General features: G+C 39.0%; 3 protein-coding genes across 6 annotated transcripts in view; 1 reads left to right on the top strand and 2 right to left on the bottom strand.

The window, feature by feature from the left end:
* The window catches only part of LOC122828214 (chemokine-like protein TAFA-2), a 95,995-nt gene extending 77,910 nt beyond the window's left edge, over positions 1 to 18,085 (bottom strand). The window contains exon 1 of the mRNA XM_044111571.1: positions 17,503 to 18,085. The gene's annotated coding sequence lies outside the window, so the exon portion shown is untranslated. The remainder of the gene's footprint in view (positions 1 to 17,502) is intronic.
* An 11,896-nt stretch (positions 18,086 to 29,981) lies between these two features.
* LOC122828136 (rho-related GTP-binding protein RhoA-D) lies at positions 29,982 to 46,761 on the top strand. 4 transcript variants are annotated; one of them, XM_044111433.1, is made up of 6 exons: positions 29,982 to 30,086; positions 31,411 to 31,484; positions 42,471 to 42,626; positions 44,542 to 44,662; positions 45,047 to 45,177; positions 45,274 to 46,761. In XM_044111433.1, the coding sequence occupies exons 2-6, from the start codon at positions 31,434 to 31,436 to the stop codon at positions 45,445 to 45,447; spliced, it is 633 nt and encodes a 210-aa protein (XP_043967368.1). In that variant the 5' UTR covers positions 29,982 to 30,086; positions 31,411 to 31,433; the 3' UTR covers positions 45,448 to 46,761. The 4 variants fall into 4 exon arrangements, with proteins under 4 accessions (XP_043967368.1, XP_043967376.1, XP_043967385.1 ...); XM_044111441.1 differs by having other exon boundaries at positions 29,990 to 30,086; positions 31,407 to 31,484; XM_044111450.1 differs by lacking the exons at positions 29,982 to 30,086; positions 31,411 to 31,484 and adding an exon at positions 33,588 to 33,940.
* LOC122827964 (putative helicase mov-10-B.1) lies at positions 46,476 to 59,226 on the bottom strand. The gene is made up of 23 exons (XM_044111118.1): positions 58,953 to 59,226; positions 58,750 to 58,852; positions 57,629 to 57,810; positions 57,237 to 57,339; positions 56,985 to 57,126; positions 56,623 to 56,875; positions 55,971 to 56,084; positions 55,701 to 55,878; positions 53,457 to 53,599; positions 53,178 to 53,372; positions 52,626 to 52,738; positions 51,966 to 52,162; positions 51,672 to 51,769; positions 51,437 to 51,534; positions 51,236 to 51,334; positions 50,359 to 50,461; positions 50,159 to 50,276; positions 48,640 to 48,831; positions 48,434 to 48,505; positions 48,013 to 48,138; positions 47,841 to 47,929; positions 47,612 to 47,727; positions 46,476 to 47,510 (listed from the first exon to the last, which is right to left on the bottom strand). Exons 1-23 carry the CDS (start codon positions 59,084 to 59,086, stop codon positions 47,449 to 47,451), a joined length of 3,030 nt encoding a protein of 1,009 aa, XP_043967053.1. The 5' UTR covers positions 59,087 to 59,226; the 3' UTR covers positions 46,476 to 47,448.
* Positions 59,227 to 59,433: the final 207 nt, after the last annotated feature.

Raw genomic sequence — 59,433 nt, 5'->3', positions numbered from 1 at the left:
TTTGGCAACAAAAAAGAAAAAAATCACATCTACCCGTTGTCGGTCTGTCTTGAACGGATTTTAAATTTTGAAGACATGTTTTACTGAGTTAATAAAGGATTCAAAAATATAAATATATTAAAACGCCACAATATTTGTCATTCAGGTGACAGCTATGTTACAAGTAGCAGCCAGATGCAGTCATAAAGGCTTTGAATAGAAAATGTCGCAACTATTCTTAAATCATTTGTTTGCCAGCATTTGGGCTTCAACTAGAACAAATAAGTTCTAGTCTGTCAACAAATTGACAGACAAGATACTAACAACGTGTTAGTGAAAGTTGTTCAGATGCTCAAGGAGCCAGTAAGCTTTGCTAAAATGCCTGATGGCTGCATTCCTCAGTGCCATTGTCCCCGGTTCGAGAAAAAAACCATTTTGTTTGTCCTGTAGAGTTTGGTTTGCTACATGTAAATCTTGAAAGAGGGAAAGAAATTAAGAGACAACTTTTTCATCAGTTTATGCAAAGTCTTTTTCACTGTGTTTAAAAATGTACACAATACAAAAATAACCATCTCCCACAACTTTGACCCAACTCTGAAAACCCTACAGCTAGTGCTGATGCAGAAAGTCTTATGGCTTCCACTTGTTGCTATGTGAGTATAAAAGTAACACAATCTGTGTCGGTTCATTTCTCCACCATCTCCTTTATTGGCATTATTATGTCTGCACAAAACCACCCACCAAACTGCAATAATTACCGCTGCATGTTTGAGCTCCAATATACCCGACTACAGTATATATAACACTTTATATTGGTTTCATAATTGCATAATTAGATATAATTGCAGGCACTGTGGGCTTGCCTGACAACCTAATGAGGCAGCTGTAAAATAGCTGGTGGTTCCACTTGTAAGAAAATAATCAAAGACTACAAGATAAAAGAGCATACACAGATAAACACAGCCAACCAGTAGAACAGGCCCTGGGCTACAACCAAGCACAAAAAAGGGAAAATAATAAAGAAAGATAGGACAGAGAGGGTGAGTGAGAGACTTTACAACAATCTTTGTACTCAATGTTGTCTTGAGTTCATTGGTAACTAGAAATGAGCTGGAAAACTGGCTGGTGACCGGAATTATTTTCAACTTGATTGGACCTGGACAGTAAGTGGTTGTTTGGAACGTGAACAATCAGTTCTTTATCATTAAAAATAACATTTTTTATTATTATTATTATTATTATTAGTAGTAGTAGTAGTAGTAGTAGTAGTAGTAGTAGTAGTAGTAGTAGTAGTAGTAGTAGTATTCATTAACACAAAAAGCATTTCAGGTAATTATCGTGTAACCATTTTCCAATGGCTTCTTCCATCAGAACCATTCACCAACCTACTAAATTCAGGTTATCTCAAACTGGTTTATTAAACATTTCAATTAGTTAAATGTTCTTCAAAAGTCACCATATCTAACTCCAACAGAGCAGAACCTTAGATCTCCTTCAACAATGCACAGCTGAAAGATATAAAGTAGCAGCCTGATGCTATTATGTCAACATGGACCAACTTCACTGATGAATATTTTGATCTCTTATTGAATTCCTGCCATTGAGAATTAAAACACTTATGCAGTCAAAAAGGAGGACCAACTTGATATTAGCAAGGGGCACCTTAAATGGTCTATAAGAAAATAGTAAGTCTACATGCTTTAGCAATGTACCTCTCTTTTGTTTTAATAAAATAGTCTCTCCCTGTCTGTCTTATCTCATTCTGATATTATAGACTGAACACAGGTCAAAACTTCCCCGATCAGCCACATAAGTTCTGATCAATGTATTTTTAATGGTGAACATACAGTTATGCCCAAGATTATTCATAGCCCTGGCAGATTTAGGTTAAGAGTTATCTTTTAGCATTATTAGCATGTTTCTTCTGATTGGAAGAATATTAACATTTCAGAGCAGCCCACATTTTCCTAACATGCATCTGATAGAATATCTGTGAAAGGAGCTAAACATTTGGATTATGGGAAAGAAGGTCTTCCAATAGGGCTGTCACGATAGAAAATTTTGCTGAGCGATTAATTGTCTCAAAAACTATTGTGATAGACGATAATATTGTTTGAAGACCTTTGTACACTGATTTAATGGAAATTACATAATAATACATGCGATTTCCTGCCAAAAATAGATACACTTTATTTTCAAAAGAACACTTAACACTGGAACTGATAAAATAAACAAAGCAACCAAAAACAAAAATAAAATTGATTCTCAGTCTCCATTAACAAAAATGTACTTGAATAAAAACACCAAAGTGGAAATAAATACTGGATTCAACCAAAAGAGTGCAGATTATAAAGTCTGTATACTATGTTGCCCTTCAGTAATCATTAGATTTAAATAGAGAAGATGGGCACATCGGCTACCTGATGCAATAGTTCACACTATCAATCAATCAATCAAATTTTATTTGTATAGCACATTTCAGCAGCAAGGCATTTCAAAATGCTTTACATATTGTTTTCGATGTCCAATGAAAAAAACTTGATCAATTTATTAACAAAATGACATAAAAACCCAATGAATTAGTTTTTACACTTCATAGAATCTCTAGAATAAGAATAAACAAACAATTATCCATTATTTATTAATCATTACAGAATATGTGACTTACACTGTAGTAGTATAGTAAACAACAACCCTTCAGCTAATATTTCCATCTCCAATCAGTGACCTTTGTAACAGAAAATCAAAATATATAAAGTCAACGGAAGTGACGTAAAAGTCGACTCTGGAACGGCGCTAGCATCATAAGTAGCAAGTTTAGTTTTTTATCAGTTAGTTTTAACACCGTAAAACGGTTTAACGGTTTGCTACTTATGTAACGAACCGTTAAGCCGTTTTAGAAAGCCTTTTATTGTCTCACTCCAGTTTTCTATGATTTATATTCAAAACGGTTTAAAATGAGTCATTTTGTTAACAGTAAATTGGCGCTTCAGTGGAAGGAACATTAACGAGTTAAACTTTTCAGATCATGTATTAACGCTGATGTTCCTGAAATATATATTTCAAAGTAGGTTTTTCTTTATCAGGTTATCATTTAATAAAATAAATGATTATGCACCTTTTCGCTGCTTGAAGACAAACCGCATATATCATTTCATTTCTTTTTTTTCATTTTGGGAAATCATTGTTAATCTCATCTGATTTATCCCCTTAAATCAGAGAGATCAAAGTGTTGGATAATAGTAGAATAGATTTAATTAAACCAATCTTTCTCAAACTGAGATCCCCGGACCATAGTTTGGTACAGCTAGCTTACCAAAGGATTGTGTCAAAAAATAGTAATGGATAATTGGGTGAAGACAATTTATACCACAGCAGATACAGAAAACTACAAATGAAACAATTCAATCATATAAAAATCTATTGTCAATCTCTTTATGTTAAATAAATTTTAAAAAATATGACATGATTTAAATATTTAGTCATTATTTCAACTGTAGTTTGAGTCATGCAGAACTGTGATCGTTTCCATAGCAACGATCAGAAGCAAGACCTTGCACCAGAGCTCCAGTGAGGTCATTCATGACATCACAGACCTTCTATGATGACATCATAGAAGGTCTATGAGACTTTAAATGCGTGTAACTCAGTTCATCGTCAGTCAGGATCTAAACAGTGCAGTGAAACGAAGCTTTGTGTCAGACAAAGATTTTTAGTATTACAGCGATGCCTTACCCCTTAATTTTTCCTGTTGGTTGGGGACTTGGTTACCTCGTTACAACAGGTATGAAGAAATTATTTGACCATTACCTCCCAGGAAAGGACGTGGACCAGAGTGTCTCTCAGGATGAGAGCACTTCCTTTGGAAACGAACCTACAACGGTTCCCAATGAGCAAACTGACCCGGCTGGGAAAGTTTGCCTGGAAGAGGAGCCAGTTTTCTTTGAAGACACCAACATTAATTTAACGGAGATTTCAGAATGCAGTACTGAGGACAAGAGCACTTCCTTTTGGAATGAACTTTCAGCGGTTCCCCAAAAGCAAACTGACCCGGCTGGGTCAGTTTGCTCTGTCAACCAGAAAGTTGACTATGAAGCCTCTGCATTGGATTTGACTAAGACATCGTCTCTCGTCGCAACTCAGGATGTGAATTCAGTCTCTGGGAACAATTTGCCTATTGTTCCCAAAGAAAAAACTGACCCGGCTGGGAAAATTTTTTCTGGGACTGAATTCACTGAGAAACCTTTGATTTCCAGCACATTATCCAGCACCTCTGACTTTACAAGTTCCTCGGACGAGGAATTTGTTTCAGAGGGACGTAGCGTTTACAATGAAAACAGAGTCCTAGATCTATCTATGAACTCATCGTTAAAGCGTAGGGTTTTTGTTGAACCTGAATTAAACTACCCCCCGGACGGGGAAGCTAGTTTCACTGACAGGAACAGCAATGAAACCCCAGCAAATGATGGTTCTTTAACGTTTCCCAAAGACAAAACTACCCCGGACGGGGTAGTTGTCTCTCCGGTTGAGAGAAAAGTCTTGGGAAACCATTTCTGCACTGGTCCTCAGCAACAAACTGACCCGGATGCGAAAGTTGTAGATGAGGATCAAAGCAGAATGAGACAGACAGAGAGCGACATCTGTACATTTGCAAACCACTTCAACATCAGCTGGATGAGTGCCGGTTTTCAAAGTGTCCTCAACCTGAGCGTCACCAGACGGTGTCTGGCTCGGAGACACTTGTTCAAAGAGGCTTCGTCTATCCCGAACTGTGCCAGTCTGATCTACACTGCCGTCCACCAACCTGGATATTACTTTTCCCCAGAAGAAATCTCCCCAGTTTTAAGGGAACTGAGGGAGAGACAACCATCACCAGAGTTGGGAAAACAGTTTGAAATCTCTTGTTTACTGGAGTCGGTTCTAGTCTGGCTCGACTCGTACGGTGGCAGCACAGATTGCGAAATGTACAGTGAAAACACTTGTAACGGATGTGGAAAATCATTCTTACAACTCCTGAATAACAGCCCCATTGTTGTGCTTCCGACCTCGACTTCACTAAACAACACCGCTTCACTGTTTAATAATTGGATAAATTTGTGGGGCCAGCCTTATTGCTCAAGCTGCAGGTCAGGTTTAAATCGAAAAAACATCCTGAGCAACAATAATGTGATTGTTCTGTTTTTGCCGCGGTGGGTTGAAAGAAGATTTCCAGTGGTTCCCAATCCAGTCCTGGAGGTACCAGGAGAAAGTGGAACTGAGTTGTACAGTCTGTCGTCTGTCATTTGTGGAGATGTTGAGTCAGAACATTTCTACACCTATTTGATTCGGGGACGACAGACTGTACAGGTGGTGGATGAACATGTCCTCACTGCTGGTCAACCCTGCAGAGAGGATATGTATCAAAACGGATTCATTTATGTTTACGAGAAGCTTAGCGAAAGGCGCTGAAGAACATAAATGACCACCTAAACACAACTAGTGTGACGGTTTCTCCTGGGCCTCCTCTCCAGAATGATGAAGAAAGTTCTGGAGAGGAGCCAGAACCTCCAAATTTGGAAGAACAGAAGAGCGCAGAAGATGAAACAAGTGGCCATTTTGAGGAAGCAGAAATGGAAGTGAGTCAGACAGAAAATTGGGGTCCTGAAATATACGGCAGAATAGAAGAAGAAACTTTCTGGGGGGAATTTATGCCAATATTTTTGTTTTTGTTTAGTTTGTTGTGCTGGGTGTTTTTTCCTTGTCTTGTTTTTTACTGGGCGAGTAATTCCTTACTTTTCTCTCTTGGCATTGGTTTGTTCTGTTTTCGTTTTTCTATATTGGGATTTTAAATAGAAGAATTGGAAACTTTTGTACCCCTAGTGAATGGATTTTGCCAGTTTTTTGTCTGAAGTTTCTCTCCAGGCGCTCTGACTTCCTCACACTGTCTAAAATCACGTCTGTCTAATTGGTCTCTCTAAATTCTCTTTAGGTGCAGATAAAAAATAAATTTTGTAATTAAACTTTATAAATAGTTTGCAGGTTTCTCTCCGGGTGCTCCGGCTTCCTCTAAAAAGATTTAGTGAGTGCAAACTGACACTTTTATAATATCAATACTATATACCTATATATAGATATAGATCTATATCTATATATAGATGGATATAGCTATATATCTGTATCCATCTATATATATAGATATAGATATATCTATATATCTAGATAGATATAGATCTCTATCTATCTATATATATATATATACATATATATATATATACATATATATATATGGATATCAGGACCCCAATCTATATCTATATCCGTCTATAGACGGATATAGATATAGATTGGGGTCCTGTCCTATAGATATATATCCTATAGATATATATCTTTGTCTATCTATATATATATAGATAGACAAAGATATATATCTATATCTCATATCTATAGATAGATATTTATATATCTATCTATATATAGATAGATATACAGACCTATATCTATCTATCTATATATATATATTTATATATATATATATATATAGGCCTGTCACGATAGCAAATTTTGCTGAACGATTAATTGTCTAAAAAAACTATTGCGATATAGACGATAGTATTGTTTGAAAACCTTTTTACACTGATTCAATGGAAATGACGTAATAATGCATGCGATTTCCTGCCAAAGATAGATGCACTTTATTTTAAAAAGAACACCCAACACTGGAACTGATAAACAAAATAAACAAAACAACCAAAAATAAAAATAAAATTGATTCTCAGTCTCCATTAACAAAAATGTACTTGAATAAAAACGAAATAACATAAAGCCAAAGTGTAAATAAATACTGCATTCAACCAAAAGAGTGCAGATTATGAAGTCTGTTTACCATATTGCCCTTCAGTAATCATTAGATTTAAATAGAGAAGATGGGCACATCGACTACCTGATGCAATAGTTCACACTACACGTTAGTTCACACCTACATTTTCCCCTTATGACAATCTTAGAACTTTTATCGTTCTAAGATTGTCTCTTGTTATCATCCTGTAGTGTGTGGTGTGTTACGTGTGTGGCCCCTCCGATCTAAATCAGGGGTTTTCCCCACTGGGATAGTTAACGCAGCCTGTTGAATGTGACAGGTAGCCAATCAGAAAGCCGGATTCTGCTCCGCGCTTTCTGAGGGGAAATTACAGAGGGGAATCCCAAACAGCTGAAACGGCGCAACCCGAAGTCCAGCGGACATTGGAGATAATATGTGGAAACAACATTAATGTTTATAAAACATTTCGTACAAAGAATATAGAAATGACGAGGGGAGGAGTTGGAGCGAAATCGCTACGTTGATGAACCCGGTAACTTTTCAGCTGTTCTTCGTTAACGTGACATAAATCGGTTCTAATGATTTTCATTCAGTCAGGACGTTACGCTGACACTAGAGCCACATGCACTGCAGGTAGATTGTAGTAAAGCATTGATTAATGCCTGGTTTTAAAATTAGTTAGCTGGACTTGTAGCCATTATGTTGTGCCCACTGTTGGACATCACACGGCTCGATCGAACCCAATGGAACCGTTATACCTAGGATTTCTTTCGGTTAATGTGTGAGCTCAGATTTTGAAAATGGGCCGACAATCGACTGACAGCACTAAGATGGTGTAGTGTGCGCTGGGCATTACACTAAGGAAATGAGGAAGGGAGGGTCAGTGGAGAGCACCGGAGTTGAGCCTTTTTTCATTTAGCGTCATCAACAGAAAGAGAAAAAGGCTGGAAGAGACGATAATTAAATTACGGCGATAATTAAAATGACGTAGATAGTTTTAATTTATTTACGATTAATCGATTTCTCGTTTATCGCGACAGGCCTATCTTCCAACCTGAAATATTTCAAGCTCACCTAAAACAAATAATGAAAATGTCATTAGAAACACACAAAATGCTGGTTAAAAATTAAAAGGCTTTGTCCACTGATTACTGAGAAGGCCATAAATAAAAACAGAAATTATTATTAATTAAAATAAAAATTTTAAATATTTTCACATTATCTATTGAGAGACTTTTCCTATGAAAAACAAACTTTTTGGTTGAATGAAAATTAAATTAAATCTGAATCTGAAACATGTATGAATAATTTTGGGCTCAGGTGTAACTTCCTCTACTTCTTAAGATGACCCCAGAGAGTTCCCTTCACTCTTAATGTAGACAGGATACACACAGAGACATAAAAACAAAAAACAGTGAGCCCCTAAATTGCTGGCCTAACGGCCACAGTGATTGATACCTGGTTAATGATGAAGAAAGCAGTGCAATTGATTTATGTGTGACATAGCTCTGACTCCTGGTTAACAGCACTTCCTTGCCATTAGCCATAATGAGTCAGAACTGACACTGCCAAAGATACAGTGCCTGCATTGCTTTGTTTATAACGACTGCTGAAAGCAGGACTACCTCTTAGCTGACAAACTGGCAGAGAGTCCTGTCACTGCAGAGTCATTAGCAAAACCTATGGCCACGCCAAAATCTACAAATCGAATTGCTTTCCTAATAAGCCACAATATGTCACTGCAAGTGGGCTGCTATAACAGCAATGATAGCTCACCTGAACATCGTGAATTTACTTACCATGGAACAGCTGCATTCACTGCCTTTTCTGGAATGTGGCCAGTAATCTGTCACTGAGCCCTGGCATTAAAGCAAACGCATCCTTGCGAAGACAAATACCACTAAAATCATTACAGAAAGGGAAAAAGAAAAACATACACACACACACAGACAAAGCAAAATGAATAATTCTTAAATATCTTCAGCTGCTTTCTTTAAAGATTTAACATGTTTTTGTGTACCTGCATCAACAGTCCGACTGTGCCACGCAGATCACTTGCAAATCTCTTCAGATTTATTTTCTTGAAAAATAGACAGTTGCTATAATGTGGGTAGGATGGTCTCATTTGAGCTTAATCTTTGCAGTTTATTTTCAGACAGACAGATTACCATCACAATTAACAATGCAAAATGTGGCCTGGTCAAGTATATGGACATATTGTTTACAAATGACAAAATCTGAAGATTTGAGCAGTAGAGCTCCCCTAACTGGCCATTCCAAGTGTTAGTCAAAGTCTGTTTCTTTCCAGTTGAAAGCTTATTGACATCCTCCGAAAACCACACATTCGTCACACGGTAACTTGATCATAAATAAGTAAGTGCTGTGCTATTAACCTTCCAAACAAAGCTTACAAATGCCTTGGTTTTGCACCAAACCAAATGTAACAGGTGGAATAAGTAACAGAATGTAATGCTGATTAATTCTTGAATTTTTCACCAATGGACTCAGTGATGCATTCGCTTGGATGAAGAAAAGTGAAATTTTTGGGAGAGAGAGTAGGAGATTGGAGGAGGGTTTGAGAGTGAGACAGACAGTGCAGAGTTTGGCCAGGAGAGATGGCTATTAGCAGTGTAAATGAAGGGAAACATGTAATGACAGGACCCCTGAGTTACTAACAAGGGTGTATAAAAGGCTCTGACATTTCTGTATTTTATTTTGTAATATTGGTTTAGTTTACTCTAGGAAGTGACGTAAGCCTCAATTTAGTGCTGCGCCACCGCTCAGGAGAGCAGTTTTATATACTTCCGGTTCAGTTTGCTGCATTCTCGACATGTGAGACCGCATTCTCGGTGTAGTTCTGATAAGTGATGCTCCGAGTGTTAAGTTGATGACAAAACGTAAGTTATCGCACCTAGCGTGCTGTTTGTTTACTCTAGATTCAGTCATTATATGTGTAAGCTACGAGAGGACGGGTATGTGATGTTGCGGGGGCTCTGAGCGCTGGGAACTAAGTTGAGCCTGCTTAATATTCATAGGTCTACCTTAAATACCATTTAACTGCATTTCGGTTGTATCTGTTGTTGTTTTCCGTTGAGTTATTGCGGCATTATTAAGAGCATGCGCTGCCAGCCGCCGCCATTGTGCAGGGATTTTATCCAGCCACATGATGGCGCCAAAGTACATTTTATGTTCAGCTGAGCCGAAGGGCTGTCTGTGTTCGTGTTTATCATAGAGGCTGCGCCTAATAATGTAACCTTTATGTGAATTGAGTTACTTATATGTCGTGGTTTTACATGCAAAGTGGAAAGTTAAGTTTATTCCTTATTGGATATTTATTTCAGTGTATTAGTTGAACCTCTGGTCCTGTAATATGTTAGCCTAATGGCAATTTATTTGTTATTACAGACTGCTGGCAACACTGAGCATCACGACAATAAACCAGCTCACATCCAAAGTGAAGTTTGATCTCGTGTCCTCTTTCCTGTATCCTGACCGATACACCATCCTGTTGGCTACAAATACCTGAGAACCTATCCTAATTAACACTGGTCCTTCGAGCCGGAGAGAAGCTATCAGGATGGAGCCAGACAGAGCGACATTCCCTGATGTGAGACCTAAACGGCAGTCACGCCGACCAAGCCGATTTGATGACTTTGAAGTTGAGTACACACATCATTCCATTAGGGAAACGCCACATTGGGAAATCCCCCCGCCTATCCCAAGACATGTGGAACACCAACCTGAGTATAGCAATGCACCACCTTTCTACGGTGATAGTGATGTAACCTGCCCTCCTACTTCTCCTCGGCTGGAGAGAAGTGAACAAGGGAGGAACTATGGGAATCTCACACCTGAACTTTCCCCCTAGAACCTGCGGGAGTTCCCCATCCAACCCCCTCACACAAGATTTAGAGCTTTGCAGGTGGAAAGAGAGAAGCTACTTCAATCACAGGAAGTTCTACAGGAGGGCCTGAGAGAACTTAATGAAGCGAGGAGTGACATCAAAGCACTGATTGAAGCTGCCCACTCACTGAGAAATGACATGGCTCAGCTGACTGCTTCAAAATATACCATGTATCAGCTCCCTATGAATAGCTCAGAAAGGGTGTACACCACCACCACAAACACAGGGCCAATTAAAGATGAAGATGAGGAGGAGTGGCCTGATCCACCTCCGTGGCCTGAACCTGGAGAGGAGCTGCCTACAGGATTTTCCAAACTAAAGGTTGAAGAACAGTATTCAGATCATGGATTACAGTACTACCCTCCGCCTAATACAGCATCTTCGCCTCGTAAATCCTTTCTGCAGACATGGATGCCTCAGGTTCAGAAGCATAGAGGAAACGAGTTCTACGCTCCTCCACAACATCCTGAGCCATCCTCAAAGCGGACATCAAGAAATGCAGGTCTGCTGCAACCAAACCCTGTTCAGGTTAAACCCCCTACTTCAGTCACAGGGGCAGCGTGTGAGATGTCGAACTGGCATGATTCAGCCCCACCTCTTTCATCTGAGATGGTATATAGGGGGCCCAAACCCACAATCCCCAAGTTCATCCATTCAGATCCTACTGAGTTTGCCAGGCTCCGAATGGCCCTGGAGAACCTACTCCCTCCTAACGCAACCGAACTCTTTAAGTATCAAATACTTGTGGATCATCTTAAGTTTGATGAAGCTCGACTAATAGCTGACGCTTACCTGAATTCACCAAAGCCTTATACTGATACCATGGCTGCCCTCCATGATAAATTTGGACAACCTCATCAGCTTGCTTTAAGAAAAATTGCAAGTGTCCTAGATGGCCCAGAAATAAGGAGAGGTGATATAGTAGCTTTCCAAAGGTTCTCTCTCACCGGTTGAAATTCAACCATAGAAACTGAGCTCTGGTTGTCCCAGACAGAGCTCTGAAAGGAGATGAGAATAGAGTGGAATTGCATAGGAAAGCAATCGCCAGGCTACAGTTATCTACTTCTGTTTGGTCTTTTTCACGCTGTCTTCTCTTTTAATATATTCCCCTCTTTTTGTTGTCTTTCTTTGCAGTGAAGCCTTGACATTACTCTTAGGGCCCAAAAGGCTTACTGGAAGAAAAAATGGATAAAGGAAAGAGTGAGGGAAATGCTGCAAAGGGAGTTGTATGTGTGTATGCGTGTGTGCGGGTAGGTGTGTGTGCGTGTGTGTGTGTGTGTGAGAGAGAGAGAGAGAGCGTTAAAGGTACATAGAAAGATATAAAGCAGTGAAATACATATATCAATATCTTTCAAAAGATTAAATGCCACATCATTTAGTTAATATATTTCTTAAAGCTTTATGCAGAATGCACAAGCAGTGTGTAAACAACTTATTTTCAAATGTCCATTCAAACAGGAGATTTTGAACCAAAGGAGAGGAATGATAATGATATATCCAATTCAAAAAGTAAGATATTTCGCAATGTTGAGTTTACAAGAAATTTTTTTTAAAAAGAAAGAAAACATGTAGCATTTTTTTGTTTGTTTGTTTGTTTTGACAAAGAAAAAAGCATATAAATAACTAAATCCAGGTTTGACAAAGCCATGCTTTTTAGTTTCTATGCTCTTCTGATTCTAAGGTGGTCCTGACACTAACTTATTACTCATAATAAATTACTAATTATTATTTGAAATACTCTGTTTTGTGGTTTTAAAACAGAATTAAGGTTACAAAAATCTTAAAACAGACTTTTTAAAACCTCTGTTCGGTTTGGATTAATCCATCAAAGATTTTATCAATCCCAGTATTAAGGACGCGATGAATAAATGATGTCCAGACTCATTAAAAACTGTGGAGCAGCTTTTAGTGTTTATCAGTGTTAAGAAGCTCGCAAGCAGATGCTAACTCATTAGTAGTTATTATCATTATCATCACTAGCAGTCATTGTGATTGTACAGTACTTAAAAAAACATTTATGTCTTGTCTGTCACTCTGTCAGTGTTTCTCTTTTTTCCCAGTACTTAAAGTCCTACCGAAAAAACAGGTTACCAGTAGTGAAGGATTCTTCAGTGCTTTTTGTATTTTCCCAACCAGCACTTGCAGACTCTTGTGACACAGTACATCAAAATCTCAAAAATACAGAGTATAAATTTATCTTCATATCCAGAGCCCACAGTGGATAACACTCTTTTTGTTAAGTGCAGCCGATAAAGTAACTTTGTGAGACAAACTATGCTTTCTCAACAAATTTCCAATTGAATGGCTAAAAAATGAAAACAACCAGAATTTTTGCAGACTCTTGTGACACAGTACATCAAAATCTCAAAAATACAGAGTATAAATTTATCTTCATATCCAGAGCCCACAGTGGAGGGGCTCTGGATAATATGTGTAATATGTCATGCAGTTTTTCTCTTCTGAAGTGGTATTTACTGCATGTACATAAAGCGGTATTATTAGAGTGGTATTACTGTTGCCTTTTAACAGGAAAGTCCTGTGGTCTTTCTGAGTTTTCCTGTTCTCTCCATGCATGTCTGAGTTCTCCTCAGGTACTCTGGCTTCCCACCACAGTTTAAAAACATAACTGTTGGGTCAATTGGTCTCTGTATATTGTCTTTAGGTATGAGTCTGTCTGTGTGTGTAGTTGTTTGTCTTTTACGTCTTTGTGTTGTCGTGTGATGAACCGGTGACATGTCCAGGGTTTACCTCTCGCCCAATGGCAGCTAGAGATAGACACCAGCACCCCCCAATGACCCAGCAAGGAAGAAGTGGATATAGAAAATGTACCAGAAGTACTAGAAGCAGTTTTGTACCTTTACAAAAACGTAAGATTTGAAAGAGGTTGTTTTTAGCAATGTTGCAGGTCTTGTTCAAATCTAGTTTTATATTTGTCTCTGATGGTCATAAGTGGACAGATCTGAGTGGATCACTTTACACCTGGCACTGAAATGCATCTCCACGTGCTTCTCCGGTGACCACATGAGATCGGAGCTCTCTCTCTTCCCCACTCTCTATGCAAATAAACAGATATGCTAGTGTAAGTCACCCACTTCCAGTCCAATCCCACATGGCATTCAGTGATGTCTTCTATTTTACTCTTAAGTTAGAGGTGAAAAGTATGTCAGATTTGTCTAAGTAAACAAAGAATTTTAATAAACACTTTTGTGAGTTCAAGGTAAATATGCTCCAAGGCTGGCAAGTAAATAACACACAATCCAGAACATAATCTGTCTGTGAAATAAGATAGCTAACAACAAGGATATACAATAATAATCATATTTGTACCAATCTTTCACACATGGACATTACTCACAAATGCATCCTGACTAAGAACAGTTACAGGCAAATGCCAGTTTTACCCAGAGGAGAGCACTCATATGTGCTTAAAATGTGTTTGGTAAGTACCAAAACTGATTGGTATTTACCAAGAATACCTGATAAAATCTGAAAGTAGTTGGATTTTCTGATGAAAGAGCAACAGCAAATCAGTGTTAGGCAAGCCTAACGGCAATAAAAGCTTGGCTAAGGCAAGTCATTTGTATATTTAATGTAATTTCTTAAACTCTGGCCTCATCAAGTTTGCAACTTGTCATACTTTGTCAATACCTGATAAGAGTTCCCCATAAGCTAAATGAACACAAGTGAACTTTTCTGTCACTATTAGCTGATGACATTCATGTCATTAATATTTATTGTAAACCATTTATTCAATGGGACTCAGTGTCTAGTGTTCTTCCCAAATATGTCCTTAATAACAACACAATTCCAAACCTTTGCAGCTAAATTAAATTAAAAATAATCCACAAATATTACTTGAAGAAATAAAATTAGCTTTCCCCCCCTACAATCTTGTTTTTAATCTTGTTTCCCAATACATTTGCTGCCTTTCGAACCTCTACCTTTTCTCATTGCAGCATTTGCCTGCCTGTGATTAATAATGAGAGCACAAAATCAGAAACTGTTTATTGAATAAGCTTGTGACACTAACAGTGTATTGTGATTTATTTTGTTCTGTGGTTGCATTAAAAATACATTTGAGCCTGTGGAGGTTCCTCCATCTTTTTCCCAGTGTTAGCATTTATTTAAATGTTTTCACACAATGTATTAATAATTTCACTCTTTTTGCGGTGTTTATTGCATTAGGTTGTTTACTATTATGGGTGCACACATTTAGTAAACACCTTTAGTTTATTTGAGTCATTAACTACTTTGTTTTGCTGAGTTTGAAGGACTGGCCGGGGAGCGGACTGGTTGAAAGGCAAACCAGGAAGTGGAACAAACCATCAGGCTGCTGGAAGCAGGGGATTTGATGTTAAAGAATCTGCCTCTTTCTCTACTGATAGCATAACTGTTAAAACTTTTTTGTGTTGGTTTGTTTTGTTTTGATAGTTGTGTTGTAGTCAAAATGTTTTGGTTTGAATTAGCTATTTATGCTTATGCATTGTTTGTCTTTGTCTTCTCCCCCATCCCTCCTCGTTTGTGTAGGCTAGCCTTTGTGTATAAATTCCACTGTGTGTTCACAGTTTTTGGTTTGTTATCCTGAGTTAGGTATGTCTTAGTTGATTTATTTTGGGCCTACTTTGCTAGATTTGATGTTGCAAGTCTTTTGTGAAGAATAAATAGAAAATATTTTTTTTATATATGCCTTTGTCTTTGTGCCTTACTGCTCGGAGCGTAACAGAGCCATTTCTGAAAGCTACCCGTGAGTGGCCACATATTTCTTTCCGATAATGCGTTTGAGTATCTCTCCATAAACACCCAGAAATCCAGTCCAATCTCTGCGGCTGCTCCGCTTGCCACCTCCCTACTGCTTTTCCTTCCTGTCAGTCAAGTCTGGAGCATGTCCAAAGATTATATACAGTTTTGTTCAAATAGCGGCTTCAAAGCACAGATGCACTGGCTTTTGTGGCCTGAGCTGAAAATAACAAGAAGGATGTTACACAGTGTAAATTCTCGTATTCTGTGCCTTACAAAGGCATTCTTGCCACTTGAATTTTTCTGCAGCTTAACACATTGCAACCACAAAGTTGTTTTTTTTTTAAACAAATACACAAAAATTTGCATAATCATGAAATGGCACATCAAAATCTAATGTCTATCATGTATTTGTAATTAGCCCCATTTAATCTGATATCCCTAAATCAATTCAATTGCCTTCAGAACTAACCTAAGTTCTAAACAGATTTCAGATGTGTCATTTAGTTTCACAGTAAAGTTATTCTGTGAAGATTTGACATGTTTGTCAGAGAACCTTAGTGAACAAGCAGCCTCATAAAGACCAAGCTACATACCAGAGAGCTCAGAGATACAATTGTGGAAATTGTAAAGCTAAATTATATTGTAAAACTCTATCCTAAGCATCAAACAGTCTCACAAACTGATGTTCAATCCATAACTGAAAAAAAGTGGCACACCTGCAAACTTACCAAAAAAATGATTGCACATCTACTCTTACTGGGTGAGCAAGGTTAGCAGCCTAGTGGCACATACACAGTCTGCAAAAAATATTTCTTCTCTTTACCAAGGCTGCAAGAGCAAAAATGACATCATTCTTTTCTGGCAGCTATGGTTTAATAGTTGTGGCAGCTTCTCCTTGACATCCCAACAGAGCTTTTTCCTAGTGTGATGCCCAACAGGTACATATCATGTAAGAATATCTGTTTCAGTCATGCACTTCACAACCCTGTACTTTACGGAGAAGTGGCAGAAAAAAGTAATTCGAGACGTAAAGGAACCATTTGCAGTTTGCCTGGAGGTTTGCAGGGTGCACTATCAAACATGTGGAAGAAGATAGTCTAATCAGATGAGACCAAAATTGAACTTAGGCTCTAGGCAGAATTCTATGTATTGAAAGAAAAACTAGCACTGCACAACATCGCCACCCAGAATGATGGGGGTGGCATCATCATGCTGTGGGGGAAAGCTGGTCATGGTAAAAAGAAAAAAGTTAAGAGGCAGAAAAAGAATAATGAATAATTTGGATCAGTGTTAAATGAAAATGGCCCAGTCAAAGCTAAGGTTGTTACATCAATTCTGAATAAAGTTACTGATGTTTAGCTATACTGTGACAAAACGTGAGAATGATCAAGAGTAGAGATCCTTAAATACATTGAATGGTAACTCAATATCTATAAGTCAAAGTGTTTCAAGAAATTCAGATTCAGGTTTGGATATAGGAGTGTGTCGAAGGAAGACAGTGGAAATAAATGCATGATTACCCAGTCCCATCTTTTCATACAGCTCATATCTACAGAACAAATCAGCTAAAGTGATAAAGAACCGACACAGGCCGTCTAAGCCAATAAATACATAACACGTGCCCGCAGACGCCATACAGCTACCTCACCTGCGTGGCAATTAGAGTGAGTGCGCGTGCACTCACTTGTGTGCGCGCGTGCGTCTGAGTGGGAAAGAAAGAGCTAGGGGAGTCTTCCGATAGGCGCAACACCTGAAGCAACCGCAATCATTTGTCTTCTCTGTAAAATCACCACCGTCTAAATGAAGCTGATTCCAGGGCTTCCTTTTTTTCCCCCAACTCTTCCATAAAATCCTCTTCGTTTACATTCCCCTAACACGGCCAGAATAAGATGCAATCCGTTCCATTGGTAGACTTAATAGACTTAAGCTGAAAAGCTGTAATGCAGTTTGTATTCATGCAGAGCAGATGTGCGGCGTTCATGACTTTTATCACGCTCACTTTCCAGGCTGTAAATAAAAAGCGCATAAAATACATTCCTTTCCCTCCCTCGGTGAAGTGTGGAGGTTACCCAGAAATCCATACCTGTTGGTGCGGTGTGGTCCTGTTCTGTTAACCCAGCAGGTGAACCTCTTTCCTCATAGCCACTCCACTATCCGAGACGGAGGAGATTCTCGCATGCCCTCTGCGCTTACACCGTGAAGCGGCTCCTTTCTGGCACAGAGCAGGAAAGTTACACCATACCATCCACGCGTCGGAATATGCGGAGATAAGGTGAAAAGACAGGAAGCTCTGACCCTCCTGTCTTGATACCAAGCCTGCTGCCCTCTGCGACCGATCCGCTGCTGAAAGAAGGATCCCTGAAAGTTCCGTTTCTCCTCTCCTCTTTTACACAAGAAAGTTCCCTAAGCCATGTTAATATGATTGAAACGCCCTAACTGGGCTTTTATTTGGCGTGGGGAATCTTCTTTTTATTCCTCGAGAAGAAAGTGAGGAGACCGCAGCCGATGGCGGGACAGAGGTGAGATTGTGTCGGGGCGTCACGCAGACTGCTGATGCGCTCCTGTTTGTCCTGCCTGGAAGATGTGGAGCGTTTGCTGTAAGCTGTGATAGTGGTGCACCGCCCCCTAGCGGACTGATGTCGAAACATGTGTCCACAGAAGCAAGGCGTATGCAGCAAGCCCTAAACGATACTGTACACTAATGTGACTAGAGCCAGATGGGCTGCGCAAGGACGTGTGGGATACATGATATTATTCATCATCTGTCAGTGTACCCTGGTAGTCAGACCGAAAGAGGCATGGGCTAATGTCGAAACACAATACAAACATACACACACATACACTCACGCAAACTAAATTAGGTGCATCAGGAATGCCCAGAGGAGTTTGGATGCTGGATACAGGAGGGGTTCTTGCAAGAATCACGCCCTGGGCAAGAACCTCCTTTTGCTACCCAACACACATCAGCACACGCCCACTCCCTAACAACTCAATAAAGAGCCTTCTTACTATGTAAATTTTCAGATATGTCTTAAAGACAAATGCAAAAACCAATTCTCATAAATTCTAAATTTGTTTTTTATTGTTTGTATAGATAAAATAAAAAAAAGTTTTATCTTTTTAGCCGCAATGACACACATTGCTTTTGCTTTCATGCGACCATACAATAGTTTTTTGATGAAAGTTCTAACTTTAAGAGGTAAACGTCTGTTGCTAAGAAAACACGTTTTTCAAGTAGAGAATTAAGATTTTATCATTTCAATATAGTTTCAATTTACAATCCTGTCTTCCAACAATAATTAAATAGGTAATACGTATGAGTGAATACTTCTAAAAAATAGCCCCTAGCTAAATATAGCTCAAATTTGACACAGAATAATTGGTTTCTAATGTTATACTAAACAAGTTCAATGTCCTATGTTAAAATTGGTATTTTCCTACAGTGCTTAGATGATGTCCATGACAGTTTAATAAAAGTATCTGGTTAATTTTACAAATATCCTGATAGGTTACAAGAATTATATATAAGATTAATTTGGGGCTCATTTCTTTTGCCATGTGGCACCCCTGGATGCGCTGTCCTGGACAGATAGCCTTGTTTCCCACATCAAAAAACTGCCACTGGTTGGACTGAAGGAAAACCCTAAAGTCTGTGACCTATTAAGATGTATCTGTGATCTGTGTGAGTGAATCCCTGTCAGCTGTGAGAATCTGATCTCAGCCTTACCAACCAACAGGAGCAGAGTGACAGATTGGCACCATGCAAACAGAAGTGCCTCCTTGTTTTCATGTGTGTGTGCGCGTGTGTGCTTGTGTTTTCCACTGGCTGAAATGACCCTAGCTGCCCAAAGAAGTTTACTCACAACAAATGACTTTCTCCAGACTCTGGCCACTGCAGTTCATTTGAAGAAGCAAAGCCGTGACTGCCTGTGTTCAACAGGAGAAACGGACAGACAGGAGTCGACATGAAGTCATACCACAGGGAGACTCCTGTTTGTAAAGCACAGCACAAAGCACAGCTGAAGTTCCATATGTGTTTGAGATGTAATCGAGCTGATGATGTATGGTTGCCGACACATGTGACAGGACAATTGATCCGAAGACAGGGCTGTGATTATGCACATGTGGTCATGCATCATTTCACCCAGTGAGCTAATCTGTTACTCTGACCAAGAGTGTATATCTATGATCTCACATCTCCTTGTTGCCCTATTTCTCGAACTTTCAACACCCTCCTCAATGCTCTCTCTTTTCTTTTCTTGTTTTTTAGCTCTTTTTGCCTTTTGATGATCTTCTCGCTGTGCTTCTTGGTTCTTCTTTTTCTCGCCGAAGTAACACTGTTGTATCTTGGATAACCTGAATAACCCAACCAGGGGATTATTCTACTGTTCTGCTCCCTGGCAGCACAGTTAAACGTCAGCATGTGGACTGGGAGATAACAAACAAGCGACTCACATGCATGCAACATCCCAGAGCTGCTTGGAAGCCCTCAAAAATCATCCTAATTCACTTGGGATTGGTGGCATTTACCCACATGCAACCTTTCCCTCACATGTACTCACACACTCAAAGATGTACACCACAGTTGACGGCCTCCCAGTGACTCAAAAAGGGATTTAAACGTGTGCCAATCGGAGACCTCTGTGCATTTCTGTTACAGAATAGATAGTCAATTCTCTCAGAAAGAAGCTTTGCTGATCACATGACAGCCTTGGAGCAACATGCTGTGTGCGCGCACGGAGTGACACATGCCAGCACTCACACACACACATGCACGCAGCCATGTGAACATTATAATAGAGAAGCTCAGAATAGTCCAATCAAATTCATTTGTCATACATTTCCTTCAGTCAGCTGACTAAGTCAGCTGAAATGGAGACAAATGCTGCAGGACCAGGAGATAATCCGCAGAGACATGCGGATTTTACCACACGGCGCTGTGCTAATACTCATAATCATCAGAGCAATTAATTATAATAGACTGTGCATTGTTTGGCAGCTGTCAAAACCTCAGAGGGAGAAGTTGTTGTTTTTTTTTAAAAATAACATTTTAGATAATGAAAGACTGATTTTCTATTTTCTGTTCATGTCCGAAAGAAAAAATTGCTCAATGCCCACCAGTTTTTTCATAGTTGCCACAGAGCTGCTTGGTTTAAGGCTTTGCTATTTTTGTGAACAATCACAAAAACAGCAAAGTTTTGCTGTCTTTGTATTTTTTCTCAGTAGAACTCTAAAAAAAAAAGTACAAAGTCACCACTCTTTTTCCCTATGAGTCTTCGCTCCATTGACTTGTTCTGTATGGGAATTAAAATCATGACCATTACTCTAAATTAGGTAAATTGATAGCTATGTAAAAACATAATGACAATATTTTTAAAGCTATGATTGCTAAAAGAAAAACACTTTTGTTAGAAAACATTAATGAAATAAGAGTCAGAGGTTTTTTTATATTTTTTCTTTTGCCTTTTATTGTTGCTTAGTTGACTTAGTTAACACAATCAGGAAGAAAAAGTATTTTATTTTCCTTTTTTAATATTTTTCAGATCAAGATTGTTTGGCATGTTATTCAGCTGATATATCTTATACAATTCTGGCCTAATTATTCTGAATATGCATGTACATATCACAAATGGCAAAAAAAAAAAAAAAAAAAAAGTAATTTCATTCTGCTATTGTTCTGAAATACAATGACAATTTAGGAAAAAATAGGAAAATTTCTTAAACAGCCCACTAACTGGACATTTTACTAAAGGTGTCCATGTAACTCCAAGTTATATGGTAACTTAACAATAAGCTGACATGTCCATATACAGAGAGATATGTTGTCTCTAGGATTGCAAAAGCTCCAACATTAGTATGTGAAAGACTGCAACTGGAAGCTATTTCTGTCACTGTTATTGTTACTGGCTGACTTATTTATTTTCTAAGCAGTTTTTCTATCTGGCCTCCATCTCTCTTTGCAGCAATGCCTGTTGCCTTTCTCAATGTTATTCTCCTTTGCAGTTACAGTTCCTTGCAAAAGTATTTAACTTTCTCACAGTACACTCATTACAGCCTCAAACTTTAATGCATTTAATCAGGAGTTATGTAAAAAAAAATGTATATATAGGATAGATGACTTTAAAAGGTTTTTGCAGATAAAATCTATTGATTTTTCACTATTTAGTAGTGCAATTTGTTGTCTTCCAAAACCAAAAACTACAAGTGTGTTCAATGTATTTTCTACAGGAGATCAAAGAAGAATGTGCAAAAAAACATCAACAAAAAACTCAGGGCTCAAATTCTGCAACATTATATGATTATCACAAGAAATAGCAGTAGATACTTTTATCATAGATCACATAATTTGAGTTTGGTGTAAAGTCAGAGCTGCCCTCAGCAGAAAACACTTTATTTCAGATAGCAGCAGGGGGGGCCAAGCTTAACTCTTTCTCTCCCCCTGCTCTGCTTGACTCTTTTCACTCAAAGATGTAAAATGTTCAAACGAAGTAATTCCTTCAAAGATATGATGAGCATGAAAGGCCACTCTCCGCCCTCATTCTTAATTGATGGTCTTGCATCGCAGCATGAAAGCTGCTAAGTCTTGCTCGAGACCCTCATTAGCAATAACGGCTCTACAGTTAGCTCCATTAAAATTACTTTACAATTTTCAGACACACCTTTCACTCATCCGCTTTCAGCATCATTCGTTCACGTTTTACATGTCATCTGCAGAGTGGAGTCCTTTCATAAAACAATCCTCTCTCTCTCTTTTTTCTTTTGTTCTTTTCAAATGTTATCTGACAACTGTGGGAAAGCTTGATCATCTTCATCTCTCCTCTTCACCTGTCTTTTTTCAGAAAGCATCACGCCACACCTCCTACCTTCCTGTGACTGTTCAAACCTCAGCTATCAGTGCCTTTCTCCAGGGGAAGCCAGTCCACGGTAGCTTGTGGCCTGCAGGCAATTGTTAAGCCTTCGTCTCCAGAGCCATCTGACACCTTGATTGACAAGATGAAAGAGACGTGATGGCAGCACCTGGCGATCGTCCAGGAGGACCTCTGCAATGATGCTGGAGAAAAGGACACCTGTGATGCTCTGCTTGCAGCTTTCAAACAACAGCTGCATTTTCCTGTTGTCACGTCTGCCTCTTTCACAAGTTTATGTCTACCATCTCACGGAGCTTTTTGCAGAAAACAGCTGCCGAGATCCAAATTTTTAAGATTGCTAATATGGTGTGCGGTGGAAAAAAAACTATTACCAAGCACTGTTCAGGTAAAATCACTCAATCAGGTTTATTTATGAATTGTGCACAACTCAGAGAGCTCGTAGGACAGTCAATAATGAAGCAGGTCTGGATGAAATGCTCTGCCAGGCAAAGACAACACATGAGTTTTATACCAACGATAAAGGCTCCAAAAATAAGGGATGAGACAGTCTAGTTCTGTTGCAGCTCTGGAAAACCATTTCCAACTACTTAACCCAAATAGGTTTATTCTGGTGGGACTATACAGGAATTTTGAATAAACATATAGCAATACAACTAGTGGCCTCAGTGTAACTTTCCACTTCAGGTGCTGCATCCACTGCCCTCTGATTTTTAAAACACTTTCCACATTTGTACGGAAATGTTTGTTTGAGTATATGATTTACAAAATACTCAGGTTCCTCAGATGAACCCTGTAGAAACCAGTGGCTGGACAATTACTTTGCAAGTCATACGGAAGTTCTAAGTTCCTATCTCTTGCCAAATTCTAAGTTATTGTACCAAACATGTAACCTGACTGCAAAATACCACTTTTCCAAAAATTATTTGCGCAGCTTCATTGACGTACCTGTTAGGAAGAACAAGCAGAACGTGGAAGTGAACTTCAAAACATTTGTCAAATCTGCTCTGCTGTTGATTTCCACACTAAATATCATTACAGCACAAAAACATAGCTAGATTTTTGTCCTTCTGCTGTTCCCATGCCTGAAGTTTGCAGCAGAGGGGATGGCTTTTTTCAGATGAAAGAACTCTGGAAGCTTCCAATTTATTTTGAATGATTCTATCTTCCCAGGCTCGTCTGAACAAGCTGGGGACTGTTTTGTTTTATATCTTTCTGCTTAATCAAAACTGTTACAAAAAAAAACAAAAAACACTTTTCTTCATTAACTCTGTAAAGGTTTATAACAAGTCCAAAATTTTCAGCAATTTTCAAGTGAACAAAATAGTGAGTGAAAAAAGAAAAGAAAAACAGGAGAGATGTTACATTGTTCAAAGCAACTGCACATGATTTTCACACCAGAAATCAAAAAATGCCAGACTTGTTAATTTAATTTTGAGCTCTCTGAATCATTCAGAATACTGATCAGTGTATCAGTTTATACCACCTCAAGGCCTCTGTTTTTGTCTAAAAACAGAGTTTTTAGACAAGTTTAATTAATTAAGTTTAATTAATTTAAAATTAATTAAACTTAATTTTAAATTAAGTTTAAAATTAAGTTTAATTTTAAACTTAATTTTAAATTAAGTTTAAAATTACATTTTTCTATATTGATTTTGATAGATTTTATTGCCGCTGTCATTTCCTCACATTGTCTTATTTCTGTTTGTATCCCAAAATGTATTAACGAAGCCGTAGCGCAGAGTGGCAGCAATTAATGTGTTTCCTCCTGCTGAGGTGAAAGGTAAAGGTACTTCCTGTACAAGTTCCTGCTAATATAGACCTCACTTTAACAGACGTGCTCTGGATCTGAGAGGAGAAAATAAAAAGAGGTTAAGAGCACTCAGTGGTACTTCTTCTGTTCTTAAAATGGCACTTCATTCTCTTCAGCAGAAGAGTAGGGACACCTTTTCAGGAACAGATTGTCCTCTTCAGAAATACACCAACACTGGGCACGGCGGTGGTGCAGCCGGGGAGGAGCATGCAATCCATGTACGGAGGCCTCAGTCCTCAACATGGCCGTCACGGGTTTGTAGCTTGTCATAAACTATGCAGCGGACACAGCAAATATCCTCTAAAACTACATGTTGCATTGTTTTGTACAGTAAAAATGACACATGGGTACCATTTTATTTACACTTTAGAATTGCACACCAATTTGTTTCAACACATATTGCTGAGCAGATGAAACAAAGGAGTAGTCGCTTGCTGAAGTTGCGAGACATAACTGAAATTATCTATAAATATCTTTGGTAAAAAAAACTGGTAATCCTCTAAAATCGAGACTATTTTAGATTCTGGTATAAATTAACTACAAAGACAATAATAAAGAAAACACATTTTGTCAAATGAGCTGCTTTTGGAAGAAGAAGAAGAAGAAGAAGATGACACCTCATGGTGATGATATCAACGAGGAGAAGAGTCAGTTATCCCGCAGGTGGAGAAAGATACGCAAGCCAGCTGGACAGCTCTCACTGTGCAACTTGAGAGGGTGCGAAAGGACTTGTTCCCGAAGCTTTTTTAAATATTCAGTGGTGAAAGCACCCAAACCAAAAAGGTATTTTAAGCAACATCCAATATTTATTTTGTAGATGTTCAAACTCAAACGCAAGCATCTTCGTCTATTTTTCTTTGGCTCGTTTTCTATCGTATCTTGTCCACTCACCACCACTAATACGAACAGCAGGACAACAAGCTGAGATACATGCCTTGTAATGCACCAGCCGCTTCAAATCCAAAAGTCTTTTAGGAAAAATAAAACACACACACACAAATCCTGGATTACTTTGTTCCACACTGCCTGTTTTGGGATAGAAATATGTCGGACTTCTTCTGTAAATCTTTTTTAATCCTCTCTCATTCTCTGTTTTTTTTCCCTTTCTCTCTCTCTCTTTTCTTCTCTAAATCTCATAAACAGCTTTAGTTCTTATCGGGATGGGATCAGATAGAGGGAAAAAAATGGTGGAGGAAAAAAGTTTTCCACAGATGCGTTTGTCAAGTTTATGCTGAACTTACGTAGAGAAAGGCGAGCACTAGGAACATTGGGAAGTATTATCAATGCCCTATGAATCTATGGATCAATATATAGGGTGACCAAACGTCCGTATTTCACGTCCTGTCCCGGGCGTCCGGGTTTTTTTTTAGAAAGTGAGGAAATGTCCTGTTTTTTTAAATTACCTTCATTGGACCATTAAATTTACGGGCACTAGGGCACTGCGCACGGCGCTGCGTGTGACGTAATCCCTGAGCCGCGTCAGTGCGGGCAGCCCTGTTCTTAATCAGAAGATAGATAGCGTGGCTGTCAGTATGCCAACATGCTACAACGATATCCCCCCTGTCCCGCTCCAAGGTGTCCTGGTTTTCCCAAATGAAAATATGGTCACCCTATCAATATACATAAACTAGATTACACAAACACAAGCAAAGATCCACGCCTTTAGCATACTGAAGCCGCACAGTTACGTTTCTGACTCGCATGGAATGCAATATAACTTACTCTATTTCTTAAACAGAATTGTGTTGGGCATGCTGTGGTGGCGTAGGGGATAGTGCACCCCACGTTTGGAAGCCCTAAGTCCTCAACGTGGCTGTCGCAGGTTTGATTCCCGGACCCGTTGACATTTACTGCATGTCTTCCCCCTTTCCTGTCAGCCTACTTTCAAATAAGGGACACTAGAGCCCACAGAAGACCCCCTGGAGGGGAGAGAAAAAAAAACAGAATTCTGTCCTTTTTTGCTGTTTTTTTTTTAAAGTTTTTCAAACAAAGTTATTCAAGTTATATTGTCTTCTAACTACGATTCATCCCAGCCAAGCAATGCTGTGTGTGTCTATAGAGACATCACTGTGGAAAAAACAGTCACTGAAACTGCTTCAGCGCACTGCTTGAAGACACTACACTGCATTCATTCATCTGTCCTCCTCACCCTCCCAGTATCACACCCTCCCACCTGTTTCCCGACCGCCTCACTTACTCCCCCCCTCCTCCCTCATGACAACACACCCTAGTGATTAATGGCAAACCTGCACTGACCACTGGCCACACGTTTGGGAGCATTTTAAATGAGCAGCAGCAAGGGGGAATTTCCACAGATTTTTTTTTCTTCTCCTTTCCCCACAGTCTCTTTTTCTCAACCGACTTAAGCTTACTGAGGAAAAATACACCAGAGGGAACCAAGATAAAAGACACTTTAGAGACAAGAGAAACAGGAAGCCCACATTCTCTGCTACTAATAGCAGAGTTTTGAAGAAAAATAAGCTTCATACGTGAGTAGGAGGTGGAAGATGAGGTCGATGGTTATAAATGTCATATTGTGGAGGAATGTGATTCTTTCTACTGAAAAGTGCCCTAGTTTTTTTTTCTTTTAAATCCCCAAACTTCCTGTGTTCTGAAAGAAGGCATGTAAAAAATGGAGTATATTCAATCTAGTCACGTTCAAAGTATTATCTTATGTAAAACATTTCCCCATGAAGGCTTATACCATGAAAAATAAACACACATTCACATGGGTAGATCTCAATCTGTGGCATGTGAAGGCCCTCTAGTGGTCTAGCAGGTCCTAACTTCTATTTTCAGATATTGCAGTGAAGGGCTTTCCAAAGTTTTCAGCTTCTGACCCCGAAAATGAAAAACCGAACCCAACTCTTGGTTGAGCATACAAGGGTTTTAAATGCTGCAGCTCATCAAACAAATTTTATAACAGTGCAGAGTAAGCCAGTAAGAACAAAAGAACAAAAAGGCAGTTTCCAAATGGTGATTTCATTTATCAAGGCAGGGGGAGTGCTATTCAAACCAGTCACTGTGAAAAAGTAATTACTCCCTGAACTAATAGGTGCTTGTGCAGCGAAAACAACCGCCGTCATGTGTGTTACTGGCAATATTTTTTACATATTGTTGTGAAGAAATTTTGGTTCACTTTTCTCTGCAGACTTTCTTTTTAATTTAGTCACATCAGAGGGTTTTAAACCATGAATGGCTTGTTTATGGTTATAGAACAGCATCCCAAGTGTTTTTAACTACTTTGGCATATATATATATATATATATATATATATATATATATATATATATATATATATATATAGAGAGAGAGAGAGAGAGAGAGAGAGAGCCAATTCACTAAACTAGACTCGAGGAACTTAGCAAAAAATATTTCAATTAAATCAGATATACATTCTAATTGATCCTCGTTTGTAAACAGTAATGCAAGCTTAGTTAGTTATTCAAATTAGTTTAAAAAGGCTTCTGAATCCAGCAGATCGCATTAAGTAATTGACTTGCAGCATTCCAAACACCTGGGCGAGCATGTATCAGCAGTAAAACGACTGCATTGTGTCATCTTCTTTATAGCAATCCCTCATACTGATAATTCATGTTGCAATAGTGGAAAGAAAAAAAAAAAAACATTTAACAGTAAGAAACCACCAGAAAAACCTGTCAGTGCGAGCGGCCGTCTGCCACGACTAACTGGTGGTTTGAGAAGACTAAGCAGATGAACAAGAAGAAACAGGTGAACTGTAGAGTTACTGTCTAGCTCATAAAAGTAAAAAGTTAATATCAAAAGAGGGAGAATGATAAGTTGACGGCAGTCTACAGGAGGATATGAGAGCTTAGCCAGTCTGTTAAAGGAGAGTTTTTCCTTTTCCACTATGCTCGGTATAAGGGATTGTTGTTGAGTAAACGACACAAACCAAGCCGTTGTCTACTTTCGCTACACGCTCTCAACACGCTTGGTAAGGATGAGTTTTTATCTGCTTAGATAAAAACTTTTTAAACCACTGTAATTTGAATAATTTCCTGAGCTTAATATATTGTTTTCTATAGAACCTTACTATTCTTTTCATGTGGGTGTTAATTGTAGTGTTCATGTAACACCACTAAGTGTCAGCCTTTCCACACAGTTCAGCTTTAATGAAAGGGTGAGCTGAGGACATCAAGTAAAGCAGCTCCTGAGTAAACTTCCTGTGGGACATGAAGAGTGACTCACTGGTCCACAAAAGCCTGGAGCCTGTTTCCTTGTTCTCTGTGTTTACTGATCCATATAAGGGGACAGTGGAATGAGATCATAAATGCCAACTTTAGTTTCCACAAAGATTTTATTGATATTTTCATTTGTCCTGAGGGAGAAAGCAGAGCTTAGCCCACAGAATTACAACAAAATGAGCCTTAAGAATCAAAACGTTCAGTCATTGTGCAGTTTCTGATACAGAAAGTCCTTGTGCTTCATTGGTTCATTATTCTTTCAATTAAGTCTTTACTTTAGGAATAAATTACCACAATAAGGTACGAGGGCAGTATTTCTTAACAGATATCAATACAACAAGAATCAGATATTTACATCAGAATTTGCTGGGAATTTCAGTGCTTTTGCAGATGATGTTCAATCATTTTCCACAAATCCTGATTAATCTCATCAGTTTATTTGAGTAGAGGCATGCCCTAATGACATTTATAAAGGGCTGGATCACTTTTTATTATCTGCTATTAAAATGAGAAAAGACAAGAATTCAAATATTTTAACCACAAGACACTGTGGTCAAAAGACTCTGACTGGCATTACTGAGCCTCCAGAAACAATGTAAAAAGAAATTGTTACATATATGGTCTGGCATAAATCTAATTAGGAAATGTCCTTTAAATTTCACATTAAAATAGCTTTCTAGGACATCCTTCTTTCACCTTGTGACAGAAAATGTGGCACAGAAAAACTAGTCTATGCATTTGTTAATTCAAGGCTGGTACAGTACAATTCTTCATCAGAAAATCTCCCCGAACATTTGCTTTCCAGTCCACAGTGAGACTGTTGTTCAAATGGAGGATTAGTGGTTTAATCTCTGGCTCAGGCATGTCTCACCAACATTTTCACTTTGAAAATGTATCTCTCAAATGTGTTTTTCTATTGCATTGTCAAGAATTTAATTCTTTGTGCCTGTATTCATGAAATGACTCCAGTACCCATGAGCTTTTTCTCAAAATATATATTTGTTTATTGATGCCTCACATACAACTACTAACCATATGGTTAGATCATCATCCAGATGAAAGTCCCACTGACAACAGCGTTCTGTTTACTGATGGATTTAATCAAATTTTTTATTTAAAATATCAAATAATTAATGTTACCATACCTTCAAGAAAGATTCTCAGAGTTTTTGGAAGAGAAAAAGGCTGACAATAGGCATATGGTTATTCATTCTTTGATTAAGGTCAAACCAAACCAGTGCTTGTGGTTGAAAAGTCCAATCTTAGAGTCATCAAAGAGCATTGTTGCAGTTAAAATCTAAATAGAGTTCAGCAAACTCTACAAATTTAGACTTGTGATAGTGAGACATAAAATGGTTTTCCAGGTATGCCCCTCTAACAGCTGATTGGTATGTCGATAGTATCTCATGGTTGTTATGGAAACCTCTTTTCTAATAGCAACAATAGGATATTTTGATTTCCTCCCTTTCCATATTTCCTTTTGGGTGGGGTCCTTGTCCAAACTAGTCAGTTGGTCAAAATATTAGGCCTCTATGACATGTCATATGTACCTTCAAAAAGTAAAGCTATAACTGTAAAGGCCAACTGAGTAAAAGTACCTTTGTTTATTATAAACTGTTGAGGTTATGTGCTTTTATTTTGGTAACTTCCTTGTAAGTGTAGCTATGGTGACAGAATGCAGTTCTACATGAAAAGGTTAACCACAATACACAGAAAAGGATAGCAATACAGTACAAAGAATAAAAGGCAGCTCAATTTTAGTTTCAGTCGACAAGAAAAAAAGGTTAGTAACCAAGACTGAAGTATGTTTGAGTAACCTGAAATGTTTATGGAAAAATGTGTGGTTGGTTGTATTAATGAAATGGAATATAGCAATATGAATTGGCATGCAAAACAACAGAAGGTGAAAACTATTGTAATTATTATTTGTTCTTATCTAACTCAATTGGTTGATGATACTGATATCTTTAGTAAGTCAATCACTTAACCATCAGTTCTAAAGTTCTCAATATTGACTGGATCCTACAATAATAATGAAAACATTTGCTACATTTATTTTAAGATTGTCAGAGTCAGTGACGTGCGGTGAGGTTCATAGCTGGTGAGGCACTGACGTCATCAGAATCAGATTTGCAAATAGATGCATAGATTGACAGCAGTTTACAGGTTATGTTTCACTTCTGCATCCTTACACATACAAACTGTAGCTCACAAAACACACATTTCCTTAAAAAACAAAACAAAATAAATGTTATTACTGTCTTACATGGATGATCCATGTCGAAAGTCGGGATAAGTGAGAGGAAAAAAATCACTATCTCTATTATAATCTATCGCTGCACTTGACTTGCTTCCCGAATCGTTTAGCCTAGCTCGCTGTCACTTACTCGGCAGTTGAGGAGTGAACAAGACGAACGTCTGGGATCTTGAGCGCCCCCTGCCATGAGGCAAGAGAACTGCCTGCCTCACCTCGAACCTGTTCTCTGCCGTTTATAATCGCTCATTACACGAAACACGATACACAAACACAGTTGGTGACAAAAAGCACTGTACATTATATACATAAGCTAAATTATTGGAAATAAGTTCACATATTAAATTTGTATAAACCATTTTATTGACGCCGTACAGCAACATGCTCTCTCCGCTTAGCAGCCAGCGCAGAGCCAGGGGTTGCGCAATCCAAGGTGAGGCAGAGCTCGCTGCTGCCTCACCGGCATCGCTTCCAAGCATTTGAATGGGAAAATAAGAAAATTCAGCGATTTTGAACAAATAAAAATCGAAATTGGTGAAGCTACATGAAAAATAAATATTTTTTAGTACAAACCACCGGATGAATAAAACAATTTATATTACTTTATGATTATATATTTTCTTTCTTTCCATGATGGCTGGTGAGGCACTGCCTCACCTGCCTCCCCTGACCGCACGTCACTGGTCAGAGTACCGTCAACTGTGGCACATGTTATTTTGTTAGAGGGGCAGAAAAATCAACTTCTTTGAACTTCAGATCATGCTATAATGTTATTTTTCATCAAAAACATGCATGGAGTGTTGATTTTAATTTGTCACGCATGTCTGAGAAATCCTTTGCTATCTTGAGGCAGCCATCTTAAAGGACGAAGCTATAATGATTCGGCTGTGTGGAAGAAGAGAAGAACGACGAAAGTCCCAGGAAATAGTAAGTGATTTTCTTTAATGCCATCAAACCTGTAAGGAAAGTCCAGTCAGACACAAGGGTTGAAACAAGTGGAAGAGGTAGGTGACCCTTAGACACAAAGCTAACTAGCAAATGACCAGTGACGTGCGGTGAGGTTCATAGCTGGTGAGGCACTGACGTCATCAGAATCAGATTTGCAAATAGATGCATAGATTGACAGCAGTTTACAGGTTATGTTTCACTTCTGCATCCTTACACATACAAACTGTAGCTCACAAAACACACATATTATCTCCTGCTTCGATTGAAAGTCCACTTGAGAAAACTTTTTTAGTGTTGTAGTCATCCATGTCGAAAGTCGGGATAAGCGAGAGGAAAAAAATCACTATCTCTATTATAATCTATCGCTGCACTTGACTTGCTTCCCGAATCGTTTAGCCTAGCTCGCTGTCACTTACTCGGCAGTTGAGGAGTGAACAAGACTGGGATCTTGAGCGCCCCCTGCCATGAGGCAAGAGAACTGCCTGCCTCACCTCGAACCTGTTCTCTGCCGTTTATAATCGCTCATTACACGAAACACGTTACACAAACACAGTTGGTGACAAAAAGCACTGTACATTATATACATAAGCTAAATTATTGGAAATAAGTTCACATATTAAATTTGTTTAAACCATTTTATTGACGCCGTACAGCAACATGCTCTCTCCGCTTAGCAGCCAGCGCAGAGCCAGGGGTTGCGCAATCCAAGGTGAGGCAGAGCTCGCTGCTGCCTCACCGGCATCGCTTCCAAGCATTTGAATGGGAAAATAAGAAAATTCAGCGATTTTGAACAAATAAAAATCAAAATTGGTGAAGCAACATGAAAAATAAATATTTTTTAGTACAAACCACCGGATGAATATAACAATTTAAATTACTTTATGATTATATATTTTATTTCTTTCCATGATGGCTGGTGAGGCACTGCCTCACCTGCCTCCCCTGACCGCACGTCACTGCAAATGACAAAGATACAACGGGGAATAAAGCACACAGGTGAGGTTAAATACGAGGGAACACGAGACCGCTGGAACCAATAAAAGGGGAAACAACATGACAGAAGAGGACCAAAATAATCAAGTTACATAACCTACCATAATCCTTGCAGAAGCTTCTCGTTGGGGTTGCAATTTCCGAACGTCCGAGTTCCCAGATAACAGAGAACACCTTCCCCAGGTATCTCCCACGCAACTCCTTCAGGCTAGACAGAGAATTGTTGCAAATCCTCTTGCATATTTTTTTCTCAAACTCTAGTACCACCTCAGACATTCTAAAGTCTGCTAACTCAAATCAAAAGGTCCAGTCTAAAAATATAATCCATAGAAATAGCATAGTGCCTTGTGGCACTGAGAGGGATCATTTATGTAACTACCAAAGACATATATATTATAGAAACTGTGAAGGACTGTATAGTTTACTAGTAAGGCATCAGAAGAATATCTACAGACGTAACATAATAAGAAAGATTTTGATCCTAATCTTAAAAGACTTAGTTTTAAAATCGATGCTCCAGGGAATTTTGTTCAATGACTTTTTTCTTTCAGTCTAATAAAACTTCCTGAACTGATTTAGAATAACGAAGTTCTGATATAGGAGTTCCTTTGGTAAACCACTGTGGTCTAATAATGTCCCTACTGTTAGAGGAAATGTTCCTCTTACCCTGAAGCCAATGTTGCTGTATTACAACAGTGTGCCACAGTGTACTGAGAGGGGGACTGAACTTACGACCTCACTGGGAGAATGGCATGTTAAAAAGCTCAAATCCCTATTGCGTGGTTTCCTGTTGCTCTGTGGGAGAATAGTACTTGGGTCAAAGTCAATTTCCTTACACAAGAAACATAAAACAATAACAACAATGATGATGTTAATAATAAGGTGACGAAAGTGGAAATGAAAATGAGGGTTCCTGTTAAATAAGGATTATTAGTTAAAATATACAACCTTGTAAATAAATTATGTCATTGTACTTTAACCGTAAAGAGGAGGGGACGTTGAACTGTTAAATGATTTCGGCCAATAGAGAGCAAGAGCGTGAATATGAAACGATCAAGAGTTTCTGCTCTATTTGTGTGCAGCTAGGAATTTTGAGTGCTCTGCTTCAAGAGCGTAGTATTTAGCTTGACCTCACGCAAAACAGCTGTGCTTGACCATGTTAAAATAATTAAAATAAATAACACATGATTAAATTTTATCGCTTTATTACATAATCAGAGAGTGATATTTATGCATTTATTGTTTGTTTACTTGTTCCTCGACTAGAGTGGTGACTACGAGTGCATTTCGAACGCAGCACAATGGGAGGATCCAAAAGCAGTATCAGTTTGACTGCTGCTCCTCGGCCAGTCGCACTGATTAGCTTCTGGGATATTAGGACAACAGTCAAACAGAAAACACGGAGGAATTTGGTTAGCTGAAGGCACGATCTTTTGGGAGAGGTAAGGTTTAAATGTTCATTGTTGTTGCGTTATCTAGCCGAGGCATTGCGAGAGGTGTATGTAGTCCTTAACATCAGTTTGTTGTATCGGGGAAAGTGTTTAGTTTAAGCGGCGCCTCTCCAGTGGTCACGTTAATGATTCGAAATACCAGCAGCAGCAGCTCGGCGAGTTGAAACCTGTTACCGGGTGAGAAGTTGTTTTTTTTTTCACACGGTTTCCGATGTTTGCTCGGCAGGCTTGAAAAAATAAGAGGTAAAGGAGAGACGCCCTAAGCTGGGGACACACCTGTTTGTCCGTGCAAAAGACGCGGCGTTTATTGGTATTCCTAGCTTCTTATTTAGGGTTACATAGTTTCTACATCTTACCTTATTGCGTACTTTAATTAACTGGAGATAGTTCCGCTGTGGACGAAAATGGACCCTGCTGTACTCCTTCGGGGCCGGGGGGAGGAAAGACAAAGAACTTTATTTTCGGTTTCTTATTGAAAACATGTTTGACAAGTCGACTGGGAACTATGTGTTTTTCTTTAACATAATTCCTGGAAAGCAGAGTAATCGAAACTATCTTCAAAATGGTCGACTCTCTTTCTTATTTAGTTATGCGGTCAAAGTCTGTCCTGTTCGTCTGTTGTAAGTGATAAAACATTAGTTCTGTCCCGAGGAAATTCCTTTCTCCGAGCCACCACACCCTTGTTATGCTGCTCAGCTCCAGTAGCGCAGACCCTCATCTCTCACAGCAGCTTATTCCCGTGTCTTGGCATATTCTCTATAACAAAACTGCACTCCTGGTGTTTGTCGTGTACCAAAGTCAAACCTGCAGAACTGCTGATGTGCTTCGGCTGGGTTACTCCCATGTTTGTTCCCAGGCTGATCCACATGAATGCGCAGGATGTTATCCTACCTAGTGCTATTGGCTTGTTTGTGATTAGATTTTTGTATGATATGTCCGTGAAAGTATGTCTTTACATTTTAACCAGAAGAACTTGGACAGGGGGACTTAGCCAGTGGTATGCGGACCACTGGCTAAAACAAAATCAGAGCTCCTCCAGTGAAGGATGTCATTACCAATTTAGAGAACATAAATTCTTCCAACTATGGTGTAAATTGTAGTGGGAATTGGTAGGAACTGTTATGTGATTTCTAAGGGTTGAACGTTTTATTTGTATTTTTTTAAAACCACAATTTCATGGTATTTGCACCACAATTTAGCATGCAAGAGGTTTTAATTTAATACAAGTTGGCAATATTGCTAAAATAGATGATTACAGTGATTGTGTTATATTGATTCAGTTTCTTTGAGGTCAGATTTACTGATTTAGATTTTGACTTTCTAAATGTTTTTGCGAGAGCGTGGGGGATTAGGGTTTCTGTAATGTCTTTGATAAAGATACTTTTGGAGGTAGTTATGTGTGAAAACATTTACAGAATTACAAGACCATCTCTATTTATACTTTAAAATGGATGCTCCTTACATTTGCTTTTGCAATGCATGCAATTTCTGAAATGTTTCAGGTTTCTTTGTATATTTTTTGGAGGGTGGGGCGTTGTATATATTTAGGAATAAAAGCAGTATATAATATACCTCACTCCTGTTTTGTTTAGCAAAGTTTAATAAAGGGGTGTGTGTAAAAAGTGTGTTTTTCAGTGACGGTCTCTCAGTGTCCAATGGTAAATGGCTTTGTATAGCGCTTTATCATGATCAGAAGACCTCAGAGCACTTCTCACTACACTCAGGCTTTGTCTTTATAAAAAATAAATATCTCCGCCACATTGTTTGGGGAAAAATATCCTGCACACGGAATCAGTTTAAGAAAAGTGTTCATCCACACATACATCCTTCAAAACAACCATGACTTCCTGTTAGGAATGAAATATGGCACCAGGAAGTTCATTTGTCTGGACAGGCAGTTGTGGAACCTTTAAGTGCTAAAATGTAAAACAAATAAAAATCAAGACGATGTTAAGTATGTGAACAATGATCGGCATTGTGCATCCATATTTATGAGGCCTAGCTGGTGTAAAACAAATGGCCTCCAAGCACTCTTTCTCCTTTGCAACCGTGAAAGTATTGGAGCAGTCGGGCTTGTAAAAAAAAAAATAAACGAGCAGAGAGTGTCTGACCCAAAGTAAAAATCGGCACCTCTCTGACCACAACCATTCTTTGTCCTCCACTGCATGCCCTAATGTAGACATGCAAGTGCAAATAAAGAGAAATCTTAAATCTCCACTTTGGTTGGAATTTTAATTAATAATCATTTTTAGTGATATGAAACAGTCTATGAGTGGATGAAAGGCCAAATCGCATTCAGATCTAATCGGTTTTCCAGATAACTGGCTACGTTTGGACCAGGCCTCAGTTATTCACTCACACATTGACACGCTGATGGTGGCAAGCTACTTGGATAGTAGCCACAGCTGCCCTCGGGCAGACTGACGGAGGTTAGGGGTCCAGATTATTAAATTAAAAGCAATAACATAGCTATTTAAAGACTAAATGCTTTTTCCCTTGTCTTTACATTTTTAATGTTAGGAAATTTGTATTAATTTTTTTTTCCCCCCTTTTGGAAGACCTTGCATTTGTCAAAATTGCACTCCAACATTTTAGCAGTCAAACCGAATTTATGCCTTTCTTGTGCTGTAAATGGCTGCACTTTGGACACCTCTGTTCCAGTGGGTCAATTGATTTTTTTTTTTTTTTTTTTTTTTGTTTTTTTTTGTTGATGTTGTTTGTTTTTACACACGAGTGAAATGTGGACTTAGCTTTTTCTGTTGATTAGTGTTTGAACACTTATCTGTTCATCAACTGACATGAAATAATTTTGCCTTTCATAAATAGTTAATATTGAGTTTATGTGTGTCTAATCAGTGGCTAAAATGCATTACAAGCTCTTGCTGTGAACTCAAAATGCTTTCCGCGTTATTGAGGTCAGGCATATGACCTCCTTTTTATAAAGGACTATTGTGGATCAGGATATGCATGCACCTGTGATATTTTTACCCAAAGTAGTTTGACTTTGGCATGTCATTTCTCTGAAATCATATCTACCTTGCCTATCAGTGCCTTTTTTTTATTATTATATACCACAAGCTCTCAATTCTTGGCAATATGCAGACTTTTACTAAGCCACACACTGACAGAAGAGTGATTGTTCACTCTAATTTTTTCCCCGTCCTGTATTGCTCAGTCTTAGTCTGTGGAGGGCTGCAAGTCTGCACATTGTTAACTTATTGATGTTTATCAGACAAGGTGTTCAAAAACAATTCACCACTATATCCTGTCCCAGATTTGCGTAGGCAGCTTTCCATGAGACCAGATTTCCTGGGAGGCCTGTGTTCTTTTAAGGAGCTGATGCAGCTGAAGCGTGTTTTACAGTAAAAAAAAAAAAAAATATGGAGTGCCTGAAAAACATCAGTTCTACTTTTTAATAAATGCATTTCTTGAACAGTTTCTTTAAGGGCGGCTCTAAATAGACTGGAATTAGGACGCCGTGAATAAGCTGAGGCTGCTCACAGATGTCGGCTTTCATTTGTGCTGCATGTAGTTTTTTCTCTTTTTGCATAATGAGGGGATGGAACTAGCTAGGAATTTATTGTATTTTCCCCCCAGATGGTGACATCATGGAGCAGACTAGAGAACAGGGTGCCGTTCTGTCAGGTGTTTTAACTTCTCCAAATCTGTATAGTCGTATCTTTTTACTTTATGGTAAACTGTGCATAATTTATTCCTCATTTGTTTCATGTCTTAAGATGTTCCCTTCTCCCACATGCAAATTTAACCCCTTGTTTAGGCATACTGGAGAATTATTAGAGGCGTGCATATTGCATTTTCGTTGCCCTTAATCTGCTGGTGCTGTGGTGCTCAATGCTTTACTTTTGACTGCCTCTCATCATCTGCTTCCTTTCCCTAGAATCTGGGACTTTTTCCGTGTGTTTGAACTGAAACCAGATCTCTGAGTGGCAGATGAAGAGATAATTCTGTGTGATAGTTGAGTTTGTTTTTTTTTCCGTATACTTTGAGCTGAGCTGTAGTCTGTGATGAATTGGACAGCGGGAGTCTCAGTGGCTCTGTCCTATTTTGAGCTCCAACTTGGTTCTTCGACTTCAACCTCCATAGCCTCGATCTTGAATGAGTTTAGATGGTCTAGAATTAGATTCAACCTTCAAAATGTGTGTTTTGACTTCTCTCGTGTTGCCTAAGTTATAGTGGAAGTCTTTTGTTGTTGTTAATGGGGAGGAAAAAGTATTGCTTTTTTGACTTGTCAAACCTCTAGAGCTGTGTTTTTTAGATTTTATCGGAACTATAAGCAGCTCTATGGTGCTCATTTATCCTTTTCAAGCCAAGCAGGTTTGCTCCTTAAATTACTCTACAGTGAGCCTGGATTGTCCTAAATGAGCAGTTTGAGGAAAGTTACACAAAGCCTTTGTGTTAAGTAATTTTTGTTTGTTTAAAATGTCCATTAGGAATTAAGAAAATTGTATTTCAAGTTTACTGTCACTTTGGAAGACAATTGCGTGCAGTAAACACCCAATATTGCAGTGGTTGGGGATCACAGCCAATAATTAAAACAGACAAATACCTTTTAAAAAAATACTCATAACTGCAGATTCACTGATGGCAGTTTTGAGGCCAATATTGAAAATATTGAGCAATACCTATAAAACAATATAAGCTTGTTTTATCTGCTGTCCAAACTGCCAAGTTAGATAAACTTAAAGCCAGTCGGCAGCAAAAACTCCCACTCTTTTTTTTTCTTTCCTTTTTTTTTGAGCCAATGTGCTTACAGCCTTTTTTATTTTGCACCTTTTCAGACTAACTTCTCAAGGAATTTCTTAAATTATTGAAGTGCTTTGAACAAACATTCTTTTATAAATAACTCGTATGTTTACTAACTTAAAGTTTTTAGTTTTATTTCTATTTTTATTATATTTTTGTGTAGTATAACCTGTCAACAGAATCACCTTTTACAGCTTGAGCACAATTTTGACCTAGAGGGATTTCAGGAGGATGGGTTCTGTTGACCATGAAATATGAAACGTAATTGACTGACTTCATGTTGCTCATACAAATTTTAGGGAAACTGCCTGAGACATATTTGTCTTTTCATTTGATCAGATGCGTTGATTCCAGTGTCTTTATTTACAGGCTCCTAATATTGTCAGATCAGATTGTTGACTCTTTGAAATTGTTAAGATTTGTGTTTAGGGCCATTTACAAATAGCCTGTACAGACTTTGCTTCTTGCTCTTAAATCAAGAACACACTTGTTTGCTCAGCCATTTTTTAACAGTAGTCTGATAAGGCAGGTTTTCCCTATTCCATCAATTAAAAGTTCATCCAAAAAGCCTTAATGTATCCCCAGAAAGTTTCTATTCAATTTTAAAACTTTTTTTTTTTTTGTGGCTAAAACAGTTGAAAAATGTGGCTAAAGAAAGATGGAATGCCAAGATTACAACTTTATGGTCAGAGATTGGCATGCACTCTGAGAAAAGAAATGTAGGTTATATAAATGAATTTTTTCAGGGTTGGTTTTCACGGAGTTTGAGTTCCTGGCTGGCAGATTGATTTGGATTTCATAAGGAGGAAGTATTTCTACAACGCTCTGTAGCCACCCACAGCTAGTTCTGTGCTATTTTTGACCCTTGTTACCTCCAGTGAGCAAGCCTGGCTAATGTGTTACCACCTGTGGCAGTTCACAAGCTGCCATTGTGGAGAAATGAGGAATCTATGCCACATGTACTGGGAAAGATGACTTTGCCCCTTGCTCCCTGTCCATTTCAGGGAGAGTCATGGCAAGACGTGAGAACGTGGGTTTAAAAAAAAAATTTTTTTTATAAGCATGTAGCTTTTGTATTTGGGTTATAATTATGGTTCATTATTCAAAATGTCCTTAATGTTCATTTTGATTTCCTGAGTCGGGCCCTGGTTCAAATAACTTAGAAGTGGCTTTCACCTCCATGGCTATATGGTGATATTATATAGTTAAAATATTTATGCATGTTAACATTTTCCTTATAAACTGAAACTTTGATTTTTAAATAGTATTCCTTTTTCCTTGGGCTCTACAAGCTGATTTGAGTTCATTGTAATTTTCAGTGTTTAACATTTTTGTAAGTGTTTTTGATTTATTGTTATTTTCTAGATATAATGTTCCCACCACTTTGGCTTAGCTTTAACATTTCAGTCACCAAAAAAGGAATTCTCCTGAGATCGGCATTAAGGACGTACTGCTCAGTGAGCCGGGCGTGGGAGACTGAACGATTGTTTTTGGCATTAGTGTTTTTATTCATGCTTGAATATGAACGGAACACAAACCTCCAGTCACTAGGTGGCAGCAGTTCTCAAACTAACAAACAGGCTGCCTGTTTAACCCAGTGGAAGAAGTAACCTGCAGAATCGCATCAATTTACAAACATGACGGAGGAGAGAGAGGGAGAAGTTTTGGAGAGACAAGTGATTATAGTCAACAGAAGACGACCAGGAAATGCTATGAAGCCTGTATAACCCCTGGCTTTACTGTGAATGCAAAATGCTATGCACTTCTGATCTCTTCTGGTGAGCTGAAATGCAATTTAAGAATAAATTATTTGTAAAAAAATAAATAAATAATAATAATCTTACTTGTATACGTTTTTAGGAAAGAATAATCAACCAATGTTTACAGTTTAAAGTACACATTCCAATGACTCAGTCACACTTTTTTGTTATGCTGTTTTGTGCGTTTTTACGTTTGACTCTTGTCACTACGTACGTGATGTGTTGCATGCTACATAATTTTAAGGATGTTTGAACATAACTAGTGACTGACACTGACATACTGTGGAAAATAGCACTTTGGATTTGTGCCTGTCCTAGTCCAGTGGAAACGCTTCAGATTTGCATTTATCCAAAGTAAAAGGGCCACTACCCCTAATGTGTGCTTTGTCATGCTACTGTAATAGCGGAGAGCCTGGTGTGACAGCTGTTTGGACATCAGTAAACTATATTTTGCGCATTACTCGGTGTGCTGGAGCAGCCTCATTTTCTTTATGAAGTGTCGGCTGCCGGTCCAGTGGGTTTGTTTCTGAATGTGGAGCTTCCCTCTGGCAATGTCGGTATGATGTATGGAGCCGTAGCAGCCTGTTATCACAGAGAACAGGTGGCTCTCTCCAGAGTATCTGACGGTACACTGGCCTGATTTAATGTGTAGAAATAAAACGCTAACCAAGATTGTCTCTCTTTTGTTACTGTATAGAAAGCGCTGCGGGTTAGAACTTGGGAACGTTAGTTTGACACTGTCGTAAGGTTCTTCCACAGAGTGCCTGAGCAGCTTGGTTGATGAACAAACATTAGAATCAAACATTAAAGAAGGGGGGAAAAAATCGTGGTGCACTTAATGGAGTTTTCTAGCTGTCATCTTTAAAAAGCTTGACCTGCTGATTTTGATTTTGGCCGATACAAATGGTTTTGTCTGAAATGTTACTAAAGCAAGAAACTTACAAATGGCAGACATGACCTGGTGGGTGGATCTATCTGCCAGCCCTCTCTCACGTCAGAGCATCAGAGGACTGTGGCTGATTTTTAAACCTGTGCAGAGGCAGATGAGATTAGCCTCATTACCTGTAGACCAATCATCAATCTCCCAAAATTAAGAAAATTGGGACCAATTTATTGGTGTAGCCCTAATATAAAAAAAAAACAAACAAAAAAAAAAACACCAAAAACTTCAACTTCAGATATTAACTTGAGCATTTATTTATTTATTTTTTGCCATTTTAGAATTTACCTGGCTCTTAGGCAGTGGAGGAAGTTTTTGTCTAACCTGGCATTCAAGATGAGACTTGGCAACTTTTCCTCATCTCTCACTTAATTGCAGTCTTAGAAACAAAATGGCTTCTTGAGGAGCTAAGACAGAGTAGCCTATGGCCAAAAAAGGGGTAACTCTCAAGCTTTTACAAGCATTTAAAAGTTACTTAAAATCTTTGTGGTGATGAGAACCAGCAGTGATGCTCTGAATGTTCTGGTTCTCTCTTATTTATCAGTTGCAATGGTTTAATTAAAGTTGGAGATTTGTAGCACATAAAGCGTCTGTTAAACAGCCAGAGCATTGCATAATTTTGCCATTTCTCCATTATCGGCATGTGGGACATGAGAATTAATCCATGGTGACATCACAATTTCTGTGGCAAGCAAGACTGATGTTGCATTCACACATCTCTCAGAGACAGAAGAGAAATGCGTAGGGAAACAAATGTTATCGATGATGATGTATCGGAGAAAAATCGGAGTGGGCTGTTAATCCCTCATGTACTAGTATGTAAAGATGAAGCAGCATGTAGCTCTTCCAGGCCCATAGACTGCACACTAACCAGGAACAGGAAGAGGTGCAGCTCTTAAAACAGACAAGGGTTTTCCTCCCCTCCTGTTTTTCCTGTCTCTTCTCGCCATTTATGGTTACGTTGCTTCTCGTTCGTCACTTTGTTTGAAACCAGTATCTCTGTATGGCTTCCACTCCGTCAAACCTGAACCTAAAGATAAATCTTTGTTGCTTCTAGATGGCGGCAATCAGAAAGAAGCTGGTGATAGTTGGAGACGGCGCGTGTGGGAAGACCTGCCTCCTCATCGTCTTCAGCAAGGACCAGTTCCCAGAGGTCTACGTCCCCACCGTATTTGAGAACTACATCGCTGACATTGAAGTTGATGGCAAACAGGTATTCTGTAGTTTGAATCTCGGCCATTTACTGAGTGTCGTAGTTTAAATTTATGTGCAGCTTAATTGTATTATTTTATTTTTTTTAATATATGCCTCTTTAAGGTTTTAAAGGCAGCTCTTGATGACTTGAGACAGAAAAATAACTTGATCGATCCTGTGGAAATTTAGGCTCAAGATTTTCAAATGATCCTGTTACCCTGCAAAAAATAGTCACTACCAGACAAGCTGCATACATGAGCAATGACATCATTCTTTTTTTTGACTTCACAAAGAGAACTGTTTGGATTTAGTGGAAGAGACTGATTTCAGTTTTCCTTTGACCTGTGATGAGAACTGACGTTGAGAGCAGGGGGTTTTATGCGACACTCCTGACCTCGTTGGATGTGAACCACGTGCGATTTTGATTAATGGCTATAGGTGTGTATTGTTAGCAAAGCTCTTTGGGGCATTGCATTGTTTTGAAGGCACACATCTCTAGCCAACAACAGGAATTGAATCTTTGCCAACTTTCCTGTGTCGGGTTCAGTTCCCACCAAACCCTCCCTCACCCTCCTTGTAGATCATGACTAATTTCCTTTTCCCGTTTCCTGTGCTGCAAAATCTGATGTCAGCGATTTTTTTCCCCCATTGTTCTGTGATGTAAACTTTAATTTACATCATATATATATATATATATATATGTATATATATATATATATAAAAAGTCACGTTTTATCAGAGCCTGTTACTTTTCTTTTAATAAAGTGGGGTGGGAAACGTTTCTCCTTACATGCTCCAAATTGTTGGGATTTCAACTTTTTTTTCTTTCTTTTTTTTTTAAGTGGGATTGGAGGGTTTTTACTTAAGAGCTTGACTGCAGGTCTTGTCTAATGCACAGCTCTAATTTGTTAGCTGCTCTTTTTTCCAACAGTTTTACTTCCTCTGCTTTATTTCCTGTCCTTGATAACTCGGGGGCTTGAAGGAAAAACGTATATGAAAGCATGGAAATTTATTCAGGAAGTGGTGCTTCATGTGAGATTAACTACATTTCTTGTGATATTCATGCTTTAGTCGAAGACATTAAAGACCATTCAGTTTAATCTTATTTATCATCGCTCTGTCTGTGACTCAATTCTCCTTTTGCTCATTTTGTCCTTTTTCTCTTCTTATCCTTCTGTGTTGCATCTCTTGCCATAGTATTGACTTTAAGTCTAGCATACACAAAAGGAATAACATATTGTTGTTTTTTTTGTTTTGTTTTTTTTCTTTTGTCTGGCTCAAATATGGGATCTATCAGCAGACCATTGCATATAAGTTTTTAGATTAATAAATATGGTTAATATGGAAAATTCAAATTCTGAAAAATTAAAATGGAAAAACTGGAAGTAGGGATGCATGGGGAATGGAATTTGAAAAATTAATAAAACAAATTTCATAAGACCCTACTAACGTCCAGACGGTTGGTCTCAAAGATGCAATTAATCCTGTTTATTCCCGGATTTTAGCTTCTGTTTTAGACGCTATTGAAGCGCAAGACCTGTTTAATAAGACCAGCAAAATGCATTGCAAGAAACTCTGTGGGATGCGATGCAGCTCAGGCTTGGTTAATTTTGCACGCACTGACAGTTTCAGGCTACAGTGTTCTAAAATTGGTAGTTCTACTGCTGAGGTTTTGAAAATGATTTTTGCAGGACATTTATTTTACCAAGAGCAGGTCAGGCTCTCTGGGCCTGCCGCCACTTTGATTAACAGCCCAAGGCCTGTGGGAACTTCCTCTACCACTGAGAAGTTGCTTTTTAGGGCTAGTAGCAAAGGAATTTTACTTCTGCTCTCGTCAGCACTGATTTTGTGTGTTGTGATCCTCTTTTGTAGTTCGGCTTCCAGTCAGCTGCAGATTTTTAGCAGCCTTCTTATCCTGTCCCTCTGTCACGCAGGTGGAATTGGCGCTGTGGGACACTGCCGGCCAGGAGGATTATGACCGACTGCGGCCTCTCTCCTACCCCGACACCGACGTTATACTTATGTGCTTTTCCATAGACAGCCCTGACAGTTTAGGTAAGGTAGATTGTGACTGTCCACTGCACCAGTTGTTAAATATGGGGTGAATGGAAAGCAGTTAATTTAATTTTCATCCTTTTGAAAATAAAGTTTAGGTAAATTAGTTTGAAATTTTTGTGGCAAGCTAATTTATTTCCTCCATCTATCCTGAAAGACTTGAGCTGTACACTTGTCAGAATGTAAGTGTACAGTTTTTGGGATGCGGATAATGCCTCACTTGGCACCATCCTTCCAAAGAATGACCAGCCAGGGGGTCAGTGGCTTCTTGATGATGGTTTGTAGTGTCACAAGGGAAACTTCTCCTACTCTTTGGGAGGAAAAGAAATTGGCGTGCACTTTTCTGGAACTCTAAACTCATGCGTCACAATCGATCATTTTCAGAGAACATTCCTGAGAAATGGACCCCTGAAGTAAAGCACTTCTGTCCCAACGTCCCCATCATACTTGTGGGCAACAAGAAGGACCTCAGAAACGATGAACACACACGCAGGGAGTTGGCCAAGATGAAACAGGTGAAGTAATGCGCGTACTACACTAAATGACAAGTATCCCAGCGTTTCCCATTTGCCATGTATTAACCGTTTTCTCATTTAACCCTCCTTTTCCAGGAGCCTGTCAAGTCTGAGGAGGGCAAAGACATGGCACAACGCATCGGTGCCTTTGGCTACCTGGAGTGCTCAGCCAAGACTAAGGACGGCGTGCGGGAAGTGTTTGAGATGGCGACCAGAGCAGCGCTGCAGGTCCGCAAGCGCAAGAAGCGGGGCGGCTGCCAGTTACTGTGAGGAGTCTGTTTCTGCTGGCTGATCAACATCTTGGGGAGGAATCTCCCAGACACGCAGGACAAACTTAGAGAAACCTTAAATCCGTGGCTTCCATAGACTGTACTTACTCCACAGATGCAGGCTTATATGAGAGACTGCCACACCTGTTTAAAATCAGTTATAATTAAATGTTTTCTTTCCAACTTTCTGCTCCTGTCCTGCTGTTTCCTGTAACCAGCACACCAGTCGGCTTGTGTGGCAGATTGAATCCTTCTTTCTGTATGAATGTATGTTTGTATTTAAATGTGCATTATTCTTTTTTTAAAAAATGCCATGCCTTCTGCTTGCACATCATGATTCTGTTTACAGAGAAGGGTCATGTGCTCTTCCTGTCCTGTCATTGTTTCTCCTTCAGCATTGTTTTTTTTTTTCTTTAGATTTGCTTCCCTTTGCTTCTTCTAAAACCTCCATGTACCACTTGGTTTCCTTCTATACACCAGATCCTGTGGCGGTTATCTGCATTGTACCACTATTAGTTTTGTACTCTAAAACTTGTATGCCACCAAGTGCTGTGTCTGCCGAGCTGTTTTTCACCGTTTCTGCAAGAGACTAAATTTAGAACCTGTTCACACCTAATTAAGCCCAGCATGCAGTAGTACTCTGAAAGAGCAGACAGGATTTGGAAGGAGAGGCTTCGGACGGCACACTGGCCCCTCCCAGTAATGGCGACGGCTTAAACTGGCACTGCAGACAGTGCTGTACTTGTTGAGGACAATACTAGCAGTTGCACTCCTCTGGCTCTGACAGACATGACCAATGCTTTCCCTCCACCAGGCCAGCCTCCTCTCTGATCTCAGTTCTGTTTCAGATCCAGTATACAGTTGCCTCATGACTGTGTGAAAAGATTTTCTGAAGATGAATACGCTCTGTTTACAGCCTTTTTTTTTTTTTTTGTATAATATACACTAACATGCAGGTTTTTCTCTCTAAGTTAGATTTTAAATTCTTTCTCGCATCATATGCACATCTAGTCCTTAAACCGGTTTATGCTACAGTTTGAGTGTTTTTCTATCAGTCCACCTTAAAATCCACGAGCCTCTTTTTGTTTCCTTTATTGTCACCATTGCAAACTGATAGTCACCTGTTTTATACATTTATATTCAGAGATTTGAATTTAGACGGCCTAGAAATAATACCTGCACATTTGGGCCGCGTGTTAAATGTCTAATGCATAGCTTAAGAGAAAATGTTGATTGTAGAAAACGCTTTGCAAACAGGAGAGGATTGTTTTGTCTGGATGAGATGAATGTGTTAATAAAATATTTTTGAAACTCATTACCTTGACTGGATTGGTTCATCTCGGTTGCTCTGCCGAGGTAATGAATCTTACTCAGAATATGTGGGAAGGTTTAATTTGAGCTTTGCTACCGTCGGTCTGAATACAAATACGCGACATTTTTCTGATAATTTATGGAAATATGAATCTTGTCTCTCTTTTTTTCCTCCTCTTAGTACTTTATTATTTTATATATCAGATAAAATCCAAATCAAACACACTCGAGTTTCTTTGCATGGTCACAAGTACTTAGTGAGGATTCAATTTCATGTTTCACATAATACTTTTTATTAAACACAGTGCATCAATAAAATTAAGTAAATATTTATTTATTTATTTTTTTTTAAAAAAGCAGTTCACCAGTGAGTCAGCAAAAATTATTTCTCAATTTTTTTTAAAAAATCTGTGATTAAACAGATCACACCTGAGAAGAATGTCCCTGGATTTTATGTAACTCTTTAGTTGTAATCAGAAGCTAATGTTTGCAGTGGTTAGCAGTTGAGCTCTTATTGGTACAGTTCCTCTGTGTCTGTCCTCTGGTCTTTGGCTAAATGTTGATCTTCAAAATATGCTTCTGGATAATATCACTTGAATGCTGTAAATTTTATCCAGGACAATTGTAATGCAATGATGTTCTTCAAGTTTCGCAGGTAGTCTTCCTCTCTTCCTCTCTCTCTCTCTGCTGCTCACATGTCATTCCTCCACTCAGGGTCCAGTTGCTGTTGAACAACACTCTCGGCAGTCTCAACTGGGATGGAGAGACATTCAAAAGTAATGTTTACATAATAACACGGCTCTTTATTTAATTTAATTTAATTTAAAAAGACAGATGAAATGTATGTTTCTTACTTTCAGCCTCAATGCTGATGTAGAGAGCAGACAGTTTGGCCACGATCTCCGCCTCGTCTTCCTGAGCATGCGAGAAACCGCAGTAGCCTCCCTCATCTTTGCAGTACTCGATGAAGCTGCAGAGAAGAGACAAAAGAAAACAAAAAAGCTAAATTAATTTTATTCAATATAATCTATGATTTTAGCTTCTGTAATGTGAAAGTGAGGAACGTGTATGTGTGAAATCTACCTGGCCCAGGTAGGATCTGAGCTCAACATTAGGGGGTTTCCCACCACGATCAGCAGAGCTTTGGCTCGAGTCACAGCCACGTTGAACCTCTGGACAAACAAAGAGTCAGGACGACAGGCGGACATTTGAGACGAGCGTGCCTCGTGTGTGTGTGTGTGTGTGTTTTAGTTACCTTCTCACTCTTGATAAAGCCCAGGCTGAACTTTTTGTCAAAGTCCATGTAGTTGGCACTGCTTCTAACGGCGGACACCAGGATTACTCTCCTCTCCTGTCCTTGGAACTCCTCCACTGAACCAACCTGACACACACACACACGCACCCACGCACACACACAGTTTAACCTAACAGCAATCCAGCATCACCAACTGGATCAATAACTGTTTTTAACAACAATTATTCTTTTGTATTCTTTTGTATACTTTTGTAGCGCATCAAAAGCAGCCAATTAAGGTCGCTCCGGCGTCTGGTCAGGATGCCTCCTGGAATAAATTCAGTACTGAGTTTTTATAAACTCAGTACTGAAGGTCTGAACACACTTTTAAAGCTCCTGTTCCCCCATAATCACCTCACATCATAGAGGGAAAAATTGTTACCTTCAGATTCTTCATGTCTTTAAATTTAAAGTCCTTTGCAACTTTTTCCAAGGCTTGTCGGATTTTCTGAACCTGTTATACAAAGAAATAAAACAGCAGTACCATTCAGACTTTACAATACCAAAATGGTGTTCATTGTAGAACAGCCATTTATGGTCTAGAAATTAAGCGGAACATCATCGATTGTCTTTGGAAACAATTCACACCTGCTTCCTGTAGGGGGCGATGATGCCTATGTCTTTGGGAGCAATTTTAGCCACTCCTTTCTTCCCTTGCGAGTCCAGCAGTTTTCTCACGTAGTCCATTATCACCTCCACTTCTGCAACATTGAAGAAGGAAGGGCTGTTGGCCTCACGATCATTAATGCCAGCAACCCCATGAAAAATCACTGGGAAGCCCTGAAAGATACACAGAGAAAGACATTGTTAAAATAACCTGAATCCTTGTTGGAAACCAAGATTACAGGAAGCTTTGTTTCCATCTAGCTTCTATATGAAAACACATCAGTCACTGAAATGCGGTATTTTGGTAGGAAGGAACTTTCTATATGAAATGAATAATGAACATGCAATCTTGATATGTTTTCAGACTAAGAATTAAAGTGTAATAGTTTGATACATTTGGTGAATTGTTTGAGGGATTTCTGGTATTCAACCTGCCTGTTAACAGTATTTTTACCAATTTTGATCACTGTCTAAATAGTAATTGCACTGCTGCCAAGGCGCTTTGTAAAAAATTTACCTTTTCAGACTGCTTTTAACAATATAAATACCTATCAATATTTTCCAACTGCTGCACAGTAGCGATAAAAGATGCGGTACATTTAGTTTTAACAAATACAAAAGACATTTTAGTTTGCCATTCTGCGTTCATTCAAATCAAGACAATTATTTTAGTCTAGTTTCTGTATTTTCTGCACAAAAACATGTTTTTTTAATCTGTACAACAATCTTTTAAGATTATAGTTATCTCTCTTGGATAGTGTCTCTCTTCTCTTGCAACAAGTTGTTTCAAACCAGGAGAGCTTCTTCAGTGACAGACTGCATCCTTGCTACATGAAAGAGCCTCATGGTAGATCCTTCCTGCCAGCAGCTGTCAGACTTTGTGATTATCACTCCTCCATATAACCTAACACTCAATAACTGTTTTCATCCCTGCTGTTATTTGCAGTGCTCCCATTTTTTTGTAACTCATGCACAAATTTGTTTTATGCACAAGTATACTCATACATTTTAAAAATATATCCAACTGAATTGCCCATTTCTTTGACTCTAATGACTATACTGGATTTTTTTAAGTTATAAATTTGCCCTTACAGTACTGTCTCTAATTATTATATTTGTTTTTATATTTCTATCTTTGTGTAAGACTAGAGGCTTCCGTTTTGCCTGTCACTCTGCTGATGGTTCACATGAATTTCCCCAACTAAGCGACAGTGAAAGATATTTCTATTCTGTTCGATCAGAAGTCAGAAACAAACACTGTCACTGGTCCCAAGATCACAATACAAGAATCCAAGTTAAACGCAGCAACAGCAAAGCAACTTTCTTGAGCAGCAGCATCATGAAATCCCAAAATCACAAAAAAAAACCAACAACTTTGTGACGTCCGTCAGTAAAAAAGCTTCATTGTCAGTTCGATTTCTAATTCAACTGCTTCTAAATGCACTTTGCTCTGTGTGTGTGTGTGTGTGTGTGTTTTTTTTCTTGATGGCAGAATAAATACCTGCTTTGGAAGGTATTCCCATCTGCAGTACAAGTTGCGCGAATACTCCTCGGCACAAGCCTGCAGCTCTCCTTCATAGAAGAGCTCATTGGGAATCTTGAGGATGGCAGGATGAGACCTGAAAGAGACGCATTAGAAGGTGTCATCTGAAAACCCGAGCAGAATCTTTCTGTCGCATCAGGCATCGCGTCCTGACTCACCTGTAGTTGCGCAGCAGCTTGGTCACGAAGCAGTTATCGTAGACGCCATCGTTCTTCTGGTAAAGAGGGAAATCGGTCATCAAGCGCTCCAAGAGGGAAATTCCTGCAGACAGCAGAGTATTTCAAACAATACAATTCAAAGTGACAAAAGGTTTTATTTTAGAGTGAAAGTCGTCTGAAATGTTGCTAAAAAACCCCCCAGGAGATTCTAAATAAATTAAGTGGTTACTGGAACCAGAAATAACTGGTGAATTCACTATATTTGAGCGCAAACAGAGGTCATGCTGGAATAAGTCAAGATTGATATTTTCAATTGACAAAATGTTGTTCAAAATTTCAATGTTTCTGAGATCCTGTATCTAAGTTGGAAAAAAAAGGGAGTTGTAGCTTTTTAAAATCTGGGACGCCAAATTTTGTGAAGGCTTAAAAAGTATGCGCTCACACACGTGTTGCATAGGGACCTGAAAACAGATTAGGGCCGCAGTGTTTGTTGCCATAGCAACACATCCACAGGCTTCTGAAAAGCATGGCATGCTGGCTGTTTCTTCAGATTGCTACTTTGAATGTTGTGAGAGATCAAACTGATGTCAGGATGCTGAACATATTACACCAAAATTGCTCGGCTTCATCCTTTGGGAAAATCTTTTGAAAATGTACTACTGAAGCTACGAAGCCTGACATGTGCAGCATTGATCTTGATAACTTTGTTCATCCCTATTATAAGATTATGAAGAATGTTAGTTTTTAATATGGGAAGAAAGTATAAAAAAAGCATTTAGTTTTTAAGAGAAATTGGCATTAGTAGGTCAGGGCTTTACATAATCAGTGATTGGATATTGACCACAAAATCTCTGATCAGTCCATCTCCACTTCTTACCCATTTTGTATTTTAGTGCAAAAGGAGATCTGAGGATGGGTCCGAGCTGCTTGGGGTCTCCAGCCAGGACAAGCTGTCCAGTCTTAGTGTCTAGCAATCCTATGTGACATATTTGTTTTTTTAAAAAGCAAAACATGTTAAAAGAACTATCAATAAAACTTAATCCCATTCCAGGAAACGCTCCAGATCGTGCTCTGTTACCTGCCAGGGGGACTAAACACTCCGTCTCCACGGCATGTCCAGCCTCGTCCACAAAAATGTGAGTGAAATGTCCAGAAGGAATGTCGCCTGTCACAAACCTGCAATATTAAAACGGGTAGAAAATCGCAATGTCGAAATCCATTGGTGACATTAAATGTTGGTGACCTTTGGTTAGAATATAGGCAGAAAAAAGTGCAGATTAGCAAGATAGTTAGTTCTGAAAGTTATTCTCTACCTTCCAGCAGTTAACAGGGTGGTGACAATAATTCTAAACTCCATCAGCTCCTCTTTCTCAGGAAAAATGTAAGAATCTCCTAAGAGGTTAGAGCATGCCTGTGGAGCAACACAACCACAAACACACATGAATGCAGTGACGTCAACGGTACGCGATCAAAGAAACGCAAAAACAAAACAAGTGTATTGTCCCAAACAGAGGCTCCAGGAAGGATTCTAAACGTTGATTTTTTTGGCCAAGAATGAGAAATAAGCAGAAATAAGTGAGTGAATTAAACCGCCAGTCAGCGCTGACCTTCAGGTGCTCAGGGACGAGTTTTGGGTCCCGGCTGCTGGCGTACATTCGGTAGACTTTGTGCTCGTCTACATGCTCGCGAATCTTGCTGCACAACAGGTCAGCGGCGCTGTTGGAGGGAGCGCAGGCCAGGATGTGGCAGAACGTCTGGGTCTTCTCGATCTGCTTGATGGCCTCCACCAAAGTGACAGTTTTACCTTAACAGGCCGTAAAATTCAAAATGATATTTTAAGAAAAGAGTAAAAGTGCATATGTTTTCTGAAATGAAGCAGCGGCAGAATAGTGACTTCAGGTTTTCACATCTTTTTACGTTTCACACTGTTTTGTTATATTTCTGCTTTACCCTAACTGGATTCAGTTAACATAACATGATTCCCGCCATAAAACATTGGGAGTATACAGACAAGTGTTGTGAAGGTCTTTTATGTACATAATTTCCGCTATGTATGGAAGAAACTTGCATCATTACATGCAGAATCTCTTGTTAGGATAGCTTAAACATTTCAACATGTGGCGAGTCAGCAGAATTGACAACTGCTTCATCAGTTACCTACATGCGCTGTACATCCAATCTCTTTCTTTTTTCTTTTATTTTAAATCACAACCTAGAAATAAACTACACAAACACGAAAGGAGCACATTTCTACTTGTTTGGTTCACCTGTTCCTGGTGGGCCGAACACAAGATACGGCGCAGGTCTGGAGGAACCGGCAACGATGTGCTGCACGGCTTGATACTGCTCCGGGTTTTTCTCCAGCTGATAATCAAACAGTCTGTCAGGAAACAGAAAAAAAGGAAATGAATTGTGCTCTTAGTGCAGTCCAGTAAAAGCAGCTTGACCTCGTCCACACGGTCTGTTTTTGACCTCTGTCATGGTGTGCGCAAGCAGACTGATTCTGACCTTGAGGAACAGACATTCTCTCATGCTTGATACGCGTTGTGTTCAAGGAGTCCCCTGATTGTTATTGTAGAAATGCTGAGCCTGTGTCAACACTGTCTTTGTTGAGACTATTCTGATGATACTGGTTGAGCAGGATCATGAAGGAGGTCCTTTAAAATACCTCCTTATAATGTTTGTCCCAAGTTATCTTTTATTTAGTGTAGTATTATTGAGGTTGAATCTTACGTGTTTCATCTTAAGCGTGCTGTGAACTTGTTTTTGGTGCAAACTAAGGGGGAAAAAAAGAGAGTTGTACATATAGAGATGCTTACTTGAGTTTGGGGAGGTCAGGTTCCTCACGTGGCATTGCAGCAGGAAACAGCACACTGCTCAGTTTGTGGATCCTTGCGAATTGTGCAGCTCTGTGCTGGAGATGCACAGTCAGGCGGTTGATGGTGAACTCAACGTTGAACTTTATCCCTTCAATCAAGCTCAAGTCTTTACCCGACATGTATCGATTCAGCAATCTGCCATGAAACAGAGAGAGGAATCTCTGTTTGAGAGTCGTGGACTGCTTGTCTTTTTGTTTTTACTGAGCGTCACAGTCTTACTCTGAGGCAAAGCCCAGTCTGACGCTGTCCAGCTGCACGCTGTAAACATAACCACGGTACTTCACTTCCTTTTCTCCCTGGGGGTACACCAGCAGCGAATCCCCCCGCAGCACAGAGGGACGGTTCTCAGAGACACCGGGCACCTGGGAGGAGAACAGAAAGTCACATTTCACTTATTTGGTTCAATTAAACTGACGTTGACTAAGAGAATAAAATTAGTTCACGAAATCACCTTTTTTTTTTCTTCATTTTTCTAAAGCACAAATATCGCAGTTTGAACATTCATACTACTTTTACATTTATTTCAAATTTTTTTAAATTTATGGGCCTTTTTTTATTCATTCAAAATCCCTTACAACTTTTTAGCTTTAAAGAAAAAGTTATATTCTCAGAAATAACAGTAGGCTTACATGACAGTGTCATGTTATGCTTCAAATAAAATGTTTTCTTATTTATTTCCCATAGACAATGTGACTCAATCGCATTTTCATAAAAATAGGACACAACACAATAAGATTAGAAATTAAATGCAATGTTAACCAATTTTAGAAGGCACTGTCTGCCTGCAGTGTTTTCATTCCAGTCTCCAACATCACCACACTCACTATAGTTCAGTAAGTCATCTACTCTGCTGAGATATGCAATTTAAAAACCTTCAGAACTTTAGAAATGCAATTGTAGCCCCTGGTTAAAAACCATGCACTTAAGGCCTTTAATATTTACAAAATATGTACAAGGTTGGTTTTATGCAAGAAAGAAAAATGGGATAAGTGAGCAATGTGTATTATTTTTTTTAATGTATTTTTAATTCGAGTGATTATATACATTAGGGAAGATGTTACTGTACTAACATGAGAAAGCCAAAACTTTTCTGTAGATGACTTGTGTATTTACATGAGTGTATTGTTGTTTGATTAAGAATCTAATTTGTGTAAAGACTGTATTGAGTATCCTATCTATGAAAGTAGCTTAGGTTAACGAGGGACAAGTGAACTCAACAGAGAGGATTATGGGAGGAAGAAAAAAGAAGGACACGGGAGAGAGAAGGAAGAAGCTAATGGAGATCGCTGCTAAAGTTTGCAGAGGTTGAGGTGGGAGACGGAACTGGATTTTTCGGACGTGTTTTGAACCAGTAATCCTGCACACGGTGTGTGGGATATCTGCTCAAGTATTAAGCAGTAAAAAGCTCGGAGGAAAACTGCGGCTGATCGACGGAGAACTGCGGCTGATTCGAAGTGTCGAGAAGAACATGGCGGCCCTGATTTCAGTGCGACGGAGGAGTAATCCTGCAACTCGGGTGGCGGAGTTCTGAAAGAAAATTGGACTCGCGAAGCATCCTTGACGAGGAGGACGTCGGCTGAGCGAGCAGGTTTGATTTGGTTTGTTGTTTAAACGGGGAGAAGAGGATTGTCGTAGCGACATCGCACCCTAGCGTCATCAGGCCTGCAACGAAAACTTGAACCGGTACCGGACAGAGTGTGTGTGTGTGAGAGTATGGGCCCATGTGTGATATTGTGTTTTAGAACTGTAAATGTTTGGTTAATGTATGGAGTTCTATTGGTAACAAAAACTGAATTCTGGTTAAACTAACACAACTGTTAAAAAGTAAGGGTTTCTTTAAAAACACAAAGGGGAAGCGAGTAAAACATAAGGTATTGAAAAGAAAAAGTGCCTTATCGGCTTTATTTTGTTCAGGGAAACATTAATGACCTTGCTCTATGTTTAAGTTTTTTTGATTATTTTGGGGATTTGAGGAGCCAAGGTTTTATTTTTTCAAAGTTCCTATTAAAAGAAACTGTTCAGGTAGCTGGTTGTCTGGAGTTATTTATATTACATAAAAGGAGTGTATGGTAATTGGACGAGTAAGGAATTACTCAAAATTGGTAAACCTGCGTGGTAACTACCAGAACTTAACGAACCCAAATAGCCACCCCACCAGTGAGTTTAAGTTCTTGTCCCAGTTACTAGCGGACAGAGCAGTGGGGTGCTACACAATAAAGACTTCCCTGGACCTTTTTTTTTTTTTTTTTTTTTTTGTTAACCTTTATTTCACCTGGACGAAATAAAGGTTAACAAAAACCTTGCAAAAAAGATTAAAAATCTCTTTTGCAAGAGAATCCTGGCCATGACTGGCAGACTTTGAAGCTCAAACGTACAAAGGACCACTCTTCCCTTCAGAGGTAGAAGAAATTGTAATAATTTCCTATTATACATCTGATCCCAGCGACTAGATCGCGGTCATACCTCCAGAAGAAGAAGTCTTGGGTTGTTTACGTCTCTTTTGAGCAGAGCGAACTCTCTGTCTTCGTTTGGAATGTTGTATCTCCTGATGTCAAACTCCATCTGAAGTTCCTCCAGGTACAGCAGCAGCTGGAACTTCTCGGTGTAATTCTCCCAACTCAAAGGACTCTCCAAAACCTTCCTTCAAAAGAAAAAGAGGAAAAACAAATGGCTGGACCCATTGAAACCAATACCTTTGTTTACTTTTTAGTGCTCAATCTCTTGCCAATTTACTTTTCCTCGCTGAAGAAATGGCGCTGCTTCAGCCGACTGATGAGCTGGTTCATGTACGGTGGAATGCGATATGTTTTTAACTCAACCACATTTTTCAGCCGCTTAACAGAGAACCTGTTAGGGGAACAAAGCAAAAAAAAAAAAAAAAAAAAAGATAGACACAATAAAATCCTCAATTTGATAAAAGTGAGAATAAAGCAAAAACGCTGTCTTAAAAAAAGAGCATTTGTTACATCCTAGTCAGTATGGATCCACGGTAATTCAATTCTGTCAGGATTTTTCTTCTCTCTGCATTTCAGGTACAACATAAACCAGCATATACATTTTCATAATAATCACAATGATTAAAACTCTCCACCTTTGACCTCATGCTGAAATGGACAGACATAGTGCAATCATGTTAGGTGTTATTTTCTTCCTGCAAGGATATCACAAAATGCAAATACAAGTTGTTGTTTTTTTGATTTAAAGTTTCTTACACATTCTCAACTCAGAGAGTGACTAATCCAAACAATAGTTCCCAATAATTTCTTCTTTTATACTTTTATATAATACTTTGAAAGGATATCTTTAGAAAAATATACATTTATCAGTATTTGGGCACTCATATAAACATATATTTAGTACAAATGAGCTGGGTAAAGGTTCGTACCCCTCTGGTGGCTGCCCGTCAATGATCCTGTAAACAGGGTCAGGGGTGAACGCTGGGAGGGAGCGAGGCTTGTAGGGAGCCACGGGAGCGAGCTCCAGTCCTAACGAGGTGATGCACTGGGCCTCAATGATGCGCACGATGTGGAAAGCAGTGGTGGTGGGCTCCAGATCGGGTTTGAATTCAAACGCCAGTGTAGCCGGAAAAAAACCGACATGTTCACTTCGGAAACTGACCACTATTTCATAGCTGTCACCTGAGAGCAGAACAAAATAGGTAACTGGTTTTGTTACACCCTTTGTTTGTTTTTTTGTTTGTTTTTAATTATCTATGTAAATAAAAATAAACTTATTTGAAAACTTCACCTGGATTCAGAGATAGGGGACTCTGCTTAGTTACACGTTTTTCATCAGATAGGCTAAGGTACGGAAGCCAGTGCAGTGGAGTATAGTAGGTGAAATACACAGACTGAGTCCCAGTGTTTTTTACATTCAACTTGACCACATACTAGTAAAAAAGAAAATACAAAATACGGCAATTAAAGGGTTTTGGAGTTATGAAATGTCAACGGATTAGATGCTAACCAGACAAGGGCAGCTGTCAAGAAGCATTCATACCTCGAATATGCTTTGTACACGCAGGACAAGTTTGCCATTCTCGAAAGGAGAGTCTGCAGTGATACTGACTCCATGTTTATCAGTGATCAACATGGAGAGATATCTGGGGATCCAAAAAGAGCAAAGGTTATAAAATAATAACTGTACAAGAGACAGCAGGGTGTTCACTAGATTAGTCAGAGTTTAGTAAGAATAACCGCTCTGACAGCAGGATTTTATTTTGCTTTGTTTCCTCGTTTACATAAGCAAAGCAGGACTCCCAGGTGTATCAGACTGCTAAGCAAAGTAGTAAAAGCATTTGTGAGGACTGAGGTGTGGAAAGTATTCAAAAGGAAAGAGAGACAAAAAAGAAGCATTCACAAAAATGCAAGAGGAGAACTATGTCCAGTTACCCTTCCACTCTCAGTTTGCTCATCAGATTACTGGCCAGTTTTCTCCGAGCTCTGACTCCAGTCTCTGCGTCTTCTGCAGAGCTGAAGTCCGTCACAGGCTCCAGGCTCGCCCCCCTGCTCCGGTTGGGTTGAGGCCGATGGGTCCTGGGTGTGTGCCACTGGTCCAGGTACTGATTTCTGACCTGCAGAGGTTTAGTCAATTGTTTTATTGTTTTTTTTTTTTTTTTTTTTTTTTTTATGGTAACAATGAGACACTGCTATTACCTATGTGAGAGGCAAAAAGAAACACAGGCAAAAATCTGAGACTGTGCTTGGTTTGGTTGGATGCAGGGTTCACATTTAAAGATTTTTGTATCTTTAAGTAAAATATCCTAACTGCAGTGTGTAAAGTGAATACCCTAAAACAGCACTGCTCTCTTAGTATATTAGACCAATAAAAAGAAAACATTTTACATGTATTGAAAAAATAATAATAATAATTCATAATGGCATTTTTGAGTCATCTTTTTTGGTGCTGTTTGTTGAAGCATGAACCTGCTTCCTCTATGAGTGTGCGGAAGCAGTAAGTTAGATAAGTTGCAAGACAGGGTGCACAGAGGAGTGCTACTGCAGATCCTTCCGCCCAGCAGGTGTAAAACTTTATAACCTTTTCTAATTTCAATAAAATTTCTGCTGTTATTTGTAAAAACCCCGTAGTTTGCACAAAGGTTTCTCTTTCTTTGTAAATAGTTTGCTACTGTTTCTATGTACACCTTTTTTCATTTCTAAGCTAGTTAGATCAGTTAATTTTCTAAATAAAACGTAAAGTAGTTACTTTACTACAGAGTCGGGTCCTCTGTAGTACTTTGCTTTTAATCTAAGCATCGTATTGTTTTAGTAATTGCAAAGTATTGTTTTTCTTATGTTGTAAATGTCATAGATCTACATAGACAGATCTAAGTAGAACTCTATAAGTCTGCTATTACGCTAACAAATTAGTAAGGATACTCGAACTTTTGGCCTCAACCTCGCACCACTATAAGTTTGTACATTCAAAATTAAACGTCTTTAAATATGTTATGTCCAACTTGACAAAAAAACAAAACAAACAACAACAACAACAAAAAAACACATTTACGAACCGCTGGTGTGAAGCGTATGTTGTCTCTCCGTCTGGTTATTTTATTACACAATTTGAGAGCGTGAAGCACTGAACCAAAGTTTGGGTCTTTGGTTCCTGTGGTTCTACAATGGAACAAATAAATAAATAAAATAAATAAAAACAAAATAAATGTCTAATCTCCGTGAATTAATAGAGCGTATGTGTTTGGGTTTATGTGCTCACCTTCTCCTGAACTCGTCATTATAAATGTCTCTCAGCTGGAGCCTGTCCGTGATGGACGTTCGTTCGGTCTCGCTTAGAAACTCGAAAAAGTCCAGTCCGATTTGGCAAAGTGCGCGTACGCTCATTTTAACCATGATGACTGATCAAGCAAACACAAAATATGTCAAGAACGTCCACTGAGTCTCTCGGTAAACGAATGTAAATGAACTCATAGAATTGAAACCTTGAGAAAAACCCAGAGAGGATTGTTCGCTATATTGTTCTTTGACAGTCCACACGGGCGGTGCCCGGGTGAGTCCAACGGCACAGAACGACTATTAAAGAAGAAGACCAGGCCCGATGTTAAAACAGGCACACCCAAACACTTACAGAGTGCGAAGAAACGAAACCTAACTTTGTAAACAGCACTGTAAAGTGTGATGTCATACATAAAGCAATAAATTAAATGCCTGTGACCACGTCAGCAACAAGAATCTAATCT

Source organism: Gambusia affinis, linkage group LG01 (genome assembly GCF_019740435.1).
Source record: "Gambusia affinis linkage group LG01, SWU_Gaff_1.0, whole genome shotgun sequence".
Lineage (NCBI taxonomy): Eukaryota > Metazoa > Chordata > Actinopteri > Cyprinodontiformes > Poeciliidae > Gambusia > Gambusia affinis.
The sequence above is the reverse complement of the archived record's forward strand: the minus strand, read 5'-3'. Positions and strand labels throughout refer to the sequence as shown.

Bases quoted from the DNA above. Each gene is read 5' to 3' on its own strand.
- LOC122828136 (XM_044111433.1), top strand. From the start codon at position 31,434: ATGATTCGGCTGTGTGGAAGAAGAGAAGAACGACGAAAGTCCCAGGAA. The intron at 31,485-42,470 runs GTAAGTGATTTT...TGTTGCTTCTAG, and splicing joins GACGAAAGTCCCAGGAAATA to ATGGCGGCAATCAGAAAGAA. The intron at 42,627-44,541 runs GTATTCTGTAGT...TCTGTCACGCAG, and splicing joins TTGAAGTTGATGGCAAACAG to GTGGAATTGGCGCTGTGGGA.
- LOC122827964 (XM_044111118.1), bottom strand. From the start codon at position 59,086: ATGGTTAAAATGAGCGTACGCGCACTTTGCCAAATCGGACTGGACTTT. The intron at 56,876-56,984 runs GTGAAGTTTTCA...TTCTGCTCTCAG, and splicing joins TCCCCTATCTCTGAATCCAG to GTGACAGCTATGAAATAGTG. The intron at 47,728-47,840 runs GTAGATTTCACA...TCTTCTCTGCAG, and splicing joins TCAGATCCTACCTGGGCCAG to CTTCATCGAGTACTGCAAAG.